Genomic DNA, 72089 nt, shown 5'->3' on the forward strand with positions numbered 1-72089 from the left:
TTTTGTCTTTTCTCTTCTTTTTAACTTCCCAATCAATCAATCTTGGAGATTTACTTCTTCCCCTCTCCGCTTCTTAGCTGTCATAACTTGCACACACAACATGACTGAAAAATAATCTCCTGTCTGCCTCCCACGCATCACCAATATATGCATATAGATATATCTTTGCATATACAAATATATTCTACATTTCTTAAGTTCATCATTTCTATATTGTATGTAAAGCTACAATTTTAAAACAACTTATTGGATGCATAAACATAATCGTTGTAGGATTCATCAACTTTATGTATATATGCATATCTTAACATGTACACATATTCCTCTATTCTACATTTCTTATATATTCTAAGCTTATCATTTGTATACTGTATGTACAGCTACAATTTCAAAGTAACTTATTGGACGCACAAACACAATTTACTTAGCATTTATCAACTTTATTTTTATAACTATCAGCTTCATTAACTCCTTTATTCTATATTTGTTATATGCCTTAAGCTTATCATTTATATATACTGTATATACAGGTACAATTTCAAAGTAACTTGTTGCACGCACAAACATAATTCATATAGCATTCACCAAGTTTACTTTTATAACTATCAAATTCATTAACTCATTACATTCAATAAATTGGCCACAGATGCATAGTCTTTCCTCAAATACATAAACACTATCTTCTCGTTTTGTGATTATCATTTATATTCTTATTACGCTATTTATCATTCCATTTAGAACACATGGTACGTGACATTTGTATGTCTAAATGTTCTTATTAGTTCGCCACATTGAGCTACTTTGGTGAATCAGCGTTACTCAATCTTCCATATTCCTGGCATTGAAAAAAGACAAGCAAATAAGTCCTAATATTGGATTTTGTGGTACTCGCCGATAGACTCACACATCCACACAAACACACACACACGCAAGCACACCCACACCCACGCACGTACGCACACACACACACACATATATATGTATTCATATATACAGTATATATATAGTATATATATATATATATACAGTATATATATATATATAATACCGATAACCTAATGAAAAGGTGTCAGTAATTGTATCATGACACCCAATATTGAACATATTTGAGTTGCACATACTAATGGAAATGGATATACATTGTTAGTTTCCTCCTCTGGTAGCTTAGAAGGGCTAGATGGTGGCCACACTGCAATCTGGCTAGGTGGACTCTGTCTTTTCAAGGGAGAGAAGATTCAGATGAATGGACATGAAGGGGTCTGGCACGCAACAATGTATTGTCTTTTAGTCAGTTTATTGATGGAGCAGTGAGCAATATCTTAGTATGTGTGGATGTTCTGCTATGTAGTGCGGTGGGTGTGCTGTGTTTCTTAAAGGTTTAAAAGATGGCCAAAGGTTTAATAAGGAGACAAAATAAGAATATACAATTTTTATACCTTTTATTGTGGGAAAATATCACAACCAACAAACTTTGTATCTATGACTTGATTCCTGGTAGTGACAGGTATTGATGGTATGACCTGCATGACAACTCCAGATGGATGACGAAGTAAGGTCTTGTTAATGTACACCAAGAGCACCACTAAATACTCTGACAAGTACCTGCCAGACGGACATCAAAGGGATAACGGTCTCCCTGCTGCCCATCTTCAGAACATGTCACCATCATCACCTCCATCTAGAGGTGCAACTCCAATGGACAGACACTTTCCAGACTAGGTCCAAGATCTCTTATCAATTTCAACTTCAACATTTCACTCCAGTGAATGCTCTCCTCCTACAAGTCCGTAACACAGAAAATGTCACACACTACAACAACACAACAGTCCAAAGTTTCTTCTCACACAGAGTGATGGGAAGGCCCCAGGACTGTTGCCAGTGATTGTGGTGCTGCAACTTTCCAGTCAGTAAAACTTGAGGTAACAGTTGTTCTTGTTGTTATTATTCCATACTTGTCAAACTTCCATTTCTGAGCCAAAACAGTGTGATACTTAGTCTCATACATCCATAATTTATGGAATTCTTATACAAGAGTGTTTATTCTAATTATAAAATAACACCCTCTTCAATGTAAGCTATTATGTGCAGCCAGATTCCACTGTGCAGTGACCATATGTACCTCCTTTGCTATTATACATACATGCCAAAAGGCCTTCTCCCCCTTATGCCAAGCCAAGCATACACCCACCCTAAAACCTTGGTAAAAGATGGTGTCAAAATCACTGCTTCCAGTGTTACAAATATATCTGATAAAGAGTTCTGTCTTGAAATATTGCCAAAATAAGGACAATATCATCTGGTGTCATCCATTTGTAGATAAAGATGCCACACAACAGTAGCCAAACTTTGGAATCCAGCTGTACAGTGGTCTTATAACAACTGATAAATAAAATTACCTAACCCTTGAAATTCACCTTGTTAAGATGTGCACTTTTTGGGAATAAGGCATTAATGACATGTATAAAAGTTTTTTAAATACTCATCACTATATATTAATGAACTACAACAACTCTTATCACATACAGATGTAGTTACCTTTCCTTGTCATAAAAAAGAATAGAAAGTAGGATATATTGAGAGAACTTCAGCAATTTAAACTATTCCTGGTTTAAACAACATCATCAAACCCACAAGGAAGTAAACTTGCAATTCTCCTTATACTTTTAGCAGAGTCAGTACTTCTGCTCTGCATTGCACTTGGCCTCCTGAGTATTAATGATGAACCAAAAATTCCAATCACATTCAATTTAGATTATATAGAGTTAGGTACAATTGTAAATAATTTTCCAATTTTCTTTAAACAAAGTAAAACTGGGGATCTATGGGCAAGCAACATATATCTAACAAAATATACTTTTTTGTGACAATTTTGGTGATGAGGTTTTTTACTCTTAAAAAGAAAAGAAAAACTGTAAACTGTTATGTTCATTCAGAATGCTGAATACTGTTTTTGATTAGAATAGTGAAAATATACAATATAATAGTGATAAAAATATACAAAGCCTCATTATTGCACCATGGCAAGTATAAATATTAACCCATTTATTTTAAGCCCCATCCACATAAGCAGTGCTTGCATACACAAGTTAGAAATTCATTGTGTGATAGATTCTACCTTCATCCATAATAAAACAAATTTCTCACTTGTGTCTACAGGCACTGCATGCTCATGTGGATAGAGCTTGAGGGAGTATATACATTTATTATTTTCAATTGATTTATTCATTTTTCTTCCTCCAGGCAAAAATTGGATCATTTACTCAGTTGTGGGATGAAATTAGGACAAAAAGGGATTCTTAATAGATAAAGAACCCCTCCACCCCCTAAACCTGTCCTTTTGTCCTAAGTTCACCCATGAACTAAGTAACATCATCTGGTCTTAGCCTGAACAAATACCTATGAAGTACATCAACTTAAGGAAAGAATTACTTTCTAAAATAACAAAAATACATGATGTACTCTTTGTCCTACACATACAGACATACACATGCACACATACATGAAGCACTGCAAGAAGACCTAAATAGGGTATGGAACTGGAGTCAGAAATGGGAAGTGGACTTTAATACTAAGAAGTGTAGCATAATGGAGTTTGGAAAAAGCAAAAAAAGAATATCAGGAAAATATACAATTGGAACCAAAGAAGTAAAGAAAGTAGGATCCGAAAAAGATTTGGGAGTAATTATCACGAACGACCTGTCCTATGATATACAGATTAACAAAATTGTCGGGGAGACTTACAATTTGCTAAGATCAATAAAAGTGGCGTTTACATACTTGGACGAAGACATGATGAAAAAAATATTGGTTACATTGATAAGGCCTAGATTAGAGTATGCAGCGACATTGTGGTCCCCCAGTACCAAAAAGAATATAAAGAAAATAGAAAGAATCCAAAGAGCAGCTACAAAAATGGCACCTGCACTTGCAAACCTATCATACGAAGAGAGATTGGCTAAACTGGAGTTACCGACACTGGAGCAAAGAAGAGAGAGAGGTGACCTATTGACCATCTACAGAATCATGAAAGGCACAGAGGTACTCGATAGTGAGAACTTACTTAACTGGGACAAAAGAAACACAAGAGGACATGGAAAGAAAATAAAAAAACATAGCTATAGAAGAGAACTGAAGAAAAACAGTTTTCCTCATAGAGTTTTGGACACTTGGAACAAACTGGACAATGAAATAGTATGCGCAAAAACCATTCATGAGTTTAAAAACAAACTAGACACTGCAAGATACAAAGGCGGGACAACACGAGCATAGCTCCCCTTCCCGTAAAATACAACTAGGTAAATACAACTAGGTAAATACACACAAAGCATCCACAAGTTTTGAAAACAATAACAACACTTATTTTCAACAACATCACCACATATAAAGACAAAAACGAGTAATAAAATTCAGGGAATCTGCTGGTATTTGCAATAAAAAGTACATCGTCTATGGATAATTCATCCCTTAACCAGAATATCTTCAGTTACAACAACCACTCCATATTGGTGACAAATCTGTTAACTTGCATATATCCTTTTCCACCTAGACCACAGCACAAAAACAAGTTATTCTAAACACCCTTTTCTTTCTTAGACAATAGCTTTCATGTTAACTTAAAACACTCCAGTTTGAAATATATCACCTCTACTGATGGCTGTTGTCGGCTTTCTCAGGAGACTCCGAGGCTGAAAAAATACTGTAGGCTACTTTTTCTCCTACACAGGAGATGGACACATTAACACACACACACACCAACTTCATACACATTAATTACTATTCAATGCCCTTCCTATCTCAGCACCTCCTAAAATCAACCCGTACTAAAGACATGAATGCATCAGTATCTACATACATAATACTAAGGGCTTTTTTCCCCTTTAAAGGGAGGTAGCCAAAGTCAAAAGGCATAATTCCACTCCCACCCATTTTATCCCCACCCACTCCACTCCCATTCACAAACCCATCAGTATCAGTATCCACCTAGTAAATTCCACTTGAAAACAGTTACAGCACTTTTTTATTTTCTTTTTAATGGGACTTGGCATAAAATACCATTACTGAACAGACAAGACTAATAAGCATTCAAACTGAACAAACTCTTCACACAAGACATTTGTTACAATATATGGTGGTCCAGGGAAATGGATGTCAAAAATAATGGTCTCCCTGCCACCTGCCTTCATATCCCATTGATACCTTCACCTCCATCTGGAAGTGTAGCTCCAAAGGGCGCTCTGTCTCCAGACCAATCTTAAAAGCTCTATCAACTTTGATTACCGTTTCTCAACATTCTCACATGAGGGGAGCTGACAATCGGTAACTGCTCCCCACCTCATGATAACAGGCAACAGACCCACAAAAAAGAAAAAGAAAAGAAAATCAATAAATAAATAATAAATAAATATATAAAAAAAAAAAAAAATAAAGAAATAAAATAAAGAAATTAAAAAATTACATCAGTCTATTTCTTCTCAGATCTATGGGAAAGCCCAAAGCTCACTCTTTACTACAGTAGGTTTCCAGTCAGTGAAACCCAAGGCAATAATTATTATCATTATTCTCAATTCCCTATGAAATAGTAAGGAAACAAGTAAAACTCAAAAGATTAAATATTCTGCTGTACAGGTTTGACTAGTTTTTCCTCCATCTTCCCTTAAACAAAATGGCTTCATGCTATCCTTCTTTCCACCTTCCTACTTCATAAAAGAATACTAATAGCATATTTCAATCTATTTCATATAATATTTCAAGGTATTGTGCAATTATACCCTGAGCAACTTAATTCTTTTTCAACAGTCATATCATTTTGTTCTATAAATGTTGTCACATGAACCTGTAAAAAATATACAATATTGTCATAACCATCTTCAGCAAATACCCTCACCCTCTTTCCTTAAAAAGAGACAACAAACAATTCACTGCACAGCTGTTGACAGCCTTATACCACAGGTGCAGTCATGAGAAACCCTACAGTTCATAAAGATCATGAAAATATAGCCATTATGCTTAACACGCACACTTTTTCAATATTCAATCCCACAAGAGTCTGCTGTTACTTGTCCAAAATACAAAGAAGTCCTTCCCCAGGTGCCAAAGTGACATTCTTAAAGATAAGGTAACCCTCCTTATCATGGGATGACACTGCAACAGCTCCACCATAGTAAAGGTGAGATATATCCGCATCCAGCAGCTGTGGACTTAGATTAGAGATGACAGCATACTGGTGACGCCGTGGGTAGAAACGGTCAAGTACTACCAGGCCATCTCTTGCAATCCTCATCTGTATAAATACATACACAACACATATTAGCATTGGTTTGCCTAGGCATACTGATGACTATTTCTCATGGTCTCAGTTATGTTGTAAATAAAAGTGTATTCTTCATGAAACTAGATATAACCACCCCAGAGTACTTTGTATTACACTGTCCTACATTCACTCTTTCTAGATAGCAACACAAAATTGATTGATTGAGCTACATAATCACTTCATTGAGTCACTTATAGGCTGAACTGGTGGCCACAGATCTCCTGGAAGAGAACTAAAGCATCCGAGTGATTCACCTGGAGATATGAATAAAATCTGTAGGTTAAAAAGATTATGTGTAATTATGTGTAATATCAGTTTCCATAACAAAGGTTCTTACCTTGTAATTTGTTGATTTTGTTGGGTGATAATCACCTTCATAGTTAAAGATCCCATTAACATATATTGGAACCTGTAAAATAAAATCAATTAAACCTCTCTACATAAAACTAACTTTGAAAATAAATCTAGATTTTGGTATACATGTATTATACAATGACCAACACATCTTTTGGTGAATAATATCCGAGACTAAGGTTCAGTGCTGCTAAACTATTAAAAAACAAGCATCTCACTTGGATAGACAAAGGGTAAAGTAGGTGGATAGGATAAATGATGTTATAAGAGCACACAGTGAGGATACTAAACAAGTCAAAATGTATGAATGACAGCTGCAGAGGAATGCATGGACAAAAAAATGACCTACTCCTTAAGAGGGATGCATTAGGGATGAAGAGTTATGCTGGAAAAGAGGTGAGGTGCAATTTTTGCATGGTTTAAGCAGAAAAAAGTAAAATGGATGCATATGACAGAAGCAAAAAGAGTGGGGAGGATTTTACTTTTATGACCATCCAACTTGCTTTGTGGGTGGTGGTTGATTGACTAGAGGAACATAACTAGAAAAGCACCTTTTCTTGCCGGAGTTTTATCATCTGCCTAACTGGTTCTATTGTGTGGTTGTGATTGTAGACATTGTTAAAATCCCATCCAGGACTAAGGCTTTTCCATGGATCTGTAGTGCTAAAGCCTGCAAATTTTTGGTCTGTCCACTGCATAATTGAAGTCCAGTTATGTGGCTGTAATATAAACCATAGGAATTAAAACCAATGTTAAATGACACTTTAACAGGAAAAAATATATATTCATTCTAATTCCTAGATACATGAATAAATGAGTTACTCTGTAAAAAGATGTTCCCTTGCACCACCTAACTTCAAAGCAATTTCTTACCTCCACTTTCCCTTGCTTAGGGCCATGGAGGTTGATTTCATCTCCATAATGAACAGAGACAGTGCCAGGCAAAGTCAAGAGAAATATGGTAGCCCCAATGGAGCTATAGTGTTGTGCACCAGGACTCGAGTGGCCAGCAGCCAAAGTAGCAACATGCCAGTTGATCCATGGGAAAGACTGGTGGGCATCCCAAGCCACCACAGACTGGATCCGTTCTGGAAGCTTTTCAATGCCACTCATGTCCAGTGGGGCATCGATCAAGTCCACGATTGTGATGAGGCGATCCAGATGAGGGAATTCAAACTCACGCATCTTCTCCAAAAACCCTACAGGTACCTGAATCACATATATACATTATTTTCTATAATTCATCATATAAATGTACATAAACATTAAATCTAGTGAACAAACTATGAGGTAATACATTGCTCAATACAGTAGAAGCCCGATTTAACGAACTAATTCAGCCAAGGTCCAGTCCGCTAAAGTGAATTTTCCGTTAAATTGAGCGAGTGAGCGTTGGTGTAACAGTGTTGCCAGAGCAGATTGTAAAAATAATACGTACCTAAAAATTCCCTACTGTACACACACACACTTACAGTATATATATTATTGTAAGTGAATTATAGGCAGCACAATCGTGAATTGCAAACGAACAGCAATGTGCAGTACTTTGTTGCAACGTGTGTGTGTGTGTGTGTGTGTGTGTGTGTGTGTGTCATGTAACAATGATATGAGCTGTCTGTGAATTTCGGGGAATATTAGTCATAGCTTCGTGTTTGGTTCTATGTACATAATTCTAGCGATTAGGACTGGGCAGTTGGTTTTTGGATAGTGAGCGTTATTGTTGTGTTGTTGCAGAAAACGTAGTTCGTTGTTATACAAGTGTTTTTCATGGTGATTACTCTCGCGTACTGATTTTGAATTTCCCCATCAACTTACGGTTTCATTGTTTTGTTTTCCTATTAGACCATCTATTTCTACCTGAATATATTTCTGCTACAATTATACTTTATACATATACTGAATTATATATTATTGTATATATATATTATAGTACGTATATATATATATATATATATATATATATATATATATATATATATATATATATATATATACCTCCAAAATACTAAATTATAAATTTTTCCTTGACTCCACCACCACAATCTGGTAACATCTAGTAACATTGGACTCTGAGACACGCATGTGGCCAGTTGACGGAAAACGCTCAACTTAGAGGACCGTTCCCGCTAAACTGAGCTATTTCCGTAGACACGCGTCTGGCCAGCTAGCGGAAAATGGTCAACTTTGTGGACCATTTCCGCTAAGTTGAGCATTTTCGTTATTGCTATTTGCAGTTCGCTAATTTGAGCTTCCGCTAAATTGATATCCGTTACATCGGGCTTCTATTGTATATCTATCTATACGAGTACACCAAGGACTTCTTCACAATTATAGGGGCAGCAGCCAAGTCAAAGACACAAAACCACTCCCACCCATTCCACTCCTAACCACCACCCTTGTTTCCCTTTTGTTTTAGTTTCTCATGGATGAAAGGTCATCTCCATCTCTTGCCCACTGCCTGGACTGGAAGCAATGCAGCAAGACACAGCACATCCACAGCAGGGGCTCTCACTTACACAGTGCCCCCCTCCCCACACACACACACTCTGTCTCCTCATGCTCAATATGTCTGTCTATCTATATACCAAAGGCTTCTTTCCCCTTATATGGAAGGTAGCTAGTCAAAGGCAGGCATCCACTCCCACCCACCACCTTTATTTCCCTCTTAGCTTCTCATGGATGAAGGGTCATCCCTGTCTCATGCCCACTGCCCAGGTTAGAAGTAATGCAGCAAGACACAGTACATCCACAGCAAGGCTGCTTCACTTAATTGGCGACCCCTCCTCTCCATCCCTTCATGAAGAAAATAGAGATGATGGGAAGAAATCCCTTTTAGGCTGCATCAAACCATCGACCACACATATCCAACAGGTAACTCCTTTAAGTGTTTTAATGTGAAATGTAATACAGGTAATTCTCCATTACATAAGGAATACATTCCTAAAAACCTTGCCTAAGTGGATATTGCATAATTAATCATAATTTCCCCATTAAGAACAATGGAAATAAGGGAGGTTAGAGTTAAGGTAATTCCTTGTTTTTAATTGGTTTCAAATAACAAATGTGTGTCTAAGGGATGGGAATGCTGGGAGGACTGGAGGAGTACCTATATAGTTCCACTTTACAAAGGAAAAGGAATCAAATGTAATTGTGGTAGGTTTAGAGGGATCAGTTTGTGAGCGCATTTGGAAAGGCTTAAGAGGAGGCTTTAACTGAGAAGATTAGGGAAGGAACAGAAGGAGTAACTGACGAGGAGCAGTATGGGTTTAAAAAAGAAGATGTATGGATCAGATTTTTGTGGTAAGGCAGATTTGTGAGAGGGCTTTGGTAAATGGTAAGGATGTTTTTTGGCCTATATATAGATTTGGAAAAAGCTTAACAGTGTAGACAGAAAGTCACTGTGGGAGGTATTGCAGCTACATGGGATTAGAGAAAACCTGTTATGGGCAGCCAAGATTCTTTATGAGAGTAGTAGAGCCTGTGTTAGGACTGGAAATAGAGAGAGCGAGTGGTTTGAAATAAAGGTAGGGCTGCATCAGGGCTGTGTCATGTCACCATAGCTGCTCCATGGGTGCCTGGAAGGGGTGGTATGGGAGGTAAATAGGAGGGGAATGGGCAAAGGATTGGAGATAGAGTTAGCAGAGAGAAATGGTAGATGAGCCAGTTTTTGTTTGGAAACAACACTGTGCTTGTGGTGGGGTCAGAGTAGGGATTAAGGCAGTTAGTGACGTAGTTCAGGAAGGTATGCAATTGGAGGAAGTTAAAGGTAAATGTGGGTAAAAGTAAGGTGATGAGATGTACCACGTGAGAGGGAGAGAGTGGCTGTGAGTTGAAGGTAAGCCTTAACCTCTTCCGGATGATGATGCCTACATAGGCGTCATGAGGCGCAAGTGGATATACAAGGATGTCGGCATTGGCTTCCTGATTATATTTATTTTGTAGTTGTAGCTGAGTGACCCCCTAATTCTGTGAACTGGCTTGATCACTTTTTCTGTGATTATTATTACTCAGAGTGAAAGAGAACAAGTAAATCAGCAGTGACTTTATATTTCATAACATGAGTATTGTGATGCATCATCAAATCATTGTATATCAGACATTCAATACTGCACATGAGAATTTGATTCATATTGAAGAGGTTAAAGGAGAGAGGCTGGAGGAAGTGGATAGTTGTAAGTATTTGGGGTCACATGTACCAGGAAATGGAGTAGGGGTGAAAGTAAAGTGCAGATTGAGAGAAACACTAAATGTCTTGTGGTACTGAGAAGTGTCATGAGAAATCAGGATTAAGGAATGTATGCAAAGTGATTAAATGAAGAGAAGATCAAGCCTATGAAAATGTATGGGGTGGAGGCAGATAGGAGAAGTTTGAATGTGCTTGAGATGAAGTGTGTGAGAAGTATGGTTGGAGTGACATGGTTGGATAGAAAAAGAAATGAGGTGAGGAGGAGAGTGGGGGTGGAAAGGGAGATGGCAGATAGGGCTGATGAAAGAGCACTGGGATGGTTTGGACACATGAGTGAAGAAAGATTAGCAAATGAGGTATGGAAACCAGAAGTGGATGGAATGAACCTGAGGGGACGACCAAGGATGTGATGGATGGATGGGTGTAAGGTGCTTTGAGCAAGAGAGGAATGTCTGTTGAGCAAGGAAGGGAGGAGGCAAGGATAGACTGTGTGGAGGATAGTTGTGAATAGATATTTAGATGAAGCCCAAAAAGATTTCTCCCTGTCTTTTCTATTTTCCGCATGAGGGGACGAGGAAAGAGGCTGTCATGAAAGTGAAGTGACTTTGTCGTAGATGTTGTTGTCGTCCTTCCCTAGACTGTCAGGCTGAACAATCCGGTCTTCCTGAGGAACGACACAGCTGGAATGGGTTTTTCCTAAAAATCCCTTATAAAATGTATATTGTGTTGTTGGCATGCATGATTGTGTACAATGCAGTCTGTAATTAGTTGGTTCTTCCTTGTTTCCTCCTTTATATATTGGTACAATGTTGGCATTTTTCCAGTCTTTTGGTATTTTTCTTTCTTTGCATGAGGAACTTATTATGTTGTATATTTTGTCCATTAGTTCTTCTTTACATCCTTTTAGTATGAAATTTGCAATTCTGTCCCGGCCATGTGATTTCCTAATGTCAAGGTCCGTTAATTGATCCATTATTTCTTTTTGTGTTATTGTTATTTCCCTCATGGGGGAGATCACACTTCACTTCCTTCGTCCCAATGCTGTACTCACGTGTGTGCCCATTTGTAAGTGTGCATGTACACAAATGAACACAAAAGTACATGCATATGTGTGCTTGTGTGTTCAGGAATGTCCATGCACTGAGGTGTCCATGTGCATACACAAGCAATGAGTGTATATTTGCCTGTCTGCATATGTATGTACATTCACTGAGCACACTCTTGCCCAAATGGCAAACATATATAAATTTAGGAACGAATATGTGAATATATGTAGGAAAGAAAAAAGAAACTATGAAAAAGCTGTTATAGACAAATGCAAGGATAAACCTAAACTCTTTTACATACATATATCAAGGGCTTTTTCTGCAGAAAAAAAAAATCATTCCCACCCATTCCATCCCTAATACATTCCACTCCCCTCCACCCTCTACCCTCCCTCTTATCTTGGCACCTCCTGGATGATGGGTCATGCCTGTGTCTTGTCCCCTGCCCTGGGTCAGAGGCAGTGTTGCAAGTCACAGCAAGGCCGCTTCATTAAATTGGCGACCCCCCCTCTCCGTCACCCCATGCAGAAAAGCAGATGGGGAGAAATCCCTTTGGGCTGTGTCACATTTTGCTTACACATACTACCTCACACACACCCCATCCCCTCACCCATTCCACCTCATGCATCACAACATCATCCATATACAATCATTCTCCATTCACCCCTGTCTTCTGTCCTCTCCCGTCCTTCCTCAGAAGACATTCCCCTCTTCCCCAAAGCCCCCTTCACCCCATCCATCCACCTCATCCTAGGACGTCCCCTCATGTTCACTCCCTCCACATCTGCCTTCCATACCTCTTTTACTAGTCTTTCTTCACTCATTCTTTCCATGTGTCCAAACCATCCTAATATTCTTTCATCAACCCTCTCTCCCAAATCCTTTTTCAACCCTGTTCTCCTCCTCACCTCCTCATTTCTCACTCTATCTAGCCTAGTAACCCCCACCATACTTCTCAGACACCTCATCTCAAACACATTCAAACTCCTTCTCTCTTCTTCTCTTATGTTCCACGTTTCTGCCCCATACAGTGCTGTTGGCACAATCACTCCTTCATACAGTCTCCTCTTCGCATCCATACCCAAATGTCTATTTCTTATTACACTCTTTAAACCACCAAGGCATTTACTCGCTTCTCTCAATCTACATTCTACCTCCACCTTCACTCCACCTTTTCCTGCTACACTTGCACCCAAGTATCTAAAACTATCCACTTCCTCCAGTCGCTCTCCCTTAATGTTCACTTCCAGTCTACTGCCACTTTCACCCCTTGTACATCTCATCACCTTACTTTTACCCACATTTATCTTTAGCTTTCTTCTATCACATACTCTCCCAAACTCTGCCACCAGCTTCCTCAATCCCTCCTCTGATGAAGAACATAGGTCGCCCAAATGTAGGTTTCACGCAGAAAAATACTGAGGTAGAATCTGACGAAGGCAAACCGTCGACTAAGAAATAAAACGCATCTGTGGATTATATGGCCCGCAAACAAAGCGACCAAGTGCCACAGGACAAGCAACCTGCCGAAGGTAGTTGCAGCAAAGCAGCTGCTTGTATATAAAAAAATTGAAATTACTCTGCTCATCATGTATGGAGTCACATTTTCATATTTCTTCACTACAACCAAAGTAAACAAATTTATAGCATTCAATCAACAATACATGTATCTACAGGTAGGTATAGGCCTAATATTACAATATTTGCATTCCTACATTGCATGGGTGCAAACACTTGTTATACAAGGGGGTAAGGGGCTTCAGCCCATCCCCTAAAATTAAGAAAAGTATTACTATTGTATGTATGCAGTTACTCACACACCCAAAAAATTATGTGTTTGCATCCTTGCTAAATGCCCAAATAAATATTAACAGTATTTTGCAAGAAAATGCAAAGGAAATGAATTGGGAAGAATTGACAATAAAAGGTGGAGAGGAACTCTGGGCAATGTCCTACTGGATCTGACCACTGATTATACATTGGCACAATGGGTTAAAGAAAACACTAGATATGGACACAATGAAGAACCATAGAGACTAGATATTCACTTCCGAGCCTGGAAGAGTGACCACCTACTAATAGAGTTCGAGCTTAAGGAACAAAATGATGCGAGAAGAAATGAGAAGCACAGAGAAGGAAGATTAATGTATAACAAAACTACATACATATACCAAGGCTTTTTCCCCCTTACAAGGGGGGTAGCCAAAAAGGAAAAGGCATAAAATCATTCCCACCCATTCCATCCCTGAATACACTCCACACCCCTCCATCCTCCCTCTTATCTTAGCACTTCCTGGATGACGGGTCATCCCTGCACCTTGTCCACTGCCCTGGGTCAGAAGCAGTGTCACAAGACACAGCACATCCCTAGCAAGGCTGCTTCATTAAATCGGCGACCTTCTTCTCCATCCCCCCATGCATAAAAGAAGACGGGGAGGAATCCCTTCGGGCTGCGTCAAATTTTGCTCACACATACTACCTCACCCCCCACCCCACCCATTCCACCTCATGCATCACATCATCATCCATATACAACCATTCTCCATTCACCCCTGTCTTCTGTCCTCTCCCGTCCTTCAACAGACATTCCCCTCTTCCCCAAAGCCCCCTTCACCCCATCCATCCACTTCATCCTGGGACGTCCCTTCATGTTCACTCCCTCCACATCTGCCTTCCATACCTCTTTTACTAGTCTTTCTTCACCCATTCTTTCCATGTGTCCAAACCATCCTAATACTCTTTCATCAACCCTATCTCCCAACTCCCTTTCCACCCCCATTCTTCTCCTCACCTCCTCATTTCTCACTCTATCTAGCCTAGTAACCCCCATCATACTTCTCAGACACCTCATCTCAAACACATTCAAACTCCTTCTCTCTTATGTTCCATGTTTCTGCCCCATACAGTGCTGTTGGCACAATCACTCTTTCATACAGTCTCCTCTTAGCATCCATTCCCAAATGTCTATTCCTCAGGAAAAGGTGGAGTGAAGGTGGAGGTAGAATATAGATTGAGAGAAACGAGTAAATGCCTTGGTGGATTGAAGAGTATAACAAAACTGACTTTGTAAAACTTGGGAAAAAAATTCAAAATGCTAGCTGGGAAAATTTTCAAATGATGAAACAAAGATGGAAGAGAAATGGAACATTTTTTAGAGAAAAATATAAGGAGGGAACAAAGAAACATGTACCTAAGCAGAAACAACAAAAGGGCTTACATAAAGTGTTGATATAATAAAAAGTGTAGCGATGCTAAAGATTGAAGAGATAAAGCCTGGAAAAAATGGAAAAAAAGACAAAAAAGTGACTAAATGGCAAACATACATCACACTGAGAAATGAATCTGTGTGTTGATATTTGAGGAGACGCTCCACTGGGTACCCTGATCGCCCACGCATGCATGTACTCGACCCATTTTGCAACTAGCTCCTCCCCATTCAGGTCATGGGTGTTTATATACTCCTCTCCTCCATTTACTGAAACCATAGATCTAATTAGTAATATGCCATGAGTAGACAAAAAAAAAAAAAAAAAAAAAATAATGATAATAATAATAAATCAACAAATTGTCAAGGTTGTATATTCTAGATACATTTCCTTTAAAAATATGTCTCAGTCATAATCAAATTGTAAATAGATTTCTTTGCTTGCTCAATTACTATGCTGCAAGTGGGGTGCAGGGCAATGTTCCCTCTAAGCTGTGTGCATGTGCATGCACACACGTTTTACAAATAGTACACAAAGGAAAATATATGTGCACACAAGGTTTTCAAGATGAAATTGAAAATTTCTAATTAAAGAAATTAACTGTATAATTTCATAACAATTTAAAACAAAAGAAAGGTGATTTTGAGAATTTGTCAATTTCATAAAATCATGTCTTGAGATCCTTTGTATTGTGTTCTGCAGTCAGTATGGTGACCCACATAAGTACACACATACTTAGCAAAGAAGGCAAAATTTGCACACAACCAAATTTCTGTGCTGACTCACAGCAAAGAATTAAGAGGGAACATTGGTGTGCGGGCAGGCTTTTAGAAATGAATTCTCTGCGAATGTCATTAAATATAAAATCTTTAATTCAGGCTAACACCAGTAAATTTGATTAAGCTAAGAACTCCAGCTCTTCAAAGGGAAGAAAATTACTTTTTCAATAATGTAGGTAACAGTGTTTTTGTTACAAGGGATTCAGGGGGAGAGCTGTTACTGTTCCAGGAGTATGAGGGTCTTAGGTTTGCCACTGCTACAGGTTCCTGAGTTTAAGCTCCAATGTAAAAAGAGGCTACTACCTGTTGCAAAAGTCAAACTTACAGTACTCTGCCTTGATGCAAGGTGATCAATGCCTCCGAGGTTTTAGGTACAACACCACGCCAGGGTTGTCGTTGGCAAAGTTGATCAAATCCTTCTCAATATGATCTCTGCAATAAAACAAAAACTGTCTGCAGTGGATAACATGAAGAAAAATGGGATCACATGAAGAATTGTCACCCCAGTCTTTGACAGGGTGACAATTCTTCATGTGGGCCATTCTGGGTTTACGATTATTCAGTTGCACAAGTTGATAACAATAAGCACAACTCTCAATCAACCTAAACTAACAATCTTTATTCCACTGTTGATATTTGGCATACTGGGGTGACAATTCTTCAGGTGGGATCTCATGGGGTGACAATTCTTCATGTGGGCGTTCTGGGGTGACAATTCTTCATGTGCCCTGAAAAATGTAACATTTGCAAAACTTGTTGGTCCATATTGGATGGAGGCTGTTAATGGCTGCCTCATGACCATGGGTCTTCTGCAAGAGAGAGAGACCAATTGATTGATCTCAATACGATGTACACAGGACCCCCATCAATGTGGAATTTATGAGAGTAATTTCAAAGAAACGAACAAAAAAAGGTAATAACCATTGGAAGGTGCCAAAATAGTTCTCAACACCCTCTAAACCAGTGGTTCCCAAACTGTGGGTAAATTATCCCCAGGGGAGAGGGTAACAAATCTTCGGGGGTAATGGAGAGGTGACAAAAAAATTGAAAATCAAATAAAATAAAATAAAATTAAGAAAACATTGCGGTACCCGGCAGTAGGATTAAGGTTAACTTAGTACGTATAGTTGTAAAACTGAAAAAAAAAAGTTTGGGAACCACTGCTCTAAACGATCAAAAATCATTTAAAAGAAACTATTTTTGACACAAAATGTGGACTGTTACATCTATGAGTATGCAAAAGATAAGAATATTTGAACTGCAGTTGTGGAATAGCATGTGTTGGGGGGGGGTGTCATCTTTACATACAGCCTTTAGTTTAATTTTCTTCATTATCATTTTAACATTTATAAGCAGAGCAAATCTGAGATGGGCTGGACATGTGGCACTTATGGAGGACCATAGAACTCTAAAACGAGTAATGATGGGTAGAATGCCTGGAAAGAAGAATTATCTTTAACATAAACATTAATGTTAAATCTAACTGAATCTTTATTCCCTTTGTATCCAGCTAAATCAAATAACTCCCACAACATAGTAACAGCAAGGAAAATATCCCTTGTACGAGAGGATGTATATTTGTATGGTTTAGACCAGCCTACTGCTCACCACAATGCATATGTCCTGGGGGCATTCAGTCAGAGCTCATTATGAGATAAAATGGGAGGACTGTAAACATATACGACAGCAGTCTGCGCAATACTCCCCATGTTGTGTTCACTATGGATACAACTCTCTGGCACCAGTTTACAGGGCCCCAACAAGGGGAGGGGTGGGGAGTAATGCCCTGAGGTAGGATGTTTGGGGGGGGCAATGACCTGAGGCAGGATGTTTGGGGGGGGGGGGGCACTTTTGGTGAAAAGAAGGTAAAGCAAATTCCCACTACCGTAATGCACTTTCAATGCAGGATTTATTTATCATGAGTTGTGAGTATGAACATTGTTTTGTGGATGAATCTTACACGTGAGTCGTACTAGTGACCATCAGATGTGGAAGGTGGTGGTGGTGTGTGTGTGTTCAGCACTTTTCAACTCGCCCCAGGGTGGCACTTACCCATGTTGGTAAATTGCCAGTTTATAGTAAACATAAATCGTACAGTTTCTGTTTGAAAGGCCTACACCCTTCCATGAGCTGCCTATGGGTGACTTGACCACTTTGGAAATTTATAATGGTTTACAACTGTGTGTGTGTGTGTATTTACCTAGTTGTATTTTGCGGGAAGGGGAGCTATGCTCGTGATGTCCCGCCATTGTATCTCGCAGTGTCTAGTTTGTTTTTAAACTCATGAATGGTTTTTGCGCATACTATTTCATTATCCAGTTAGTTCCAAGTGTCCAAAACTCTATGTGGAAAACTGTTTTTCTTCAGTTCTCTTCTATAGCTATGTTTTTTGATTTTCTTTCCATGTCCTCTTGTGTTTCTTTTGTCCCAGTTAAGTAAGTTCTCTCTATCAAGTATCTCTGTGCCTTTCATGATTCTGTAGATGGTCAATAGGTCACCTCTCTTCTTTGCTCCAGTGTCGGTAACTCCAGTTTAGCCAATCTCTCCTCGTATGATAGGTTTGCAAGTGCAGGTGCCATTTTTGTAGCTGCTCTTTGGATTCTTTCTATTTTCTTTATATTCTTTTTGGTACTGGGGGACCACAATGTCGCCACATACTCTAATCTAGGCCTTATCAATGTAACCAATATTTTTTTTATCATGTCTTCGTCCAAGTATGTAAATGCCACTTTTATTGATCTTAGCAAGTTGTAAGTCTCCCCGACAATTTTGTTAATCTGTATATCATAGGACAAGTCGTTCGTGATAATTACACCCAAATCTTTTTCGGATCCTACTTTCTTTACTTCTTTGGTTCCAATTGTATATTTTCCTGATATTCTGTTTTTGCTTTTTCCAAACTCCATTATGCTACACTTCTTAGTATTAAAGTCCACTTCCCATTTCTGACTCCAGTTCCATACCCTATTTAGGTCTTCTTGCAGTGCTTCACAGTCCTCATCAGTTTCTATTTTCCTTAGCAGTTTGGCGTCATCAGCAAAGAAGCTCATGTAGCAGTTCACGTCCTCGTCCATGTCATTCATATAGATAGCAAACATTATTGGTGTGTGTGTGTGTGTGTGTGTGTGTGTGATTTACCATGGTCTTTGGATCACGTGTTGAACTCATGATCGACAGTTATTTCCCTCCCAGAAGAGAGCTCAGAGCTCATATATGACCAATCTAGGCGTGTGTGTGTGTGTGTTTACCACCTCCATGATTCACCATGGTCTTGAATCACATGTTGGAATCATGATCAACAGTTATTAACCTCCTGGATGAGAGCTCAGAGCTCATATGAGTGATCTATGGGTAATACTGTGACCTTACATGCAAACACACACACACCCATCTCCCCACCCATAAGAGTTGGAGTAACACCCTGCAGTGCAGTGATACTGAAATTATTTCAGCCCTGGGCAGGAGTCAAACCCGGACTGCCGTAGTGGCAGGCGAGAACTCTAACCACAGTGCCACGAGGTGTGTGTGTGTGTGTGTGTGTGTGTGTGTAAAGACCAGATATACAGTGCTGCTGGAGATCCTGTGCAAGTGGGTGGCTCTTTTTTCGGTACTTTTTTTTTTTTTTTTAAAATGCACATCTATGCAATATAGCAATAGAAAATTAAATAATAACTTTGTAAATTATAATACATCAACACAATATGTTTTTCTTGGCAGAAATCAATAACAGAAAAAATTGCTACAAGTGACACACTAATGAACAGAACAACTATGACTGCTTGAGATGCCATCTTTGTTGTGATAGATGCAAAGGTCAAAGAAATAAAAGTATGATGTATTCGTCTAACGTAACCAGCATTTAGTAATGTGGTACATGTAATTCTAGAGGTCATCAAGGTCATTGTCATCATCAGGGATGTTGATGGCCTGTTTTGTCATCCGATTTGACTGCTAGGGGTAGAGTTTCATAGCTTGAAGAAAATCATGAAGGATTACAAAGGATTACAAAGGTGGAGCATGCGAACAGGAGACCTTTTGGTCCATAATTAGGTCGTATGCAAAAAAAATATATAAATGATAAAAAAATATATATTTTTTAATAATTATTCTAATATAAATAATAATAAATAATACACAGGTATAGTTAAATAAACAAACAGGTAAATAGTAATAATAAACTGATATATAAGTAATAAATATGGAAATCAAGCAAATAAGACAAATAATAACAAACAAATAATCAAATAATATAAAATAAATGGCAGTCATTACAGCACCTTGCTTAAATGTTTATCTAAACGAATCTTAAAGCTTCGAACTGAACTACATCTCAGTTCCTTGGCACTGTTTTAAAAATATGTAGCTTGGTGACATCACTTGGAGAGGGAGAACACCCAGTACACACCATCAGCACCATTGTCAAACTGACAACACTGACAGGACTGGAGAGAAGACAATATGGCATCTCGAACCTATTGTCACAACTCCACTCAGTAGTGTATTTGCTTAAAACATTTTTTTCTTATTGATCTCCACCAAGAAAAGCATATATTACATTGATGTATTACAAGTTACAAAAGTGAATATTTAATTTTCTATTGTTATATAGGTGAGTAGTTCCAGAAAAAAAATAGACATCTTTATTTGCTTGATAATTATACTTATTTTATGGTCACTAGCTAGTGCACACCATATGGAATCATTGAGTGACATACATTGGGCCCACTGGATATAGAAACAATGATAATGGGGATGGCAGGATTTGGTTAAGTCCTGCAGGGTTCTGGCATCTTTTAAAATGATCACAGCACCCCTGGTAAAGACAATCCAGTTCTATTCCAGTATCACACATATGCGTTTTACACAATTTTTTTTCCCATTTAAATGATTTTTTTCTATAGGATGATTATGTTAGGTTAGGCTAGAATATATTAGGTTAGGAGCTATTGGGTATTGTAGATTTCATGTTATATATCCATGTTTGCATGATTCTGGAACTTATCCTTTTCTTTTGGCATCTGAAAGATCTATTTCTCCTATAGAATGGTTATGTTAGGTTAGGAGTTACTGAAAAACAAGTTTCATGTCAAATATCCGTGTTTGTGCGACTCTGGAATCTATTCCTTTTTACAATTTTTCAGCTTGAATGTTGAATTGCAATTTTCTCAAAATCCAATCACTTTTTTCATCTTAAAGACTTAAAAGAAACCTGTTCTGCATATCTTTATTGTATACCACACTCCTGGAGAGTAACAGTATAGTTTTGTTATAAAACCATAAACACCACATTCATTCTATATATGATATACAAATTCATTAGAGATTACAAATTATATTCTATATCTGGTAATCGTTTTATGACCGAGTATTCAACCAAATGTCATGATTGATTAAAAATTGGTATAAACACGAATAGGCTGTGAACTTGCCTCATTCCTCTGCTTCCTCCATGGTTTTTCCGACATGCCTCGTAGTTGCCTTAAAATAAAGACAAATTGAAAGGCTTAAAATAAATTGGATACTATGTTATTAAAGATAATGATACAATCTCAATGTCATGAAACTGTCACTTGTCAGGAATGAACTGTGGCCAGACCATTGTCTTGCAATGTGGTGAATACAACGTATTACTGTCAGGCCCTACATGTAACACAACCTTCAGACTACCTTGCAATGCCAATGGGTCAGTAACTCAAGTAATTGCCAAATGGCCAACTTCATGAAGCTTTGTTTTTAAAGCTATGCCTATGTCTAATCTTTTCTGAAGGCCAAGGTAGTGCATTTACATGTACCATGTGTAATGTATATCAAAAACCTACCCCTGCATACAACAAGTGTACAACATGAGGAACACAACTGAATCTATTCAACTCACATGCTTGATGAATAACCCTTACTTCATACGTTTCCCATCCTTGTAACGGATCTGCCTGTTCTCGTACTGCCGCCCTGCGCAATTTCGATTCTCTATGTTTGCTCGGCCAGTAACAATATGACTTTTTCTCCTTTGCAAAGATCAATTTTGTTGGGACCATGTCTACATTAACCTCATCCACAAATACCACTACAGAAAACATTTTATCTTCACCTACAATACAGAAAGGTACCCGCTGTCAGATTACTTCCAACTATCAATAAACATGGAAATTTTACAACTTCACCTTCCATGTATAGCACCAAAACCGAGAACTAATGGATGAGGACTAAGAATTTTCATTCTTGTTCAAGTGCCTCCAAGCAATTTATCATATACAGCAACATTCAAAGGCATTGTGATGATCTAGGCCTATATCACATGGCTCCTACAAAATTTTAGTTAGCAACAAGAGTCCAACCCTGCAATTTAGGTTGTGAAAATTAACCCAAGTGTCCATATCACCACAGACAGTAGTGAAGACAAAAATGACAGACAATGGTGAAAAAATGACCAGATGGCATGTCTGGAGATACTGAGAGCTGAAACTACTAACTTCCATTACACGTAAACACACAATTTTTACATGCACCTACTCTAACCAACAGACTTAGTATAGGCCTATATTGGGAGAGGGATAAAAATATGTAAGTGCTCTTCAGATTCATCAAAGGTACATGTACATCATATACCGGGCACATACATGTACTGACACTATTGTTCACAAAATGCATTTTTTATAAACGGGCATGCATGCTCTGATATCACATTGACGTTTACCAATAACATGAATAATAGACGAGAATTTTGCCCATCCAGGTAAAAGAAAAGTTTTAAAATCTAAAGATATCCATCCATAAACATGTAACCTTAAATTAAATGGAGTACAAAAATGGGATGCAAACCCATTCATCATATGGGAAAAAAAAAAAACTTTGCTGTGACATCCCTGAACAGGTACAGTGCCAAGCTCACGAGACAATTTGGAAACCCCCATATATTCCTAAATCCTGCAAATTCAGTGGATAGGTAAAAAAAGCTATTTTCTTGGTGAGCTTGTTTACAATAAGGTAGTAGCAAGATTCATTCTGAAATCAAGTGCACGGACGGATGGATGGATGGGGGGGGGGCTTTCTTCTGTACCACACAGCAGTCAGCATTAATCAGGGTGACCTAGGCCTAGGCTACATGCATCCCTACATAATCATGTTGAAACTAGAACGCTAGACCCTAGGCCTAGGCTACATGCATCCCTACATAAACATGTTAAAACTAGAACGCTAGACCTAAATAGTTGTTTACGTAGTGTGAATGTACGTACTCTCCAACAGCAATCATAGCAGTGTGACTAATCATTCGGCCTACATAACCTTGCATGCCTACACTCGCGCTGAGCAAGCATTACCAAGTCTCGTTGCACGCATGGAAGACACAGGCTTCGATCATGAAGGTATAAACAGGACTAATTCAAATCAGAGCATATAGTAAATTACGATGAATCGTCAAAAGGATGATCCCAAGAACCATAGTGACTAAAAAGGCAAGACGTCCATTACTTTACCAGAGAAAACTTACAGAATTTGACGTGCTGAAGCAGTTCACTCTCAAGGACTGTTCCAAAAATGGCGCACTGGCGGACTGTGGTTTGGTGGCGCGATTCGAACAGTTTAACAAATTACATGATTTCGCGTAGGTTTGAAATCAAATGTCAACATAAAGGTATTTCAAAATATGAAAAAACCTGTGACTAAACAACTGTAGGACTAGAGGTGGAAAATACGTAGCATGCTTTACCACATTCGGAAACTGTCAGATTTGATCGGCACCCTCCGAGTCGTCATCAGGATCCCCGCGATCGACTGCATGATGACATATTGATGATAGGGATCGAGGCCTAGCTTTTAGTTAGGCCTATTTTGAGCGGAATAATTACATTATTTTTACAGTTGATACTACTTACAACCATGTGCCCAGTTAAAATACAGACTACTGGTAGGAATATGTTTCTATTTCAAGACGATAGAGGAACAGGTATAATCGATAAATATGAAAATAGTAGTTTTCAAACTCTGAATAACTTAGACAAATGTATCATTAGGAACATTAAAAACCTGGGGCCGTATACACAAAACTTGTTAGCACTAACAAATAGCTGTTAAGGGTAACAAATTCCTGTTAAGGCTAACATTTAGCTGTTAAGCACTAACAGTGATACAGAAAACTTGTTAGGGCCTTAAAAGTACTGTTAAGATAAAAGTGCTGAGGAGGACTATTAAGCTCTTAACAAGTTCCTTTTAGTAGAGAAGATGGCGGAGCAACAACAACTAAAAAGATGACTGCGAGTTTATCGACAGCGACGGGACATATTTAACGAGTACAATGATGACGAACTCATCAAACGCTTCAGAATGAACCGTGCTGGTATAATAAAAATGGCTGATTTAGTGAGGGACAAACTTCAATCCCGAACAGAACGGAATCGACCACTGAGTCCTGAGACGAAGGTGGCAATTACCCTATGATATTTAGCCACAGGTAAAATGCAGCAGTGACGAATTTGGGACCTCGCAAGCATCAATCAGCCGTGTCATTACTCAAACAATTGATGCACTATCAGAACCAGATATTGTAACTCAGTTTGTAAAATTCCTATTGACTCGCCAAGAAGTGCAAGTAAAACAAGCAGAGTTCATGGAAAACTGTAGGTTTCCCGGTGTTGTGGGTACCATAGATGGCACAAACATTAGAATTGGGGCTCCAAGTGTCGATGGACATTTATATGTAAACAGAAAACAATACCATAGCATCAACGTGCTTTGTCATGCCTCCCTCTTATCCTTGTGGTTTAAACTTGGCTTGAATCGCCCATTTATTATTATTTTTTCTCCATAATCACGTTGATCAAGAGGAGTGTTTCCTCTTGTGACCAGTTTGGCTTCCTTTTCTTTTTCTGTGTTTCTTCTGCCATGTCTATGTCCTCTGAAATTATTGTTGAGTCTTATGTCGGAAGATTTGTCTGTGGCACGGCCGCCTGTACAATGCGCCTTCGTCCAAAAATATCTGTCGTTGGTTAATAAGTACTTCTAAAAACCCATACATACGATATCTATGTGCTATCATGATACTTTATTAATAAATTTTGAACAACTGCATTAATAACACTGTTTTATGTGTGCAATTTTTGATAATACGTCCATTTACATGTTCATAAGCTGCTAACTTCAGCGCTGTTTAGCGGTACTTGACAAACAACTGTTTGCTAGCTAACAGTTGTTAGTTAAGCATTGGTGTATAACTTTTAGTGGTTTTCTGTTAGCTAGCAGAGATTGTTAAGGCTAACAAAAAAGTTTTGTGTATACGGCCCCTGGAGTTTCTCTTTCCGGTCCGCTCATGTGCGATATTCTTATTGACAACTACTTACTGGACGGTGTCGATCTTTGCATACGGCTAGATTTAGCACCGATTGATTTTATAGCTAAGAGTCCTGATGACAAAAAGAAATTTAAATTAAATATTGAAAGATGTAAATTAATACTCGTAGTACCAAAAATCTACCCGTGCAAAGAAGCAATATCTGCTTTGAATACATCATTAATTAAGGGGTGGTTCAATCATTGACTATGTCTACCTAAAAACACATGCCAAAACATACATACTCTCAAAAGGACAAAATAGTATTATGATGGATAATATATTTTTCAATATTATTCCTAATTTAGTGTATATAGTGCAGTGGTTGACATGAAGGCCTCGCGCGAATCACCTTGTAACACACGACGACGCTTGTTACAACGAAGGTCGAACCCCCATTGCGTTTGATTTAGGGCCTGAACCTACAAAAGATGGTGTCAATCCCAATTTGAACGGTAATTTAAAAATTCGTATTACCTTTGATAAACCAGTGTCGGGTAATTATATAGTTTGCGTATTTGGCGAATGCAACAGCGTGCTACAATTCGATAGCGACAGGAACGTAGTATTGGAAAGTAGAGGGTAATGATAATGAATGGAGAACAAGTTGACAAAATTGTACAAATTATTCGTAAAAGAGATAATTCCTCAAGACTGCGATATGTAGGTGTATTACCCGTAGAAGATGTACATCATGTACTTTCATCTAATCGGACAAATATCTACTGCATGCTTAATGTGTTACCTCATGAAATAGAAATGGGACATTGAATTGTTGTATGTTTAATAAAAAAAATCAATATATGTTTTCGATTTATTTAACGCAAACCTCTAAAAATATGGATTACATTTAAATCATGCAAATAAAAAATAATTGTACTTATACAATTACAAGCACCCGGCTGACGCCGACCGTGGCTCCGCCACGGGTGCTTGGCCTGCGGCGCCGCTCGCTGCGCTCGCAATAGTCTTCTTCCACAAGTGATCTTTGGAACATCTATACACGATAATACACACACGCGCACACATGCACACACATAGATACATACATGAACACACACACATTTTTGCGAATTTTTCTTCCATCTTTTCTTCCAACTTTTCCTTGACGTCTTCCAACTTGTCCCCTAAACTTTCCTCAACTTTCGTTACTGTTTTCGTCGTCAGAATAGCTGGGCAAAATAATTTTGACGGCTTCTTCTTCGGAGATGGAGTAGATATCCTTCGGAATGACAACCTTTCCTTGTTCCGGTTCCTCTTCTGCCAGGACGGGGTCCTCGTTTTCGGCAACTGTGGGCACTACAGGTAATTCCTCTTCTCTTCTTAGGTGCTTGCAAAAAAGCTCTTGGTAAACACAATTACGGGCTGGTTTTAACTCGTAGCTATCATTTACTTTCTCCCCCTTTTCTTTTAGACGATTTTTTTTTTCTCTAGAGCCAACTTTTCCTCAATTAACCGCTTTTCTTCTTTCTCTTTTGCAAGTCTCTCTCGTTCTTCTATTCTTTGCTTCGCCTTTTCCTTGTCTTGACGGATTTTATTCAGTCTCCTTTGGTCACGGGAGTCTTTCATAGCTTTCCTGATGGCGTATTTGTTTCTTCGTTTTGCCTGGTTGAACGTTTTGAAGGCCTTCTCTAGATAATACATTTGATATGTTTTGTGGTCCCCGGGTTTTCCGCCCGATTTCACAAAGCTTTTATACCCGACGAAATAATGTTTCGAGAAATTTTCAGAAACGCTGTCTTCAATTTCTCCGTCAAAAAGTTCAAAATTGTCAAACATTTCGTCGGAACACTCGAAATCTTCAACTTTTCGTAGCGTCTAGTTGAATTTAAGCACTTTTCGTTGGAATTCTCGAACAGATGCGTTGGCACGGAAGGTTTTAACGTCTCTGTACAGATCCGGGAAAGCTTTTGTGTGATCGTTACGTAACTGGGCATGCTGGTTCTTGTCATTCTGCAGTCCTGTTTTTTACTTTTTCAGGTTAACCGTAATCCATTTCCAAAAGTGGCGAAGACGCCTTTTCTTGTTAGCGTCGGGTTCCCTGGCGGGCATGGTGCCTAACATACAAAAAAGAAAGAAAAAAGAAAAAAAAAAAAACCACGACCACTATCTTAAACAACGCACATGTAATAAAACCTTACGTGACGTGGCCCAAAAATGCCGGACCCCTTTCCGTTTTCGCTCAAGCTCACTATGGTTTTGTGAAAACTAACAATTTGAGAAAACTCCGCGCTTTATAGTAAGTAGACAAAACGGAAATAACTTAGTTTGCGGATATTACTGTTTGGTTTATAAAACATTAAGTCGAAAAGGGATTAAATGTGCAATATTATTGAATTCACGCACATTTTCACCAAGACACGTTTTAAACAACGATAAAAAAGTGACTACATTTGTTTATCGACACTTTGGTAATTATTTCCCTCGATGTACATTTATTTACTTTGCCCCTCAAATGATAATTAATGATAGACGTATAGCGCCCTATGACACAATCATGTAGTAATCACGTCGTGTGCAGCGCTCTGGCGAATAGAGAAGAAAGCGCAAATAATAACCTTCTTCCCTCCAAGAAAAGGAGAGGGTCGTGAGCTTTCATTAGGCTTACTATACTCCTTTCACTCGAATTCCTTCACTCTGATATGTTATACAAGACTGGTTCTACTTGGGTCTTTACATACGGAATCTCCAGCTCTACTTCAGTCTTGACGACATGCAAGATCTCGGAGAGCAAATGTTATGGACAATACACATCTCGGAAGACTTCGACGATATCCCTAGAACCGAGAGATGATATGTAAATATGAGTAATTTGTAGCTTCCCGTTTTCGCTCTCGTTCAGTATGCTATTCAAAAATGGTCCTTATGTTTCATCGCGTCAACAAATGCGACCTATGTGTTGTAATCAGTACTATTACTTAACGTTTGACTTCCAGTTGTAAATGAAATGATAAAAAGAACAACGGGGGACAAACTGAATACATGGACGAAGGAAGGACATCGTGTTCACACTAACAACATTACAGTGGGACGTCATGGAAGAAATACGAGCAGCTATCAGAAAACAAGTTGACGACATCGAGAAAAATGTGAGGAGACGATCGAAGAAGAGCCTTCCTTTAGAATAGACGACGTCGCGTCGCGTCGGCACACTACTGATCCTAAGTAGGCTCAATACAAGACTGAAGCGTAGCCAATGTGATTTCTCAAAAGCCCACGTTCACAATGAGTTCAAGGTGAAGAAAATCAATCTGGGAGAAATGGAAGAGGAAGACGATAATGATATCATATAGTTAGGTTATCGCTACCAACAAATGTTGTGTTGCATGACTTATTATGTATGCTTATCGTGTTCTAACACGTTTATAGGTATTGAGATATCTAACTTATGTCTAATTTAAATCATGACACATTTTGTACAACGTGTAGTTGAACGTATTGTAACACAACATGTAATCTTATCAACCAAATAATATTAAAGTCATCCTTAATTTTCATATCCTAAATTATCTAAAGAGAAGAAGAAACAAGAAATCTGTGTGTTCCCAAACCTTCTACGACATGCGCGAACGCGGGCGGAACGTATGTACGATGACGAAGTAATTTTTACCCCTTACTGCTACCAACCGTGACTTAATCGCAAAGACAAAGACGTCATTGACCCACTAACCTCCATCTATCTATGCACCAATCAAATTCGACCTTTACATACGTCAAACCAATCAACACACCGAACGGTGTCGCATGTACAACCTCTTTTATACAACACAACAATCAACACATGAAACGTCACTCCTAGACTCCACCCCTTAAACGAGACGTCATTAGGTCAACGTCCTAGCTATCCCCACCATAAACCGCAAATGACCTCATCAGGGTCACATTGACCCACAAACCCCCATCGATCTATGCTACGGTGGTGAGAGCAAAACCTTCCCTTATTTCGACAGAGGTGAAATGCCTCCGTATGATTACACTTAACATTACATAAACATAATATCATGGCAACACGGAGGGAGAGGGGAGGGAGGGGAAGAACAGATATAAATAACAGAAGGAAGAGAGAGAGAGAGAGAGATAGGCTGCCGGGCTTCCGGCACGCAGGTAGTTCCTACGTCGTCAGATACGGGGAGGGAGGGAGGGAGGGAGGGTAGAGCCCATGTCGCCCAGACGAAGGCGGGAAGGGGTGTCTATGTGTGTGTGTGTGTGTGTTGGTTGAGGCAAAAACTTAAATCTAATTATTTAAATCTACAAAACTTACACCAATTTTTTTATCTTAACTCTAAGTTTTGTATATTTATGTGTGCCTATGCTCGCTTTTTATTATTCATGATAAAGGGGGGAGGTAGTTACGTCTAGAAAATGGGGGGGGTTACATTTCCGATAAAAAGGGGGGGGAATCTTCCCTCGGTCATGATTCTACTCCTACGTATATATTGTGTATTGTGGAGTGGGTAGATCACCGCTTTGTGTTCTTTCGAAGCTGAGCGGCAATCTAGCGTGTTCCACATGTAGTGGGAGTGTGTTGTCTGTGAGTGAACGTGTAGTTTCAGTGTTGATTTGTATGAGCTTCTCCCATATACGGGAGGCACGCTCGTGTAGGTAAATGTTCAGTGGTTGAATGTCAGCTTCCTCGTGTAGTGCTTGTGCAGTTTTTATGTCTGGGTAGTACGTGTTTGTAATGAACTTTAGTGCTTTCTTTTGAACCGCTTGCACATGCCTGTCTTTGGTAATGTGTGTAACGGTATTATCGGGTACGTAAGTGTGCTCCGTATAATATGTGCGAGATACAGCAGGGTTTTCTTGTACTTGACAGAGAGGTTTTTGAATCTCTGCAGCCGTTGTAGGCCGAGAGATGCAAGCACCTTCCTGTCGCGTACATGGGCCGCCCCACCATTGGTGGTAATCGTCCAGCCAAGTATCTTGCCCTTATTATCATCTGCGTAATTGCGCGGAGCCCCGTCAATGACGGCGGCTGCACGCCTACGTCCCTGTGTGGGGATGAGTTTAAATTTGTCTGTGTTTGTTCGTATTTTGTATTTCCGCTCGTATGCATTTACTTGCTCGACTGCTTTCGCAGCCGTTAACGCAAGCTTACGCTCCGAGCGGCCAGGATATGTTATAATCTGTGTGATGTCATCTGCGTATATTATGTTCTGACATTGTGGGTGTGGTGAAGGGAGGTCTTCTAAATAAATGTTGTAGAGTGTTGGGCTTAATACGCTTCCCTGCGGTACTCCACAGAGTGGAGCGAAGTATGGCCCATAGTGGTTTTGTATACGTATGCAAGCAGTTCTACCTATGCACCAATCAAATTCGACCTTTACATGCGTCAAACCAATCAACACATCCAACGGTGCCGCATGTACAACCTCTTTTATACAACGCACCAATCAACACATAAAACGTCACTCCTAAGCTCCACCCCTTACACGTGACGTCATCAGGCCAACGACCTAGCCACGCCCACCGGAAACAGCAAATGACGTCATCAGGGTCAATGACCGACGCAGCAGCAGCACTGATCGTGGCAAATTTTGTCTAAAAGGCATCTAATAATAATAATAACTAACCTCCATCTATCTATGCATCAAATTCGACCTTTACATGCGTCAAACCAATCAACACATCCAACGGTGCCGCATGTACAACCTCTTTTATACAACGCACCAATCAACACATAAAACGTCACTCCTAAGCTCCACCCCTTACACGTGACGTCATCAGGCCAACGACCTAGCCACGCCCACCGGAAACAGCAAATGACGTCATCAGGGTCAATGACCGACGCAGCAGCAGCAGCACTGATCGTGGCAAATTTTGTCTAAGAGGCATCTAATAATAATAATAATAACTAACCTCCATCTATCTATGCACCAATCAAATTCGACCCTTACCTACGTCAAACCAATCAACACATCCAACGGTGCCGCATGCACATCATCTTTTATACAACACACCAATCAACACATACGTCACTCCTAAGCTCCACCCCTTACAAGTGACGTCATCAGGTCAACGACCAAGCCACGCCCACCGGAAACAGAAAATGACGTCACCAAAGTCACATTGACCAACTAACCTCCATCTATCTATGCACCAATCAAATTCGACCTCTACATACGTTAAACCAATCAACACATCCAACGGTGCCGCATGTACAACCTCTTTTATACAACGCACCAATCAACACATAAAACGTCACTCCTAAGCTCCACCCCTTACACGTGACATCATCAGGCCAACGACCTAGTCACGCCCACCGGAAACCGCATATGACGTCACCAGGGTCACATTGACTCACTAACATCTAATAACAATAACTAACCTCCATCTATGCACCAAATTCCACGTTTACATGCGTCAAACCAATCAACACATCCAACGGTGCCCAACCTCTTTTATAAAACGAACCAAAATCGACGGCATTTTGCCTAGTGTGAAGATGGAAATCGACGGCATTTTTGCCTAGTGTGTACATGAAAATCGACGATAATTTTGCTTAGTGTGTAGATGGAAATCGACGGCATTTTTGCCTGGTGTGAAGGAGGAAATCGACGGTATTTTTGCCTAGTGTGAAGATGAAAATCGACGGCCTTTTGCCCTGTGTGAAGGAGAAAATCAACGGCATTTTTGCTTAGTGTGAAGATAGTGATCGACAGTATTTTTGCCTAGTGTGTAGATGGAAATCGACGGTATTTTTGCCCTGTGTGCAGGAGGAAATCGACGGCATTTTTGCCCTGTGTGAAGATGGAAATCGACGGTATTTTGGCCTAGTGTGAAGATGGAAATCGACGGTGTTTTTGCCTAGTTTGAAGATGGAAATCGACGGTGTTTTTGCCTAGTTTAAGACGACGTGAAAAGGAAATCAAGATGTTGTCATGGTATCAGGGAGCGAAATTTTCAGGTCAGCACGTAGCCTTACGTAACACTGAACGAAACATTCTGAGAAAGCCGTGTAGAGAAAAATGTTTTAAGAAGAAACGACGATGAATTTTGACAATTGTGTTCTTATTAAAACTGAGCGAAACATTCTGAGAAAATCATTAAATACATGTAGAGAGAAACGTTTTAGAAATATAGAAAAGTCGATGAATTTTGACAATTGTGTGGAACAAAACATTCTGAGAATTTTTTTAAATACGTTGAAAGATGTTTTAAAAACAGAAAATATGATGGATTTTGATGCGACGTGACGTCATAACGTCGGTATCAGAGCGCGGGAAGATTTTTCGGCCCTTGTGTATGGTCATCGCGCATAGGCAACTTTTTCCTTGACTTTTGGCGATGAAGACATAATTCTGTTTTTTGAGGACCAAAAACTCGATGTAGATAATCAGGAAACTTTATATATATATATATATATATATGTGTGTGTATATATATATATATATATATATATATATATATATATATATATATTCTAAATAGCGTTTTCTATCGAGCTCATGAAAATAATGACGGCAATGGAACGCAGTGCATTGTGGGATTAATGACGTCTTTCCCAATGTGACAATCTAAAAATTAGTGCATGAGCACAGTTGTATGATTAAGCAGTTGTTACACATATAATTTCTGACAACAACATATTTCCACCAAAATGTAAATATTTCTTGTCCAAACTCACCCTTTTTGGCGCATTCCGTGTACTGCAAAGCATCTACATTAAATACAATGTCTTCATTTGATTCCTTCTTCCTTAAAGAACTTAATTTTGCAAATTAATCGACAAAAGTAATTATAAAAGGCGTTTTTACCAACGCATCCAAAATATCAAACGCTATCAAACATGTTTGAAGTCATTGGTAAACACGACTTACTGTGCTGCCAGACGACCCTCGCTCGCACCGTCTCGGAAAAAGTGTCGCACGGATCATAACATAGACAGCAGCCGTGGTGGGAACATCAAGCCAGACTACGAGAATTGAGCCAAGGGACGAGACAATGGACAGCAGCACCGACTCTGATACTTATATGGAAGATGACGAAAACCAGTCTCTTCTATCAGGACCTATGATGCCTCTATTGGCAGAGATGCAGCCAGAGGCAGATGTGGGTGCAATGCAGGAAAGGATGTCTTTTTGTGGCCAATTCCTCCTAAAATTTCTGAAATTGCACATGAATTCCAAGAAATGGGAGGAATTCCCGGTGTGGTAGGGGCTCTGGATGGATGCCACATTAACATCAAAGCTCCATCACCCACACAGGCCGATTATGTTGATAGAACACAAAAACACAGTGTCATTTTACTTGCAGTTTGCTTGCCTAATAAAAGTTTTTCCTACATTCAAGTGGGCTTCCCGGGATCTGCACATGACAGCCGAGTGCTAAAGTCAACTTCACTTTATAAGAAAATCCAAAACGCTGACCTAAATTATTTCCCATCACCACAATATCATATTGTAGGAGACTCTGCCTTTGGAGTCCAAAAGCATGTAATGGTACCATTTAAGAACTCTGGAAACTTATCGCAAGCACAAATTCTCTTCAATACTAAACTCTCCAAAGCAAGAGTTACCATTGAAAATGCTTTTTGTTTCTTAAAAGGTAGGTTTCGACGATTGAAGCATGTAGATGCTGATATTCTTCGGATACCTAAAATAATAAAAGCATGCTGTGTTCTTCACAACATATCAATAACTCAGCCTGATGAAATTAACATCCTCGAGAGGGATGGGCTGGTGGATGATGCTGTTGAGTATTTCAGTTCTTCATTGTTGTCTGCCCTGCCACGAGACCAGGCTGGTGTGCTAAAAAGGCAGGCAATAGCGGCAATGCTACAGTGAGTGACAGGAAAAAGTAAAAGCAACCTGGAATATGACTGTTTAGGGTTTCAATAATTAGCCAAAATATATTGGTTTTTTTACATTTCTTTACATGTTACAAAAATATACAAAATTCACATATATGTACATACATACATATACCAAGGCTTTTTCCCCCTTCCAAGGGAGGTAGCCAAAAAGGGAAAGGCATAAAAACACTCCCACCCATTTCATCCCTAAATACACTCCACACCCCTCCCACCCTCCCTTTCATCTGAGCACCTCCTGGATGATGGGTCATCCCTGCACCCTGCCCACCGCCCTGGGTCAGAAGCAGTGTCGCAAGACACAGCACATCCACAGCAAGGCACGTATGTACATGGTTTTTATTGATTGTGCCTCCCAAAATTTTGTAAAAGTGTTTTGACTCACTCTGAAATCCTCTTCAAGTGTGACGTGGCACATATAATTGGATGTACTTTTGCTTGTGTTCATATGGTAGGTTGGAGGGAATGCAGAGGGCAATGGAGGCAGGAAGGGTGTCAGAACCGGTAACTGAAGTCTTTCTGACAAGTCAGAGACCACAAGGGTGACTTCAGTTACCGGTTCTGACACCCTTCCTGCCTCCATTGCCCTCTGCATTCTCTCCAACCTACCATTCTACCATTTCAATGCAAGCACCAGTACATCCAATTATATGTGCCACATCACACCTGAAGAGGACTTCAGAGAGTCAAAACATTGTGTTATAGTCATTTGTCACCATGTAGTTATTTGGTATTATATTTTATTACAAAATCACTCATTGTTTTGTCTGCACTCTAATTCAATTCTTTTTAATCTTAGGATATTCAACCTCTCCCTCTTTATCTCCATGTCCATTTCGTGGCGTTCTCTATCACGTCCGCAATGCAAGACAAAAGTTCTTTTAGTTCTGCCATACTGTTTTGTTGTTTATCACTAGATGTTTTCAGTGTATTTTTCATATATTTCACGCACAATAACAGTTCCTTTCTGTCTGCAGAGGGTCTTAAGCTTCTGGTTCTTGTTCTTCTTGGGGGTGGGACATTCCCTCGGGCTGCAGGTGGCTCCTCACGTGTGGCTGGAGCAGGCTGTGGGGCTTGTGAGGCATGAGCAGGCTGAGGATCTGGTGGTGATGCTTGAGGAGGAGTTGGGGCACATTGCGAGGCTTCACCATGCTGAGGGTCTAGTAATGAGGCTTGTGTGGCTGGGTCTTCTTCCACAGGGTTGTCAACCTCCATTTCTGCCACACTCCTAGTACCCACTTCTGTGCCCTCCAACACACACAGATCTGGCTGGGACAGGGGATGATTCTTCAGAATTGAAGACAGGAGATTGTAAAATCGTGGCTCAGTCTTCTTTCCCCTCCCACTTGCCTTCTTGTAGTCCTCATAATGATGGAATATTGATTTGAGGTTGCGCCACTTGCCCTCAACTTGTCTCAGTTCCACGCCTGTGATCTAATTTGGGGGAAAAGTCAGAGTGGAATTAATATTTTTCAGTATTAATTGATACATGCATCTTTTCATCATAAGGATTCCTAGACACACATTTGACAGAGAGAGGTCATTAATTGGGAAGCACATAAAGTAATGGTCTGATTAACCATTTTTAAACCAAAAATATGTGAAGAATTTTTTTAGGTTCATAGCATACAAAACACAGACATAGAGCAGGGGCACTACAGTCTTGGAATGCAGATCACACTGTGAATTACAGTGTGATGCTTCATGACGATGGTACCTTAACCTTGAGGAGGAAAATGGAATGAAGTAATGATGAAGCACTAAAATTATAATACAGAATCCAGTTACCATACCCATGCTGTCACTTAAAAAGCTATTAGTATTCATACGTGCATGTACAAAATCATGTACGAATCAAGCAGTTGGCAACCAGCTTCCCAATATCAAAGGCAGGTAACACTGAGAGGCTACCCATTATAACATAAGGACCTGACACATAGCATATGCCACATACAGAAAAGCATCATTGGTGGTAGGCAACATCCGGACAGGAACATATTACGTGCACTGCTTACATTATTGACATGCATTCATCATAACATTTTTCATTTTAATAATTCCATAATGTGTTGGATTTGGATGCCTTCTAGTCCCTGAATGAAAAAAAAATATATATTAAATGTGATACTCCATCTGTAATGATGTGTGGTTACTAACAGATTTTTATGGCAAATATCAATAAGAAAATGAACTCGCATGGCCTACATAATAACTTACCAATTCCTGCAACACTCTGGTGATGTCCTTCCACACAACGGCCTTTGTAGTTTCTTGTCATTTAGGCGCGTGTAGTTTGCCTTGACAAGTTGCAGGAGTGCTTCTGTAGCCTCATAATTCCACAGTTCTTTCACCTTCCCTCCCTTCCCTGAAAAATTAGGCACTCATTATAGTAAGGAAGTCATATCATTTCAAGCGCAAAATTATATAGGATATAAGAAACAGTGAAGAAAAAATACATGTGTGACCTACATGTATATTTAGAAGCACAACACAATACTAAAGACTGACATAGTCATGCCACAAGGGCCTAAACATACAAAAATTAGAGGCTACCCTATGGTCAAGCTTTACTGTTTGGAAGAAACAATCTGTGGGACTGTTTACATAGAGTTTCATCCAAAGAATTACAGTACTGATGTATGCCCTGGCATACATGATTATTTTGTATTGTAATATTTCAGTATAAGTGTCCAACCAATACCACTAATTTACTTACTCTGTTTTCGGACACCCTCCTCTGTGAGTGATTCACGTGGTTCTGGGTTGTCCACTTCTTCTTCATCCTCTGAAGGGGAACAAAGTACTTATGTAAGAACAAGAAAAAAAAGGTACAGAAAATTCTCCAATATTCTGGTGAGTATAGTAACATGGCAGAGACAGGAATTGATTTGGTAAGAAACTAAGATGAATACTGGTTATGAATGTGATGTTGGTGCTATGTATAAAAAAAAATCAAAATAATACCAACAATATAAACTGCATGTGCTTTGAAACATGTATGTATTTTGGGCATTGTCAAGGATAAAATTACTAAGTATATAATAACATAAAATCGTTTATCATAATGTATTTATGATGGTATGTACAAATAACAATGTACAGCCCTACACTAAAATTAAGGTCCTTGAACAGGCTGAAAATAATTACTGAAATAAAATAAGAGGAGATAACAAAATACTTTTCATTCATTACTTACAGTTCTCGCTCCATATTGGTGGAAATTTTGGGGATAAATGGTTGGAATGAAATCTTAGCAGTTACAGTAGTCGTCCATGATGTACGCAATGTTCGTGTTATCTCAGCAGCATTTCAAAACAAATATCATTTCTCCGATATATTTGCTTTAATACGGATGTCAATAGCATACAGCAATAAGGTAATCCTTTAATTCTTATTTTTCAGCAAGTATTATACGGATATATAGCATAAACTACACCAAGTTCACATAACTGGAAGACGAAGTCACAACCACATGAACTGACACGGACGTCCCTCACTAGACATATGTCTGAACAGTGTTGAGGTATCACAAGACAACACAACCATTTATTTCAAGTCTTATGGACAATTCTTTTGAATTCTAATGCCAGAAACAAGTTACTACTTTGATCTTCTTTTCATATCAAACAATTATCATAATCCTTAAGGCCTCAGAATTGTAATTATTTAATGTGATAGGAATGGTAATACCTTCCAGCCAATCAGAGTGCGTGTTAGCTATTCCGAGCATATTCGCTGCCGTATCTTCAAACGCCTCTCCCAGTCGTTTGATAAAACCACAAGTTCACATAACTGGAAGACGAAGTCACAACCACATGAACTGACACGGACGTCCCTCACTAGACATATGTCTGAACTGTGTTGAGGTATCACAAGACAACACAACCATTTATTTCAAGTCTTATGGACAATTCTTTGGAATTCTAATGCCAGGAACAAGTTACTACTTTGATCTTCTTTTCATATAAAACAATTATCATAATCCTTAGGGCCTCAGAATTGTAATTATTTTAATGTGATAGGAATGGCAATACCTTCCAGCCAATCAGAGTGCGTGTTAGCTATTCCGAGCATATTCGCTGCCGTATCTTCAAACGCCTCTCCCAGTCGTTTGATAAGAACTTCAAACATGTTTGATAGCGTTTGATATTCTGATGCGTTGGTAAAAACGCCTCAAGCAAGAACTTCAAACATGTTTGATAGCGTTTGATATTCTGATGCGTTGGTAAAAACGCCTTTAATGATAAGATAGCTTAGAGCGTGCGTAGTGTGCTGGCCGTTGCTATATTTCAATTCCCGATTGGCTTTGCATTTGGTATTCAGAGCAGAGGTAAACTTGTGGATAATTATCAAAATGTTTGTCAGTCCTGCACCTGCAGTTACCTGTATAATCGGCTAGCTCTTATCATTATGAGTACATAATACTCCATATATAAGTACGGCAAACTAATGGTAACGTCGGTAGCCATTGGGAAAAAAAATGGCAAACATCTTTATTTATATGTATCCAGGTCTCACGGCAGCAGTTCTTATCTTTATCATTGGCTATTTCATATCATTGATTATTTTGAACCTCATATAGAAGTACTGTAATTTAATAGTAATGTTGGTAGCAATTTTTAGAAAATTGAAACTGGCAAACATCTTTGTATATTATAAAGTTTCACTGACCTCATGGCTGCAATTCATAACTGTATCATTCTGAGTATTTTGAGCTGTATGTATAAGTACCAGGAATTAATATTTAAATCAGTAATAGTTTGAAATATAAATGGAGATTGGCAAGCATCTTTATATTTAACATGTGTATCCTGTTTGTTTACATTTTTCTTACATTCTCATTAGGAGGTGGGTCTCCATCTTGTCTTCCTCAGTCCAAAAGTAAAGAATTCATGAAGTTCATTCTGAATCCAGTGTGCACTTATTGTTCTTGGGAAGTAAAATCCTAATATTCACTCCACAAATCCACATCAAATTTATTACAAGTCATATGTGTGATTATACTAGTTTATTTTTAGAAGTGCACATCTAAGTAATAGAAAAATATAAATTTCATAAGTTATAATACATCAATGTAATATATGTTTTTCTTGATGGAAATTAACAACAAAAAACCTTGCTAAAAGTAAATACAATACCAGAGATGCAACAATAGGCTCAAGATGCCATCTGTCCAGTCCTATCAATGTCAGTTTGACGATGTTGATGACTATTACATGTACTGGGTGTTCTCCCACTCCAAGTGACATCATATATTTGAAACAGCTCTATGGAGGTGAGTTTCATGCTTTTCTTGAAGCTATGAAGCTCCTCTACACCCTGCATTATGTTGGATGCCAAAACTTGCTGTCAACATCCGTAACAATGATGACACTGACGACCTCTAGCATTACAGGTAGGTACCACATTATTAAATGCATGATAGGTTAGACCATGCTAACATATTTCAATTTCTTTGACTTCCTCGTCTATCATTAGTGTATTGCTTTTGGCAACTTTCTGTTATTGATTTCCACCAAGAAAAACATATGTTGATGTATTATATTAAGCAAACTTGATATTTGACTTTCTATTGCTATATTTTTGAGGTGTGTATTCCTAAAACATTACCATTATACCTTCCCATATGTAATCTTAGATAGTTGGTGCTCGTCATGTGACCTATTGACTGCTGTGAGTGATTTAAATCCCACCACTACCACCAAAAACGTGGTGCCATTGGCATTCGAATGATTGTCATCCAATAAATACAAGATAAGTATTATTATCAATACAATTGATAAGTATTATTATCTTCCGATTGATGAATGGAAGGGTAAAATGTCTATAACGCCTCTATAGAATAGTGTTTAACCAAGAGCATCTCCAGTAAGATAAGTCAAATATACCTATATAAGGGTGACTTGGGAATTATGAAATTAAGCTTAATGACTTAAAAGATATCGCTGCCACCACCCAAGTCGATTATATGTGTATATATGATCTGTAATGGAAGCTGCTCTTCATTAAACCATATTTTATTCCATTCTCCTCCTTTGTGATGTTCAATAGTGGTGTCCAAGTTGGGTAATGAAAGAATATAGTTTTCTCTGATTAAATTGTAGCAAATTATATGTTGGTTTGTATTCAATACTCATTAACTTGTATCAAATGTAGCATGAAAATATATGTGGATTTTAGATTAGAAATTGTATCAAAAGTAGTGAAAAAACATATATGTGGTTCTTCTCCAAAAGTCGTTCAATTGTAATAAACACAGTAAGAAAATATATGTGGGTCTTGTTCAACAATTATGGTACACAAGATGTGTAGGTCCTGTTCAACAACTACATTGACTCCAGTGACTTAGGTTTAATAACCTGAACATTCGAGGTAGCTTATGACATAAGCTACCACTTTATTAGATCTTATCTATTTATAACACAAGTGTAAGGACAGGAATTTTGAAGGGATATTATTTTTGGAATTTCGTTTTATTTATCTGTTTATTTATTTGAGTGTTGACTTGAGAGACGGTTTTACTCAACCAAGAAGCAAAGTAGAAAATAGAGCCTTAATAGACCATGAATTTATTCTATTCTATGTCTGCCTATCAAGATGTGTTGGCAAAGATCCTTACTATAATCATTGAAGAAAAACATACAATAGGAGATAGCTACAAATATATTTCAGCTGATTTTGGTTCAACTGAGTTTCGAGACGACATTAGAATGTTCTCGAACATAGCGGGCGCACCGTAGCTCCGCCCACCCGTGACGTCACTAACACGTTCGGACAGAGGCGTAAACTAAGGCCATTAATTTTAAGAGTAATAGGAAAAATTCCCAACTTTCAGTTCAGGATTCCACTAGAGAAATAGTTTAGGGAGAGATTGTAGCAGCTAGGGGCTCTGTTGAGAAGCGAAATGAAGTTTTACGAAATAATACAACAGGGAGGTTAGTAGTTTACCCATAGATACGAACACATAGCCGTCTCGTTTTTTTGTGCGCAGCTAAAATTTTAATCTGATGCCAAAAACGATTCCGATAACAGGTATGATACGTTCTGTAAGATTAATGAAAATAAATGTCAATATGTGAGTTAAATGATATAGTGCAGATATAGTAGGTAGATAGTTATTATTATTATTAAGTTTTAAATCTGATGCCAAAAACGATTCCGATAACAGATATGGAAAAAGGGGTTTAAGGGAGTGTACTTCACAAACACTTTGCGTATATACATTAGCTATGAGGGTGTAATCCTTAGAGTACAATTCTGTCTGTGATCGTTCTCTAATAAGAATACGGGGTTGAAGGTAGACACAGTGCTGGAAGTAGACACAATATTGTAAGTAGACTTATACAGTGACCGGAAGGTTGGAGCGTAAATAACTACGTTTTTCCACGTGCCTGTGACCTTACTTATGATGCCCATAAGCAAAAAAAAAAAAAAACAAAAAAAAACTGTGTTATTAAATGTCTCGCATACCCATATATTTTTCATATTGTAAGGATCAATAGATTGTCTAGTTGGAGAAAACCACAATATACTTTTGTATTTCCTTACTATATTTTTGCTTCAGTGTAATAATTAACACATAGCAGACCTTCACTTATATTCTTTTACTACCCCCCCCCCCCACTTGGGCATAGGCCTTTTCGCTACCCAGAACCAACCCCGAACGACCTGAGGAAAGGGGACGGAGTCAGACGTGAATAACAAGGAGCAGTTTCCATTTATGGTCAGATATATCCATATAGACGATTGGGTGGTGGCAGCGTATACCTTGATTTTTTTTATTTCCCAAATCGTTCTTATGTGGGTATCTCTGATCACTCCCATTGGAGGTGCTCTTGGTTAAACACTAATCAAATCGACGGCACCACACAAGTACACCACTTACCAGTATATCGTAAACAATATAAATTGCATCACTTATTTGAGTCAGATGAGTAACATGAACTGAATAAATCTTCCTAGAGTGGATCATATTTAGATTCAGGTGTTATGAGTCCAAACATGGAATGTCATGGAGTTATATCAAAATATGACTGCTGTGGCCAGCTGGACCATTCCCCACTTCTAAACCTTATGACATGAAAAAAAAAAAAAAAAACTAGAACAAAATTTGAGTTATTCTTGTGTTTGTGGGTTGGGTATGGATGTAGATTTTGGGTGATTTTCAGCATATTTCTAATGAAAAAAAAAATAGATTGCAATATATCATAGCACCATCTCTGTTAGTGTTACTACCTATTTGATGTTAGGTGATGGCAAGTACAAAGGGTGTGTTTAGGTACTATGGGACTTGAGTATGAAATGGCTTGTACACAAAACATCCACTATCCTATTGCAGTGTATTACAGATTTTCAAAAAGTTTAGGTATCCACCTTATAGATACATTTTTTTTTTTCCAGGATGAGGGTACCTATCACTATTTCTTTGGAAGAGCTATCCATAGATTCCATGTGTGTCATGCAATAATAAGGAACCAGTGTGACATCTTTGGCACAGCTATATCATGAGTCATCTTAGATATCGTGTAATGACACACACTATAGAGAATCCTTTCCAATGTGACCTGTGTGATTTTGTTTTCTCACAAAAGGATGGACTTGCAAAGCATATGAGGACCCACACAAGAGAGAAGCCTTTCCAGTGTAACCTTTGTGATTCTGCTTTCTCTCAAAAGGCTCATCTCACAAAGCATATGAGGACCCACACAAGAGAGAAGCCTTTCCAGTGTAACCTTTGTGATTCTGCTTTCTCACAAAAGGGTCATCTCACAGAACATATGAGGACCCACACTGGAGAGAAGCCTTTCCAGTGCAATCTTTGTGATTCTGCTTTCTCTCAAAAGGCTCGTCTCACAAAGCATATGAGGACCCACACAGGAGAGAAGCCTTTCCAGTGTAACCTTTGTGATTCTGCTTTCTCACAAAAGGATTATCTCACAGAGCATATGAGGACCCACACAGGAGAGAAGCCATTTCAGTGCAATCTTTGTGATTCTGCTTTCTCACAAAAAGCTCATCTCACAAAGCATATGTGGACCCACACCGAAGAGAAGCCTTTCCAGTGCAATCTTTGTGATTCTGCTTTCTCTCAAAAGGCTAATCTCACAAAGCATATGAGGACCCACACAGGAGAGAAGCCTTTCCAATGTGACCTGTGCCGTTCTGCTTTTTCACATAAGGATCATCTCACAAGACATATGAGGACCCACACAGGAGAGAAGCCTTTCCAGTGTGACTTTTGTGATTCTGCTTTCTCACACAAGGGTCATCTTACACAGCATATGAGGACCCACACAGGAGAGAAGCCTTTCCAGTGTGACCTTTGTGACTCTGCTTTCTCACTAAAGAGTACTCTCACAAAACATATGAGTACCCACACAGGAGAGAAGCCTTTCCAGTGTAACCTTTGTGATTCTGCTTTCTCACTAAAGAGTTATCTCACGCAGCATATGAGGACCCACACGGGAGAGAAGCCTTTCCAGTGTAACCTTTGTGATTCTGCTTTCTCACTAAAGAGTCATCTCACTCAGCATATGAGGACCCACACGGGAGAGAAGCCTTTCCAGTGTGCCCTGTGCGATTCTGCTTTCTCACGAAAGAGTTATCTCATGGTGCATATGAGGACCCACACAGGAGAGAAGCCTTTCCAGTGTAATCTTTGTGATTCTGCTTTTTCGTTTAAGTGTAATCTCACACAGCATATGATGACTCACAGGAGAGAAGCCATTCCAATGTGACCTGTGCAATTCTGCTTTCTCACTTAAGGGTAATCTCACACATCATATGAGGACCCACACAGGAGAGAAACCTTTTCGATGTGACTTTTGTGATTCTGGTTTCTCAAAAAAGGGTTATCTCACAAAACATATAAGGACCCACACAGTAGAGAAGCCTTTTCAGTGTGACCTCTGTGACTCTGCTTTTAAAGTAAAGAGTAATCTCACACAGCATATGATGAACCACACAGGAGAGAAGCCTTTCCAGTGTGACCTTTGTGATTATACTTTTTCAGAAAAGAGTTCTCTCACACGCCATATGAGGACCCACACAGGAGAGAAGCCTTTCCAGTGTGACCTTTGTGATTCTGCTTTCTCACGAATGGGTAGTCTCACAATGCATATGAGGACCCACACAGGAGAGAAGCCTTACCAGTGTATTTTTTGTGATTCTGCTTTCTCACAAAAAGTTAGTCTCACAATACATATGAGGACCCACACAGGAGAGAAGCCTTTCCAGTGTGACTTTTGTGATTCTGCTTTCTCAATTAAGGGTCATCTTACAAAACATATGAGGACCCACACAGGAGAGAAGCCTTTCCAGTATAATCATTGTGATTCTGGTTTCTCAAAAAAGAGTTCTCTCACAATGCATAAGAGGACCCACCACAAGAGAGAAGTCTTTCCAGTGTGACCTATGCAATTTGGCTTTCTCACTAAAGGGTAATCTCACAAAGCATATGAGGAACCACACAAGAGAGCCTTTCCATTGTGACATGTGCAATTCTGCTTTTTCAAAAAAGGGTTCTCTCACACAGCATATTAGGACCCACACAGGAGGGAAGCCTTCCTAGAGTGTGACCTGTTGGAATCAGCCTTCTTAACAAGGATTATCTCTCACAGCATATGAAGGTCCTCACAAGAGAGGAGCCTTTCCAGTGTGACCTGTGTGGTCCTGCTTTCTCACTAAGGGCTATCTCACAAAACATATGAGACCCATCCAGCATGACCTATGCAATGCAGCTTCTTTCTTACAAAAGAATCGCCTCAAATGTTAGGTGATGACCCACACAGGAGAGTATTCTTTCCAGTGTGACCTGTATCATTCTGCATTCTCACAAAAGAGGACTAAATTGGCACATGGTGGCTCACACTGGTTAGAAACCATTCCCATGTGATCTGTGCAGTGAACAGTGTTCCCTCTAAGCTGTGCACCTGTGTGTGCACACATGTTTTACTAGTGCACAAAGGAAAAATGTGTACATGGAAGGTGTTCAAGATGAAATTGAAATGTTTCAATCAAATAAATTAAATGTATAATTCCATAATGAATTCAAAATAAAAGAGGTGTACAATTTCATTATTTCACATATATTTAAGAGATTGTTTGTACTGTGTTTGGTTGTTACTCATCATGATTGCTTGTTCAGTCAAGTGAAATGAATCAAGAAGCATGTAATGAATTTTACCCCCTCACATTAAATAAATCTGATGGCCTGATAACTCTAAATTCTTTGTACAATCCTTTTTTTATGTATCAAATTCTATTTGGAAAAGAAAAAATTAGTAGTGTTTCCTACTGAGACCTACAATTAAAAGATAACAGCATGAGTGAAGACGATATGAAAAAAAGGCTACTGAAAGAGCTTTGGATAAGTAGAAATAATACTAGATAAGCACAACGTTAAAACAAAGCCAAAGCAAAGCTCATAAATTAGAAATTACAAAGGATTACAAAGGATTACAAAGGCAAAGCATGCCGACAGGAGACCTTTTGACCCATATCTAGGTCGGATGCGAAAAAAAATCATAATAAGAAATTAGATCTATAACAATGTAAATAACAATTAAAATACATAAATAAATGCATTGGTATAGTTGAATAACAAACAAACAGGTAAATAGTAAATGATAATAAATTGACATATAACTAATGATAAATGAAAATCAGACAGACAAATTATAACAAAACAAAAACAAATAATATAACATAAATTATAATAATTACAGCATCTTACTTAGGTATTTATCTAAATGATTCTTAAAGCTTCGAACTGAACTACATTGCACTACCTGTGCAGGAAGTTTATTCCATTCATTAACTACACGGTTGACAAAGTTGTTTCTACCTACTTCCAAATTGAATCTATTTCCGGACAGTTTGAGACCATTGTTTCTTGTCTGATTCTCATTCAATGTGAAAATTTGGTCACTTTTGATGTTGTCAATTCCCTTTAAAATCTTAAAGACCTGTATCAAGTCACCTCTGAGTCTACGCTTTTTTAGGGAAAACAGATTCATGTGCTTAAGTCGATTTTCGTATGATTTATTTTTGATATTTGGAATCAGTTTTGTGGCTCGCCGTTGTACTTTTTCCAGTCTGTCAATGTCTTTAATGAGATTCGGTGACCATACGGAAACAGCATATTCCAAATGTGGACGAACTAACGATTTATATAGCTTGTTAATGAGTGATGGACTTTTGAAATCAAAAGATCGCGCAATCAATCCCAGAATCTTATTTGCTTTCTCAGAGGCTGAAATACACTGCTTGGATGATTTGAGGTCGTTACTGATAATTACGCCGAGATCTTTTTCACTATCCACTTTTGTTAACGAATTTCCAAATAACTTGTAATCGTACTTGCTGTTATTTTTACCTATGTGCATTACCTTGCATTTACTTGTGTTAAATTTCATTAGCCACTTTTCAGACCATTGCTGTAATTGATCTAAATCTTCTTGAATATCTAATTGGTTTGAGTGATCATTTGCCACTCCGCACAGTTTTGTATCATCAGCAAATTTGGAAACAGTAGATTTTAGTCCATGGTCTATATCATTTATATATACTATGAATAGAAGTGGCCCAAGAACGGAACCCTGAGGAACTCCACTTGCAACACTTTTCCATCCAGAAGTTTTTCCATTTAAAACAACTCTCTGTTTTCGACCTTTCAACCAATTACTAGTCCAACCTAATAGGCTACCACTTATTCCATGCAAAGCTAATTTAGTAAGTAGTCTTTCGTGTGGGACGGTATCAAAAGCTTTTGCAAAGTCTAGATATAATAAATCTATATTGTTTCTTTTGTCATAATTCGAGACAACTGTGTTGTAGAATTCGAGTAAGTTAGTCACGCAAGAACGTTTCCGTCTGAAACCATGCTGGCTATCATTTATCAAACGGTTACTTTCTAAATGATATTCGATAGCATCTCTGATGATAGTTTCCATTATTTTTCCTACGATTGAAGTCAAACTAATAGGCCTATAGTTATTTGGTTTCTTTTTGTCACCTTTTTTGAATATGGGAGTAACGTTAGCTAGCTTCCATTCTCTTGGGACATCTCCGGATATGATGGATTTCTTGAAAATAATTTCTAATGGAACAACAATCTCATTTTTCATTTCCTTTAAGATTCTTGGATGCCAACCGTCAGGCCCTGGTGTTTTATTAACTTTGAGTTTGTCTATACACCTTTTAATTGTTTCTTTTGTTATATTTACCGTAGTGAGTAAGTTTACCCCAGACTTTTCACAGGTTTCAGTTTGAAATTCACTTTGAGGTGTTTCGTTTACGAATACCGAGCTAAAATAATTGTTTAAGAGATTACACATTCCTTCATTTGAATATTCAAGTTGACCGTCAGCAGATAATAGTGGACCAATGTGATTCCTAACAACCTTTTTATCTCTAATGTAACTATAGAATTCTTTGGGATTCTCTTTGGATTTCTCAGCGATGTTCATTTCGTATTGTCGTTTTCTTTTTCTTATTGTCTTTTTTTAAATCTCTCTGTATTGATACATAACTTTCGTAGTCATTAGATGCACCCGAGCACTTATATACTTTTTTCAGTTTCTTTGTCGAGCCACTTTGGGCGAGCCTGATTTGGGGGACGTCTGTCCTTAAAAGGAATGTAAGTTTGAATCATCTTAGTGAGCGTATTTTGAAATATTTCCCACATCTGATCTACAGGCCTTTCGTTTAATTTTTCCTCCCAATCTGTAAGCTGAAGCTCCTGACGTAGTTCTATGAACTGAGCTTTACTGAAATCGGGTATTTTAGAAGCACAAGTATCTATTCTAAAATTGTTTAGGAGTTTGAATCTGACTAAGTTGTGATCGCTATTTGCAACAGATTCACCGACTTCTACATCAGTTGCCATGCTTTCGCGGCTAGTGATCAATAAATCGAGTAAGTTTCCATATCTTGTGGGCTCTTTTACATGCTGAATTATGTAATTGTCACCAAGAAAATCAATCAAGCGACTACCTATATGGCCATGTTCAAGGGTCATCCAATCAATGTCAGTAAAATTGAAATCACCCATTATCAATAAATCCCGGTTGCAGAAACTAGACAGTTCTTGAAATAACAGTTTGTCGTCTGCTAATGATAATGTCTTTGGCCTATATATTACACCTATATTCATTTTTTGTCCATTTGTTTGGGTTAACTCAACCCACAAACTGTCATATGCATCCTGTTTCACTTTCTCTAAAACACAAGCATGAACATTGTTTTTAACATACAATAGAACACCCCCACCTTTCTTGTGGTTTCTATCCTGATGAAAGTGTTTAAATCCCGCAATATTAAATTCAGCTTCGAACTCTGTACCATTTAACCATGTCTCAGTTATTCCTATCATATCGAGATTTTCGCTTTTGACATACGCCTGTATTTCTTGAAATTTGTTCCTAATACTACGAGCATTAAAGTACATAGTTTTAAGAAACTCCTGATTATTTCTTTTTGACACATTTTGAGTTTCAATATCATGTCTTATATTATCATTCTGTTTTTTATTTATGCCTTGCTCTATATTATTATTATTTGGTCCTTCATTGACATTCAATGCCTCTTTAACATTTCTCCTATCAAAATTAACATTTCCCCCATCACGGACATCTGGTCGATTACGGTCATCCGATCTGTTTTGTACATTTTGTCCCCCTACGTCACCGTGATTCACGCCGGCCTCCCGTCGTTCAGTGACATTATGTCCGGCATCCCTTTCTAAAATTATATTTTGTCCTCCAGTGACATTATATCCTACCGTGATATTTTTTCCTCCACTATAATTACATCCCATCGTGATCTTTTGTCTTCCACTGTCATTACATCCTATCTTGATATTTTGGCCTTCATTGACATTCTGTCCGGTATCTCTTCCTAAAATTATATTTTGTTCTTCACTGACATTATATCCTACCGTGATATTTTCTCCTCCATTATCATTACATCCTATCGTGATATTTTGTTCTCCACTATCATTATTTCCCATCGTGATCTTTTGTCCACTGTCATTACATCCCATTGTGACATTTTGTCCTAAGACATTACATCCTAATGTGTCATTTCGTCCTCTAGCGATATTACATCCTATCATGATATTTTGGCCTTCATTGACATTCTGTCCGGTATCCCTTCCTAAAATTACATTTTGGCCTTCAATGACATTATATCCTACCGTGATATTTTCTCCTCCATTATCATTACATCCTATCGTGATATTTTGTTCTCCTTTATCATTACTTCCCATCGTGATCTTTTGTCCTCCACTGTCATTATATCCCATTGCGACATTTTGTCCTATGACATTATATCCTAATGTGACATTTCGTCCTCTAGCGACATTATATCCTAAAATTATATTTTGTCCTATACTGGTACATTGTTCTACATTAATGCTATACTCTACACTGTTTTCCCAAGTACATTCTATTTCCCCTTCCCTTTGGCCTTCTACCCTAAAAAAGGAGCTGGTTCATTACAAACTCCCACAATGAGGTTTGTAAGAACATCTTTGCCTCTGCGGGTAAGGTGGATCCCATCAGAAGCGTAAAGGTCATGGCGCCTAGAAAAGAGATACCAAGGATCAAGAAAGTGGTATCCCAGTTGTGTGCACAACTGCGATATCCTATCATTGATCCCTATGGCTCTACTGTTCCAACACGAACCTGCGTAGATCCTCGGGAGGATCCCACAGACTACGTGACGGCTCCCACGTTCCTTCATCTCCTGAAGGAGGACCTTGTAATTCCGAACAAGCTCCTCTGATCTCACCCTACCTACATCGTTACTACCCGTATGTACAATCGTAACCGTGTTCTTCCGTCCTTGCTCCCTGATGGACCGGGTACAATCAACGATCCCACGGCCCGGTTGACATACAAGCTTGCAACGTCGCTTAGTCTTTCGCTGCAGGATGTCGTCATAGCCTCGAACCATGGAGTCCCCCACCACCAAGAACTCCTGGTTTTCAGCCACTTAATCCTCCAGTAGAGCAAAACGATTGACTAGAGCCAGCGGTTGCTCCACAGGGCACACGTCTACCGAACGCGGGCTCGACAAACGGGACCCCACGGAGCGCCACTCGCTCATGGCAGTGACAGTAGGTGAAGAAGTGGAACGCTCTTTGGGTTGTGGGGAGGGTTCACTCTTCTCACGGAGCGCACTCCTGAGAAGCCGAATTTCCTCCTCACACATCCTGAGACGGACCTCTAGGTTCACGCAACCTTCACAAGCCATTTCGCTCCCCCTTCAGCAATAAAAACGGCAAAGAGAAAATACAAATCAACAACAACAAAAAATCAAAGCGGTCTCTAATAAACTAAATACGCGAAGCTTACTCTGCTTACCTTATACTATTTCTCCTACCTTTGGAATACGGTAACAGAAAACTGTTTTGAAATTAAATAGAACCCTGCACTTTATCTTATATCTGTAACTGTATAGCGCTATACGTATACAATTACAAAAACACAACACAATCACTTAACACTATTCGGAGATATAAAATTCACAGGTATTCACTAGCTGGTGTCTGTGCAGAAAAACGAGGTCTCTAGCTGAGGTCACGAGCGGACTGAGCTGAGGTCACGAGTGGACTGAGCTGAGGTCACGAGTGGACTGAGCTGAGGTCACGAGTGGACTGAGCTGAGGTCACGAGTGGACTGAGCTGAGGTCACGAGTGGACGAAGCTGAGGTCACGAGTGGACTGAGCTGAGGTCACGAGTGGACTGAGCTGAGGTCACGAAAAGGGAAAAGGAAGCTGTTGGAAAGGCCCATCTTGACTCTCTGCTCGACTTTAATTGAAAGGAAGACAAAATAAGGCGACATGTCAAATTCAAAGGAAGCAAAAACAAACTGCTAGCTGCAAGTGAATAGTTGGATGAAATATTGAAAACTGCTACACCCAATTACAGGACAGGTTCCCTGAGGATAAGGTACAAGAATGGTCATGGTTTGATCTCTCCTATTTCACATTATGATTTCTCAATTGGTAGTGAACATGTTAATGCCCTTTGTCTTGAATATCCCGATTTTCTGGCTGATACTGTAGAAATTATGATTTAATGATTTCAATTTTTTTGTGCACAAAAGAGATGAAATCCAAATTTATATCAAATTTTACACAAATGGTGGTACTTGGTCTTCAGAATGAAGTTCAAAGACTAGGTCAAGGGGATGGAGATTGGAGGAGCCTTCCTTGCGCTTAGTGCAGACTTTGAGACTTGGCTTCGGAGGATTTTTCAAGTGTAACCATCCAGCACCTTATAAGGTGGTCCCTCTTGTGGGTGTCACTGTCGGCCCGCACAGGCAGCCTAGCTTCAGGAACCATTTCATTTGGTCCCTCACTGGTGAACATGCTAGCATGGGTGGGCCTCTTCCCTTAAGTAAGGAGGACCTGGGCTGAACCCCACCTCTAGCCTCATTTGCTAGGTCATAGGAACACGTAAGCCCCCAATCTCACCCCACCACCACAACAAGGCGGTTCCCATCAGGGGAGCACAACTAGGCAAATGTGAGACCAAAAAAGAGTGTGGTCTAGGTGAAATGTGGGTGTATGCTCTGACCCTGGCCCTTGTAGGAAGAAAAGGCCCAACAGGTACACTGGTTGGAAAGTAGCTCATGTTTGAGTTGATCTGGACACTGTGTATTCACAGTATGAAAAAGATGGCATCAACACTCCAGATTGACATACAAAGGTTGGATAAACTTGAACTACTAATCCTGGAACTAAGAAGAGAAAGAGGAGATCTACTAACCATCTACAGAATCACGAAAGGGATGTAAGTCCTTGATAGAGATGATTTACTAAAGTGGGATAATAGAAAAACAAGAGGGCATAAATTTTTTTAAAAAGGATAGTTACAGAAGAGATCTGAAAAAGAATAGCTTCCCACACAGTGTGGTAGATATCTGGAACAAATTGAATGAGGAAACCGTGCAAAAACTACACAAGAATTTAAGATCAAACTGGATGCTGAAAGATAAAAGTGGATCACTAAGAGCATGGCTTGCCTCCCATAAAATACAACTAGGTAAATACCTTATATCAACTTCATAAATATAGTGGAAATTCTGATAATGGTAAACTAGTCATTATGATGGTGGGTGCTCTGACCCATTCATATTGTTTCACTACAGTGTAAACAAACATATGGTTGCCAGATCAAGTCTTTGACACAAGCCACTATCTAACCAGTACACTGGATATAATTGCTGATGATAAAGTATCTGTACTATTATAATGTTCTTGTATAAAGTGCTCATATGGGAAGCATCCATTTGAAAAGCAATAATGTGGGAAATGCTCAAATGAAATCAAAGCTCGCTGAGCATTCATCTTTACATTGATTAATGTTAATAGGTAGGGACACCTTCTAAACCAAGATAATGATAATATCAAATAAAGGATTTCGGGAGGGAAGAGGGCTGGAGATACCATCCCAGAAACCTGGTACAGGGGATCCTAAGAAGACCTGGCCACCTTCAACATTTCACTTATTTCTTTAGTTCCTTGGCCTGCCTTCTGTAATCCAATGACTCGGGCAATTATATCTTTAGTTAATTCCTTTGTAAGGGTCATGGTAATGATACAGACCATAGGGAAATAAAGAAAACTAGTGTGAATAAAGGCAAGGTCCTGAAGAGAAGGGTTACCTGTAAATGCTTTTCCCACGGCAGTGTGGGAGCAACTGGCTGGGTTCTCCCTCATGTCCCACTCTGTATCTGGCAGGGGGCTGCCAGATACATTCTATCTATATAATTTCATCTCAGATAAAGCCTTCTTATTTTCGTCATGAATAAGTGGCCGCAAAGAGTAGGGGTCACATACTTTTGATGAGTACTTTATGTAATGCCAATCTAAATGACCTGTACCTTGAAATTGTTAAAGCACCAGTTCTCACAAAGGATTACAAAGGAGGAGCATGCTGACAGGAGACCTTTTGGTCCATAACTAGGTCGGATGCAAAAAATATATAATAAAAATGATAATGATATCAATAAAAATGAAATAGGTAAAGTTAGATAATAAACATAAGTAGTGAATAATAAATGATAAGCAAATAATATAGAATAAATGGCAAGCATTACAGCATCCTGTTTAGGTGTTTATCTAAATGAATCTTCCTCAAAGATCATGTGATGGCCCACACAGGAGAAAGCCTTCCCACTGTGTCCTTTGTGATTCTGCTTTCTCACAAAAGGATGGTCTTGCACAACAAATGATGACCCACACAGGAGAGAACCTTTCCATTGTGACTTGTGTGATTCATTTTTTTCACCAAAGGGATCTCTCAAAACATATGAGGACCCACACAGGAGAAAAGCCATTCCATTGTGGTCTGTGCAATAAAGCTTTTGCACAAAAGTATTACCTCAAAAGTTATGTAATGATCCGCATAGTAGAGAAGACTTACCATTGTGTCCTGTGTGATTCTGCTTTCTCAAAAGAGCTGTCTCACAGAGTAATGAGTATATGAAGACTGTGTCCGTACGTGGTCCCGTCCCTATCCAGATGTGTAGGCGAATATATCAAACACTATATGTCACCTAGTTCCACTTTAATCACTTATTGTCACTACATAAAAAGTTTTACAGCAATAGTAATTTATCACATCTTCCTTATCACTACAGTGCACATTGTAAGTTATCGACCGACCTCCGCTCCTGTGGTGCGCGCTTCGGTTTTTGATCAGAAAACGGCTGACCGAGCACTATCTGGCGGGTCCCAGCAATCGTACTTGTACAGTTTTTAGTGGGAGTATTCAGTCTCTTACAATATGCTGTGTTGGTACTTAATTATTGTTACATTTCTATTTATATATTATAATATTTCCCGGGGGGGGGAAGAGCTCGTTATTATGGGGTAGTTCTGTAATGTAATGTGTTGGTGGTTGATTGCACTTATGAGTGTGTGTTCGTGTGTGTGTGTATTGCTTGATCCACGTGATGCCTAGCTCGGCAATTCCTTGGCAGGAAATGGGTGGCGCCAATAAGTCCAGAGTGTGGTTGGGGTAGTTGAGATGGAGGAGTGTGTGGGTCATATGACTGACTGATACTTACATGTGTATGTGACGTATACAAAGACTCACACATGAGAGAAGCCTTTCCAGTTTGACCTGTGCAACTCTGCTTTCTCAAATAAGGACTCTCAAAGCATATGAGGCACCACACTAGAGAGAAGCCTTTCTAGTGTGACCCATGCAATTCCGCTTTCTCAGCATATGAGGACCCACACAGGAAAGAAACATTTCCAATGTGACCTTTGCAATTCTTACAAAAGGGTTATTTCACACAGCATATGATGGCCCACACAGAAGAGATACCTTTCCAATGTGACCTGTGCAATGCAGCTTTCTCACAAAATCACCTCAAATTTCACGTGATGACCCACACTGAAGAGAAACTATTCCAATGTGGCCTGTGCAACAAAGCTTCCACACAAAAGTGTTTCCTAAAAATTCACATGGTTACTCACACAGGAGAGAAACCTTTTCTTTGTGCCCTGTGTGATTCTCTTTTCTCAAAAAAGGGTTCTCTCACACCGCATATAAGGACCCACACAGGAGAAAAGCCTTTCCAGCATGCCCTGTGTGATTCTGTTTTCTCAAAAAAGGGTTCTCGCACAGTATGTGAGGACCCACACAGGAGAAAATACTTTCCAGTGTGACCTTTGTGAATCTGCTTTCTCAGAAAAGGGTAATCTCACACAGCAGAGAAGCCTTTCCAATGTGACCTGTGCAATTCTGTTTTCACCTGAAAGTATCCTACAATGTCCCACTTGATATTGTCTAGTTCTTCCATTAAACTATCCAGCCTGTAGTCTTCTGAGAGAGTTGTTACGTTGTAGTATAGATCTTCATTTTCTTCATGTTGTTTAATGTCCAAGACTTGGATCTGCTTGGACAGTGCTTACTCACATTCGGAGGCACACTGCCCGTAAGCACACACCATATATCATTCTGCTGAAGAGGACCACAGATAGTGGTCGAAATATACAGAATTTCTGTCCATCTTATTCTCCGACAGTGGGTCAATAAGTCTTATAGGAACATAAGAATAAAAGAGACTGCAAGAGACCATAAGGCCTACACTAGGCAGCTCCGCATCCATCACCACTTGTTATCCCCATCCATAAAGTTGTCTGATCGTTTCTTAAAAGAACTGATAGTTTCAGCGCTTACTACATGGTCACTAAGTCTATTCCATTCGTCGACCACCCTATTAGTAAACCAATTCTTGCCTATTTCCTTCTTAAATCTAAATTTGTCCTGTTTAAATCCATTACTGCGAGTCCTGCCCTGTTGTTTTAATATGATGACCTTGTTTGCATCACCATTGTTAAAGCCTTTGATCCACTTGAACACCTCTATTGGATCACCCCGCACTCTGCGTCTTTCCAGAGAGTGTAACTTAAGGTGCCTAAGCCTTTCTTCGTAAGGCAAATTTCTGAGTCCATGTATCATTTTGGTCATTCTTCTCTATACTGATTCTAGTGAATTGATGTCCATTCTGTAGGACGGGGACCAAAACTGTACCGCATATTCAAGGATGGGTCTAACTATCGCTAGATAGAGTTTGATAATTACCTCTGCAATTCTATTCGTTACCGTTCTAGCAATGAAACCTAATGCTCTGTTATCTTTATTCCTGGCGCTAATGCACTGTTTCCTGGTTTTAAGGTCTGCACTCACTAGAACTCCCAAGTCTCTCTCGCACTCAGTTTTCTCTAAAAGCGTGTTATCTAAGCTGTGTCTATTTTCGGGGTTGTGTAGCCCCACGTTTAACACGCTACATTTGGAGATATTGAAGTCCATTTGCCATTTCACCGACCAAGTGAACAATTTGTTAAAATCATCCTGCAGAATCTCTGCGTCGTGTCCTGACCTAGTTTGGCGCTCTGTGTCAGTGTTGTCCGCAAACTTACTAACATCACAATCTATCCCATCGTCTAAGTCGTTTATGCACATAATGAACAACAAGGGACCCAAAACCGAGCCCTGGGGGACCCCACTAGTAACATTGCCCCACCTACATTTGACTCCATTTATGGTGACCCGCATTTTCTACTAGTAATCCAAACTCTAACCCATTCTAACACTTTTCCTCCTATGCCATGGGCTTTGATTTTATTTAGTAGCCTTTGGTGTGCCACCTTGTCGAACGCTTTGCGAAAGTCAAGGTAAATAACTAAATAACATCGTAATTATCATTGTTATCTGACGCCTTATATACTTTAGTGTAAAAGGATAGATGATTAGTCACACATGACTTACCCTTGGAGAAACCATGCTGTGTATCACGAATTAAATTATGCTTTTCGATGTGTTCTCTGAGTCATTTATTATTATTGATTCAAGCATTGTTCCTATAGCCGATGTCAAACTGATTGGCCTGTAATTACATATAGACGATCTATCTCCCCTCTTAAAAACAGGAACAGCGTTTGCCTGCCTTCAAGCAGTAGGCACAAAACCAGTGTCTACCGATTTATTAAATATTTCAGTTAACTGGTCGCAGATTTCAAATTTACACTCAGCGGTGGCACCAGGAATTTTTAGTTGGGGAGGCTAAGGGGGGGCTGAGCAAATTTTTGGGGTGGATTAATTATAGTACTATAATTTCACTTAGCGGCAATCCGAAAAGCGTAGTCCAATTTCCGCCATGGGGTCAAAGGGGCCGGCCTAGGGTCCTTGGTGGGGTCCAGGGGCACCGCCCTGACGGAAGCTCTGCTAGGATTTTTTGTTGGGGGCTGAGGAGGGACTCGACATGTTGACGAGGGGGTGGTCTCAGAAAATAAACTCAGATGATGATCATTCACGAACATCTGAACATGGGAGGCATACCATGCTGTTTTGATCCCGGTAAAAAAAAAAAAAAAAATGAATTTCTAATCTCATTTATCTATTGTTCGAGTGAGGTATATCGAGTTTCCAAACCTACTGCCGGAGGTCTATCATTATCACTTCACCGAGCTGCTATTCCACTTAGGTTGCACAAAATTACACGGTACTTTGGGCAGGATTGTAATCAAAACCCCCTCTACATGCTCTGCATGCTGTGACTAGGGTTTCTTGAGCTGGATTAAATGTCTATGAATGGGGTATTATTGTCTGTCAATCATCAAATTGTGTAATTGGGTAAGGAAGGAAATCAAGTGTATATTTTTACCGTGACCAATTCATCATGCAGTACATGCCATAGGAAATTCAGGGCCAATGTGGAAATTCAAAAGCTTCTTATATAATATTGTGGGCCCTGGCATCTAATCACCCTTTTAACCCACGTAGCATATACGTCTGTGTAAATTGCTTCATGAAACATTACTTGAAGTAGGCTATATTTCTTCAGTTGTCGAATAAACAAAAATTGAAATAAAAACAAAAACAAAAAGGTTTTACAGTTTGTAAAACATTTGATTGAATGAAAATGAAATTCCTATATAGCTGAACAAATACTTTTGAAACATAAGCACTTCCCTAGAAACTATTGACATATTTCGATAACAAAAATGTAATCCTCTTGCTAGACTTAATTACAAGTTGTTCCTTAAGAATAGTTTTAAAAACAGATAGAAATTCATGTTTTCTTCATTCAGTGTCCTCCATATGAAAACACCAGTAAATCCTTGATGTTTTGACATTTCATGGATTTCAACCATAAACAGATCAAGTTAAAAGAAGAGAAACTCAAGATGATATATCTCAGGAAATACATAGTTCCACCTATTTCAAAATGGTACGCCTATTCCTATGGCTGGCAGCAAATGCATCGATAATCATATCCCTGTCTAATATCTTTACTCTTTGGGAAATGATGTTTAATACTCCAAGATTACTGATACGTTTGTCACCGCTACTGTTACACAAGCAGGTTTTCAGTTGCTGTAGGCACGAAAAGCTTCTTTCACATGATGCTGAGTTAACTGAAAGAGTAACATTAATACGCACTAGTTTTGACAAATCTATGAATGCATCTTTGTACGGTTGGAGCATGATGGCAAGTTGAATAGGTGTGTCCACTTCCATTCCTTGCTCCTGCTTTCTGGCAATCAACCTTCTTAGTTGGTGCAGCTCTACGGATAGATCTTTGTCCTCCGCCCCGTAATTTGCAGCCATTCCTGATAGCTTTTCCTTGTTCAAAAAGGTTGGATGATTGGGGTTGAGGGCAGATACTCCAATAAGTACCTGACATGCATCGCCGGAAAACCTTCTTGTCTATCACGGAGTAGTAAATGCGTCTCTTGGTAACATCGGAGTCATTCGAATCATCATCTTGTCCTATGCCGGATGTTATGACAAAATCATCCAAGTATCGCGGGGCTGCCCTTTGCCTCTGACGTGAAAGTTGTCTGCCAATCCCTACAGTCTGGCACACTTCTTCAGCATGATTTCGTAGTTGCTCCAAGCTATCTAGAGATTGACAAAAATTTTCTCAGAATGTTTCGCTCAGTGTTAATATGAACACAATTGTCAAAAATCTTTTCGATATCTTGAAAGCATTTTTCTCTGCACGTGTTGAACGGTTTTCTCGGAATATTTCGTTCAGTGCTAATATGAACACTTCAGAATTCATCGTCTTTTCTATTTTTTTAAATGTTTTTCTCTAAGTTTTCTCAGAATGTTTCGCTCAGTGTTAATATGAAAAAAATCAAAATTCATCGTCTTTTCTATATAAAAAAAAATTCTCTATATGTGTTTAAGGATTTTCTCAGAATGTTTCGCTGTGTTAATATGAACAGAATTGCCAAAAATTATTGTCCTTTTTATATTTCAAAAAAAATTCTCTCTACGTGTTTAAGGATTTTCTCAATGTTTCGTTCAGTGTTAATATGAACTCAATTGTCAGAATGTTTTGCTCAGTGTTAAAATGAACATAATTGTCCAAATTTATCGTATCTTCTATACGAGTATTTTTCATATTTTCTCTACAAGTGTTTAAGGGTTTTCTCAGAATGTTTCGCTCAGTGTTAATATCAACACAATTGTCAAAAATCATCTTTTCTATATCTTTAAATCATTTTTCTCCGCACGTGTTTACGGGATTTCTCAGAATGTTCCGTTCAGTGTTGATATGAACACTTTTCAAAATTCATCGTCTTTTCTATATTTTATAAGGTTTTTCTCTAGGTTTTCTCAGAATGTTTCGCTCACTGTTGATATGAAAATTTTCAACATTCATCGTCTTTTCTATATTAAAAAAAATCTCTACACGTGTTTAAGGATTTTTTCATAATGTTTCGCTTAGTGTTAATATGAACACAATTGTGCAAAATTCATCGTATTTTCTATATTAAAAAAAGATTCCACGTGTTTAAGAATTTTCTCAGAATGTTTCCTTCAGTGTTAGTATGAACATAATTGTCAGAATGTTTCGTTCAGTGTTAAAATGAACATAATTGTCCAAATTTATCGTATTATCCATACGAGTGTTTTTCATATTTTCTCTACAAGTGTTTAAGGATATTTTTAGAATGTTTCGCTCAGTGTTAATATCAACACAATTGTCAAAAATCATCTTTTCTATATCTTTCAAGCAGTTTTCTCTCCACGCGTTTAAGGGATTTCTCAGAATGTTTTGTTCAGTGTTAATATGAACATTTCAAAATTCATCGTCTTTTCTCTATATTAAAAAAGGTTTTTCTCTTTTCTCAGAATGTTTTGTCAAATTTCTTTGTATTTTCTATATTTAAAAAAAAAATTCTCTCCACGTGTTGAGGGATTTTCTCAGAATGTTTCGTACAGTGCTAATATGAACACAATTATCAGAATGTTTCGTTTAATATTAAAATGAACATAATTGTCCAAATTTATCTCATTTTCTATACGAGTATTTTTCATATTTTCTCTACAAGTCTTTAAGGATTTTCTCGGAAGGTTTCGCTCAGTGTTAATAACACAATTGTCAAAAATATATATTTTTTTTTATGTCTTTAATGCATTTTTTCTCCGCGTGTTTAAGGTTTTTCTCAGAATGTTTCGTTCAGTGTTAATATGAACACTTTTCAAAATTCATCGTCTTTTCTATATTTTAATAGGTTTTTCTCTATGTTTTCTCAGAATGTTTCGCTCAGTGTTAACATGAAAACGATTTTCAAAATTCATCGTCTTTTCTATATAAAAAATCTCTACATGTGTTTAAGGATTTTCTCAGAATGTTTTGGTCAGTGTTAATATGAACACAATTAAAAATTCATTGTATTTTCTATATTTAAAAAAAAAATTCTCTTCACGTGTTTAAGAATTTTCCCAGAATGTTTCGTTCATTGGTAATATGAACATAATTGTCAGAATGTTTCACTCAGTGTTAAAATGAATATAATTGTCAAAATTGATCGTATTTTCTATACTAGTATTTTTCATATTTTCTCTACAAGTGTTTAAGGGTTTTCTCAGAATGTTTCGCTTAGTGTTGATATGAACACAATTTTCAAAAAATATCTTCTCCATATCTTTAAAGCACTGTTCTCTCCACGTGTTTATGGGTTTTCTCAGAATGTTTCATTCAGTGTTAATATGAACACTTTTCAAAATTCATCGTCTTCTCTATATTTCTAAAAAGTTTTTAAGGTTTTCACAGAATGTTTCACTCAGTGCTAATATGAAAACAATTTTCAAAATTCATCGTCTTTTCTATATTAAAAAAAAATCTCTACACGTGTTTAAGGATTTTCTCATAATGTTTCGCTCAGTGTTAACATGAACACATTTGTCCAAATTAATCGTATTTTCTATATGTTTAAAACATTTTCTCACCACGTGTTTAAGAATTTTCTCAGAATGTTTCGTTCAGTGTTAATGTGAACATAATTGTCAAAATTCATCGTCTTTTCTATATTTCAAAACGTTTCTCTCGAAATGTATACAAGGATTTTCTCAGAATGTTTTGCTTAGTTTTAATATGAACACAATTATCAAAATTCATCGTCTTTTCTATATTCGTAAAACACTTTTCTCTTCACTGGCTTTCTCAGAATTTTTCGTTCAGTATTACATAAGGCCACGTGCTGAACTGAAAATTTCGCTCCATAATACTATGACATCTTGATTTCCCTCTCACGACGTCATTAGGCAAAAACAGTCGATTTCCATCTTCAAACGAGATAAAAACACCGTCGATTTTCATCTTCACACTTGGCAAATATTCCGTCGATTTTCATCTCCACACTAGGCAAATATACCGTCGATTTCCGTCTTCACACTGGACAAAAATACCGTCGATTTCCATCCTCACACTAGGCAAAAACATCGTCGATTTCCATCTTCACACTATTCAAAAATATCGTCGATTTCTATCTACACACTAGGCAAAAATAACGTTGATTTCCATATTCACACTAGGCAAAACTGCCGTCGATTTCCATCTACACACTAGGCAAAAATAATGTTGATTTCTACCTTCACGATAGGCAAAAATATCTACGATATCCTCCATACTAGGCAAAAATTATGTCGACTTACATATACACACTAAGCAAAATTACCGTTGATTTTCATGTACACACTAGGCAAAACTGCCGTCGATTTCCATCCGCACACTAGGCAAAAATACTGTCGATTTCCTCCTTCATATTAGGCAAAAATGACGTCGATTTTCATCATCACACTAGGCAAAAATACCGTCGATTTCCATCTTCACACTAGGCAAAAATGCCGTCGATTTTGGTTTTCTATGTCGATGTCTTCCTTCACATTTGGCAAAAAAAAAAAAAAAAATCGTATATTTTTTGTTCTATACGCGAAAAAAAAAACCTTCAACGAGACAGAAATACCGTCAAAATTTCCTCACATGGACTTCCTTCACACAGTCATGACAAAAATACAGTCAATATTTTCCCACCCAAAACCCGTAAAGGTGTTTTTGTCCCTTGAGAATATAAATAGATAAATAAAAACAAACATTAAGATACAAAAAGAATCAATAAAGAAAACATAAAGGAATGAATAAAAATTAAATCACATAAAACGCAATATGTAAATAAGTAAATAAATAAATAGATAGATCAATAAAATAAACTTTTTACCCTGACACTGCCGTATTCTTGCGCATTGTTACATGATTTTTTTTTAGCTTAGGGTAAAAGCATAATTATAATTTCATTTAGTTTTTGTCTTGCCAAAACGATGCTTACTATCTAATTGATATAGTAAAAAATTGCCATGCTTATGCATACTGTTGTTTTGGAGAAATAATGCGAAATATTGGAATAATTTGAGTGAAAATGGGCTATTGGCAACTCAACGGCAGTGCTGGAATATGATTGGCTAAATTATGTCGTCATACTGAATTTAGATCTTGACTAATTTCGAGGGGAATATGCCATTGAAAAACGAACATGCCTGTTTTGAATAATATATATATATATATATATATATATATATATATATATATATATATATATATATATATATATATATGTATGTATATATACATCACCCTTATCCTCCCGAAATAATGATAAATTGTGAAAATGAAACGTCAGGACCCCGATACTCATGAATAAAAATTCATATAGATACCTTTCCATCAAATAAAGTATTTCCCTGCAATACGTTATGATACTGCAGAACACGGCAAAGAAATAATAATGGAATATTAGACGGAAAAGTAAAGAGAGGAAACGAAACGAAATGAAGGGTTGAGAGGAGGGTCGGCTTTCAGCGACTACAGCACTATCTCCCTCATCCTTGAAAAGTGCCTACCATCTGGAAAGAGAGGAGAAAGCGCATCTGTCTCAAGCACACATTTCAACGACAAATGATTGGAGCTAAAGATATGCTAGATGGTGACGTATAGATTCATGAATTGATTTTACATTTTCAAATTATAAATATAAAGAAATACACCTTTAGAATATATCATTTACAATACAATAAGAATTAGTAAAAGCTGAAAATGATAACTTCCAATACAGTAATAACTACTGCCATCCCTTTCTAGTAGGGGTATGAATTACAATTCATAACAATGCAACATTATATCGTGAAGGAATAATACAGACAGACGAGAAATTAACAATTTCCAATACAGCAAAACTGATAATAAATGAGTGAAAACTAGAATGAAAATATGATGATAGACCAAACAAATAATTTTCGTTATAGTGAGAACTCCTTTAGACCTTTTCATTCAGACCATAAGTGGACAGCAGGAATATACAATTCCTCATAAATAATGCGGAATGAGATGAGAAAGGAAAGGGAAGTGAAGGGAGAGGATAGTAAATGGGTGAGGAGAGGAAAGTAAAGGAAGGACAGGCGTAAATGTCTGAAGAAAAGAGAAATGCAACAATGAATTTAGGAAGGAAAGCTAGTGTGGAGAAAGAGGGGGAATAAACTTCAGTCAGCACTACATTCAATGCAAGTACACATTTTACAAATGGAATGGTGCGTCGTTTGGCGTGTAGCCACAAAGCATGTTTCTTTTTCAGTACTCTAGCACTCAATAGGTTCGAAGAGTGTGGTACTGCGTATAACATTTCCCTGAGCAGAGTGCTTACATTGCACTCCTTAAGACAGTAAGTTGTTGATTTTCTTTTCCTTGGTCGCAGGATGGTGTTCATACAAACGTGGCAATCCCTTTGTCTTTTTGTACGTTTTATTGAGGTAGCAGTAGGTGCTGGGGGTGAGAGAGATTTGCAGGTAGTGCCTCTGTACCCACGCTGTACAGGCCAGACGATCGGGCATGTTTTGAAGTTGCGAGTGGCGGCCTGGGTGTGGTGAACTTTGTTCTCCGAACTTGTCCAGCAATTGGTACGACACTGCATACGTCAATTTCTTCAGAGGCGTTGGTCTGTTGCCACTCCTTATCAGCCTGAAGTTGTAGGCATTGAGCACAGTTTTCCTCACACATTCCACAAAGCTGACCATCATGTCGACCTTGTCAACAAGACGCATATTTGCCGTGTAGTCAATCACAAGGTCTGGTTTCTTTATTACTTCATCTGTCCTGTAATTCACCTTCCCTGTAGTCATCATTTTTCCGGTATGCAGAGTTGACAGCATAATGACTTGACGCTTGCCATGCCACTGCATTGCCATGACCTTTCCCCACTTCTGAATGTTGTGGTCCTCACTTGTAGTTTTGTGTGCCTCGAAAAGTGGAGGCATGTGCTTTCGTGTCTTTCGAGCTATACCACAGGATCCTCCTACCCCTTTGTCGTGCAGAAAACGGGACAAATCTGGGGGGGAATTGAATAATAGGAGGAGTCTTTATCAAACGTGGCCTTTCTCCATGTATGGTGTAAGCAGAGTTTTTTTTCATAATGCTCCTGGTGCTTCCGTGAGGGTCATTTCGATTGTAATCAATGCTGGTACCTGTGTGTGGGATCATGTCCACTACAATACCAGTCTCACAATCACACAAGACAAACAATTTGATTCCAAATTGGTTCCTTTTCGTCTCCATATACTGCTTGAAAGTAAGACGTCCCTTGAATAGCACAAGCGATTCGTTTATTACCAGCTTGCAGAAGGGTTTGAGAAATCGGCTGTGCCGTTCTTTTATCAGCATAAACACATCACATATCTTCCACATGCGGTCGTCTGGTCGAGGTTGTGTATTCGTGGCAAAGTGGCAAGGTCCTTAGTAGTGTTTGGAACCTATTTCTTGACGTGAATTTCCCGAATGTTGGTGTACCCAGCAACGGTTCTTTTTTCCAATAGTCGCTGATGACATGTTTCTTTGCGTGTGGCATCACAATAATTAGAGCAAAGAACACAAAGAGTTCCCTGACTGTTGCGTCTCTCATTGATAATGATAATGATGGTAAGGACAATGGTAATGATGATACTGGTGATGATTGCTATTGTGATGAAATAACGATGAAGGAAATAGCAACTCTAATAGGCCAGTTGACAAGAGGCTAAAGACACCCAAGTCCCCCCTTGGCGCCGCCGTTGTTTACACTCCTTAAGCATTCTCGGAAAAAATTCGTCTGGACCCGGGCATTTTGTAGCTTTGAGTCTTTCAATCTGCTTGACTACTTCAGTTTTACTAATGCTGATATTAGACTACTTTCTTCATCCCCACTGAAAATAGGATCGCAGTCAGGTACTTTATCTAACCTCTCATTGGTAAACACAGAGAGAATATATTTGTTAAACTCCACACTCATTTTTCCTTCGATTCTATCATGACATTTTCATCGTTTTTAATTGGTCCTATTCTTTCTTTATTTTCAATTTTTTTCTTTTTTTCCCTATAGAGACGAGAGAAACCCTTTGGGTTGGATCTTGCTTGACTGGCAACCTTAATTTCATAATTACGTTTCGCTGTACGTGTATTCTTATCAACCAGCTTTGCCATTTCGTTATATCTTGATCTAAGGTGTGTTACATCTTGATCTAACAAAATCAAATAGTAATACATAGGGAAACTATACCAATCCTAATCATAAAGTACAAGGATACAAATGTAATATGGTGAACTAGTAAAACTGAGAAGTTGAGACATTTCAATCTTGACATTATAACATCTGTGATGACTTCGATCAGGAGCATACGTACACATCTTGGAAGACAGGGGGTAAATAGGAGATACTTAAACTCGATAAGGCACTGTACTTAATTAGTGCTAGATTCGCACAGCAGTTGCTGTAAAGAGGAGATACTTAAACTCGATAAGGCACTGTACTTGATTAGTGCTAAATTCGCACAACAGTTGCTGGAGAGAAGAGGGTGGGAAAATATCAAGAAATAGTTACTAGAGGCCTTAAGACTTCCAGCAGTTCCGTAGAGCGATAGAAAAGCAATAGCTACAGGGACGGAAAGGAGACAAAAGAAAATGTGAAGTAATACACAGTGTGTCACACATGTTTACCTTTATCACAGCGTCAAACAGATGCTGTGAATTCATTATTTTAATAGCTAGCGAATAAAATATGTCTTTAGACGCTTTCACCAGCCTGTCCAAAGCGAACAAAAAGCAGCGCCACTTAAACGACGCTTAATATATATAAAATGTAAAAAATCATAAAGTATAAAGTATGAAAATATTGAATATAAAATATGAAACCTAGAATAGAAAGCAGAAATACGAAAACAGATGAAATACATATAGAAAACCTACATCTTCGCCCTAATGTAACGTTTGCTTACATATAACTTCATAGCTCGATGAGAACTCCTTCATAAAAGATCTTGTTTTCGTGGCTGTGCTTTGTACGGGCCAAACAAGTGTGCTTACTTCTTGAATTCGTAAGTGCAATGATTTAATGATAAGGTAGCTTAGAACATGCGTAGTGTGCTGGCCGTTGCTATATTTCAATTCCCGATTGGCTTTGCATTTGGTATTCAGAGCAGAGGTAAACTTGTGGGCAATTATCAGAATGTTTGTCAGTCCTGCACCTGCAGTTACCTGTATAATCGGCTAGCTCTTATCATTATGAGTACATAATACTCCATATAAATTATAAGTACGGCAAACAAATGGTAACGTCGGTAGCCATTGAAAAAAAAATGGCAAACATTTATTTTTCTATGTATCCAGGTCTCACGGTAGCAGTTCTTATCTTTATCATTGACTAGTTCATATCATTGATTATTTTGAACCTCATAGAATTATTGTAAGTTAATAGTAATGTTGGTAGCAATTTTTAGAAAATTGAAACTGGCAAACATCTTTGTATATTATAAAGTTTCACTGACCTCATGGGTGCAATTCATAACTGTATCATTCTGAGTATTTTGAGCTGTATGTATAAGTACCAGGAATTAATATTTAAATCAGTAGCAATTTGAAATATAAATGGAGATTGGCAAGCATCTTTATATTTAACATGTGAATCCTGTTTGTTTACATTTTTCTTACATTCTCATTAGGAGGTGGGTCTCCATCTTGTCTTCCTCAGTCCAGAAGTAAAGAATTCATGAAGTTCATTGTGAATCCAGTGTGCACTAACTGTTCTTGGGAAGTAAAATCCTAATATTCACTCCACAAATCCACATTTTATTTATTACAGGTCATTGTATTATAGTATGTGTGATTATACCAGTTTATTTTTAGAAGTGCACATCTAAACAATATAGCAATAGAAAAATATGAATTTTATAAGTTATAATACATCAATGTAATGTATGTTTTTCTTGATGGAGATTAATAACAAAAAACCTTGCTAAAAGCAAATACAATACCAGAGATGCAACAATAGGCTCAAGATGCCATGTTATCATCTGTCCAGTCCTATCAATGTCAGTTTGACGATGTTGATGACTATTACATGTACTGGGTGTTCTCCCACTCCAAGTGACATCATATATTTGAAACAGCTCTATGGAGGTGAGTTTCATGCTTTTCTTGAAGCTATGAAGCTCCTCTACACCCTGCATTATGTTGGATGCCAAAACTTGCTGTCAACATCCCTAACAATGATGACACTGACGACCTCTAGCATTACAGATAGGTACCACATTATTAAATGCTTGTTAGGTTAGACCATGCTAACATATTTCAATTTCTTTGACTTCCTCGTCTATCATTAGTGTATTGCTTTTGGCAACTTTCTGTTATTGATTTCCAGCAAGAAAAATATATTATGTTGATGTATTATATTAGGCAAACTTGATATTTAATTTTCTATTGCTATATTTTTGAGGTGTGCATTTCCAATAATTGACCATTATATCTTCCCATATGTAATCTTAGATAGTGGGTGCTGGTCATGTGACCTATTGACTGCTGTGAGTGATTTAATGATAAATAGATATGCCGCCATATTGGAAGACAACCATTAGTGAGAAAGATCTACTGATGCTGATAATATCCTGTGTTTCATATGTAAGAGGCCATTACAAAAGTAAAAATATTTTCAAAATATCAGGTAACAAATCTTCATTGTTGTTAGATTAGGTCTTTGTCAACGAGTACAAGTTTGTTAATTTTTTGTACCTGTCAATGGGTAATTTAATTTGATTATATGAGTGTCCTTTTTCTGGGGAAGCATTAATCCAAAAAAGTTCTGAAATAAAACAAGTTTACATATTCTATCTTGGACCATGCCCTCTATTATATGATAACCTGCAAAATATGTATGAGAGCATGACAACCATTGCTACATACATAGGGGCTGCCCCATCTGTTATAAAACTGTAAATTGCAACCATGTTGAATGGGATCATTCCTGATGTATCTATATTACATTGGGATCACCAGAAACATGGGAAGTTATATAAAACTTGGCAAAATGGTTCTCACCTTAAATTTGAAGATTTCCCCAGAACTACTCAGTGCATGCAATTTTGTTCTTTCTTTCCAGCTCTTCTCAGGGCTGCAGTCTGTTTTACCTGTATCTCAGGACACTGAGTTCCTCATTTTTTCCACTGGTTGGTGAAAACAGAGGGGATGCAGCTTATAACTACACAAAATTAACTGTAACTACAGTTCTCCAACAATCTCTTCTTGCTCGTGATTTGTCTTCCAATATGGATCAAACAAACCTAAATAATTATTTTATTACTTTTTTTTTTACTAGTGTTTGGCCCAGAAGTGCTAGAACTGATTCAATTGAAGTTGAAGAATTTTCTTCAATTGAGTATTCACTGTACATATCTCGATATGAAGATATGTCTCTCAAATCACTGCTTGAAGATGATTGAAATATATGTTGTTCAGTCTCATTGTTTTCAATAGTTCTTAGTATTGTGGGGTTATTCATTATTAGTGTCCAACAGTTCACACATAACAGTGAGTATTTTTTTTTTCAAACTTCCATCAACTTTTCAATAAGCACATCAGTCACTTTTCTAAGGATTATTGTTATGTGCTTCTTATGTGTTTTAGTATTGTCTTGGCAGAATTTCAAATGCTGAACCATTCTGTTTTACTGAAAAGGCCTAATAGTCAAGATTTAGATATCACTGAGTAGTTTCTATAAAGCTGTAAATAAAAAATATGCAAAAAGATGACACATTTAGAATACAGTTATAGACTATATTTTAATTCTCGATATTCTTTGAGGTTCATTAGAAAACCATAATAACCAACCACACACACTTCTTGCTGAACCTGTACTAACATGTAGATCTAAACTACAACTATTTGTGCTGATTCTGTACAAGTGGAAACATGTTGCAAAAATTGCCAGCTCATTCAGTACTTGTATGAATTGAGAATTTGTAAATACATGGTGTTTACTTATAAGTTAATTACAAGAAAATTATCAAGATAAATGATCTTTATATGGCTATTTGTAATAGTGTAGAGATTTTTTTTTATTAGAAGGAAGGGTAGTGAGTGGTGGGATGAGGAAGCAAAGAAATGTTGAAGAAAAGAAGCAGGCATTCATAGATTGGCTGCAAATTAGGACGAGGGAACTGTATGAGAGGTACAAAGTAAAGAGAAAGGAAGTTAAGCATAAGATAAAAGAAGCAAGGAGGAGAGTAGATGTGAAATGGGGTAAGAGTATGACAGAAAATTTTGTAAGCAATAAAATGATGTTTTGGAAGGAAATTAAAAGAGAAAAAGAAGGCGAATCAAGTAGAGAGGAAAAGGTAAAAGGTGCAGATAGAGAGATGATAATGGAAGAGAAGGCAGTGAGAGGAAGGTGGGCAGAGTATTGTAGTGAGTTGCTAAATGTGAAGCAGGGTGGGGAGGGAAAAGTAGTTGCAGTGGGAAGTGCTAAGAAAATGAGAGTGATGAGTGAGGAAAATGGAGGAGAAATAGGGAAAGATGAGGTGAAAGCAGCTGTTGAGATGATGAGAGCAGGTAAGGCACCTGGTCTGGATGGATGCCATGCAGAATGAAGAAAGGAGGTACAGTGATGGTGGACTGGCTGGTGAGGTTGTTTAATGTTTGTTTGAGAGAGGGTAGAGTGCCGGAGGACTGGAGGAGTGCCTGTATAGTTCCGCTTTACAAGGGAAAGGGGGACAAGTGTGAGTGTAGTAGTTTCAGAGGGATCAGCTTGTTGAGTGTAGTTGGGAAGGCGTATGGGAGGGTCTTGATTGAGAGGATTGGGAGAGGAACAGAGGGAGTTATTGGTGAGGAACAGTGTGGGTTTAGGACAGGTAGGAGTTGTGTAGATCAGATCTTTGTGGTAAGACAGATATGTGAGAAAGCTATAGGAAAGGGGAAGGATGTTTTCTGGGCTTTTATGGATCTGGAAAAGGCTTATGACAGGGTAGATAGAAAGGCACTGTGGGAGGCACTGCAGATATATGGGATAGGAGGAAAGCTGTTAAGAGCAGTCAAGAGTGTTTACGAGAGTAGTAGAGCTTGTGTTAGGATTAGAAATGGAGAGAGTGAATGGTTTGAGGTAAAGGTGGGACTTTGTCAGGGATGTGTTATGTCACCCTGGCTGTTCAATCTTTACATGGATGGGGTGGTGCAAGAGGTGAATGCAAGGGTAGTGAGTCAGGGGTTGGAGATGATTAAAGAAAATGGAGAAAAGTGGGAGGTGAGCCAGTTGTTGTTTGCTGAATGGAAGGGCAAGATTTCTATAACACCTCTACAGAATAGTGTTTAACCAAGAGCACCTCCAATGAGAAAAATCAAATATACCTATGTAAGGGTGACTTGGGAATTATGATATTAAGCCTAATGACTTAAAAGGTATCACTGCCACCACCCAAGTCGATTATATGTGTATATATGATCTGTAATGGAAGCTGCTCTTCATTAAACCATATTTTATTCCATTCTCCTCCTTTGTGATGTTCAATAGTGGTGTCCAAGTTGGGTAATGAAAGACTATAGTTTTCTCTGATAATTATTAAATTGTAGCAAATTATATGTTGGTTTGTATTCAATACTCATTAACTTGTATCAAATGTAGCATGAAAATATATGTGGATCTTAGATTAAAAATTGTATCAAAAGTAGTGAAAAAATATATATGTGGTTCTTCTCCAATAGTCATTAAATTGTAATAAACACAGTAAGAAAATATATGTGGGTCTCGTTCAACAATTATGGTACTCAGGATGTGCAGGTCCTGTTCAACAACTACAGTGACTCAACTGACTTAGGTTTAATAACCTGAACATTCGAGGTAGCTTATGACATAAGCTACCACTTTATTAGATCTTATCTATTTATTATTTTTTGCTTAGATAATAGCGCAAGTACAACACTTACCAGTGTATCATCTTAAACAATATAACTTGCATCACTTATTTGAGTCAGATGAGTAACGTGAACTGAATAAATCTTCCTAGAGTGGATCATCATATTTAGATTCAGGTGTTATGAGTCCAAACATGGAATGTCATGGAGTTATATCAAAATATGACTGCTGTGGCCAGCTGGACCATTCCCCACTTCTAAACCTTATGACATGAGAAAAAAAAAAACTAGAACAAAATTTCAGTTATTCTCGTGTTTGTGGGTTGGGTATGCATGTAGATTTTGGGTGTTTTTCAGCATATTTCTAATGAAAAAATGGAATGCAATATATCATAGCACCATCTCTGTTAGTGTTACTACCTATCTATTTGATGTTATGGGATGGCAAGTACAAAGGATGTGTTTAGATACTAAGGGACTTGAGTATGAAATGGCTTGTTTACGAAATATCCACTATCCTATTGCAGTGTATTACAGATTTTCAAAGAGTTTAGGTATCAACCTTATAAATACATTTTTTTTTCCAGGATGAGGGTACTTATCACCATTTCTTTGGAAGAGCTATCCGTGGATTCCATGTGTGTCATGCAATAATAAGGATCCAGTGTGACATCTTTGGCACAGCTATATCATGAGTCATCTTAGATATCATGTAATGACCCAAACTATAGAGAATCCTTTCCAATGTGACCTGTGTGATTCTGTTTTCTCAAAAAGGGATGGACTTACAAGACATATGAGGACCCACACAAGAGAGAAGCCTTTCCAGTGTAACCTTTGTGATTCTGCTTTCTCACAAAAGGGCTATCTCACAAAACATATGAGGACCCACACTGGAGAGAAGCCTTTCCAGTGCAATCTTTGTGATTCTGCTTTCTCAATTAAATGTAATCTCACACAGCATATCAGGACCCACACAGGAGAGAAGCCTTTCCAGTGTGACCTTTGTAACTCTGCTTTCTCACTAAAGAGTAAGCTCACAACACATATGAGG

The 72089-nt window shown here is 38.3% G+C and overlaps 3 protein-coding genes across 5 annotated transcripts in view; 1 reads left to right on the forward strand and 2 right to left on the reverse strand.

Moving 5' to 3' along the window:
- Nucleotides 1–2536: 2536 nt before the first annotated feature.
- Nucleotides 2537–23621, reverse strand: LOC143031766 (uncharacterized). 2 transcript variants are annotated; one of them, XM_076196014.1, is made up of 8 exons: nucleotides 23371–23621; nucleotides 21311–21359; nucleotides 16207–16313; nucleotides 15220–15371; nucleotides 7538–7873; nucleotides 7216–7383; nucleotides 6648–6719; nucleotides 2537–6280 (listed from the first exon to the last, which is right to left on the reverse strand). In XM_076196014.1, exons 4-8 carry the CDS (start codon nucleotides 15295–15297, stop codon nucleotides 6053–6055), a joined length of 882 nt encoding a protein of 293 aa, XP_076052129.1. In that variant the 5' UTR covers nucleotides 15298–15371; nucleotides 16207–16313; nucleotides 21311–21359; nucleotides 23371–23621; the 3' UTR covers nucleotides 2537–6052. The 2 variants fall into 2 exon arrangements, with proteins under 2 accessions (XP_076052129.1, XP_076052130.1); XM_076196015.1 differs by lacking the exon at nucleotides 21311–21359.
- Nucleotides 23622–34351: 10730 nt separating this feature from the next.
- LOC143030394 (uncharacterized) lies at nucleotides 34352–38149 on the reverse strand. Its single transcript, XM_076193542.1, has 4 exons — nucleotides 38053–38149; nucleotides 36735–36803; nucleotides 36236–36288; nucleotides 34352–35452 (listed from the first exon to the last, which is right to left on the reverse strand). The coding sequence occupies exons 1-4, from the start codon at nucleotides 38147–38149 to the stop codon at nucleotides 34838–34840; spliced, it is 834 nt and encodes a 277-aa protein (XP_076049657.1). The 3' UTR covers nucleotides 34352–34837.
- A 27586-nt stretch (nucleotides 38150–65735) lies between these two features.
- Nucleotides 65736–72089, forward strand: part of LOC143031756 (uncharacterized) — an 8633-nt gene continuing 2279 nt past the window's right edge. The window contains exons 1-2 of one of the 2 annotated variants that reach the window (XM_076195992.1): nucleotides 65736–66234; nucleotides 71623–72089. The exon at nucleotides 71623–72089 is cut by the window's right edge and continues 2279 nt beyond it. In XM_076195992.1, the coding sequence (XP_076052107.1) occupies nucleotides 71727–72089 (363 nt within the window). In that variant the 5' untranslated portion in view covers nucleotides 65736–66234; nucleotides 71623–71726. Of the gene's footprint in view, nucleotides 66235–66299; nucleotides 67833–71622 lie in introns of those variants that run through there. The other variant, XM_076195993.1, reaches the window with a different exon arrangement.

Source organism: Oratosquilla oratoria, chromosome 12 (assembly GCF_046742065.1).
Source record: "Oratosquilla oratoria isolate Oo_2021 chromosome 12, ASM4674206v1, whole genome shotgun sequence".
NCBI classification, from domain to species: Eukaryota; Metazoa; Arthropoda; class Malacostraca; order Stomatopoda; family Squillidae; genus Oratosquilla; species Oratosquilla oratoria.

Excerpts from the sequence above, each read along its gene's own strand:
- LOC143031766 (XM_076196015.1), bottom strand. The coding sequence starts at position 15,297 with ATGCATGCGTGGGCGATCAGGGTACCCAGTGGAGCGTCTCCTCAAATA. Across the intron at positions 6,720-7,215 it reads TAAAACTCCGGCAAGAAAAG|GTTCCAATATATGTTAATGG; the intron begins GTGCTTTTCTAG and ends TTTATTTTACAG. Across the intron at positions 6,281-6,647 it reads CAAAATCAACAAATTACAAG|ATGAGGATTGCAAGAGATGG; the intron begins GTAAGAACCTTT and ends GTATTTATACAG.
- LOC143030394 (XM_076193542.1), bottom strand. The coding sequence starts at position 38,149 with ATGTTTGAAGTTCTTATCAAACGACTGGGAGAGGCGTTTGAAGATACG. Across the intron at positions 36,804-38,052 it reads GCACTCTGATTGGCTGGAAG|AGGATGAAGAAGAAGTGGAC; the intron begins GTATTGCCATTC and ends GTTCCCCTTCAG. Across the intron at positions 35,453-36,235 it reads CCAGAGTGTTGCAGGAATTG|ATCACAGGCGTGGAACTGAG; the intron begins GTAAGTTATTAT and ends CCCCCAAATTAG.